At 38.7% G+C, this 65,263-nt stretch overlaps 3 protein-coding genes and 3 non-coding genes across 6 annotated transcripts; 2 read left to right on the forward strand and 4 right to left on the reverse strand.

Moving 5' to 3' along the window:
- Positions 1-4,785: 4,785 nt before the first annotated feature.
- Positions 4,786-4,892, reverse strand: LOC147925417 (small nucleolar RNA R71). Its single transcript, XR_015585503.1, has one exon. It is a non-coding gene; the product is annotated as a small nucleolar RNA R71 (small nucleolar RNA).
- Positions 4,893-14,223: 9,331 nt separating this feature from the next.
- On the reverse strand, positions 14,224-14,330 carry LOC147925418 (small nucleolar RNA R71). Its single transcript, XR_015585611.1, has one exon. It is a non-coding gene; the product is annotated as a small nucleolar RNA R71 (small nucleolar RNA).
- Positions 14,331-15,629: 1,299 nt separating this feature from the next.
- On the forward strand, positions 15,630-17,485 carry LOC147925419 (uncharacterized). Its single transcript, XM_087492621.1, has 3 exons — positions 15,630-15,884; positions 16,308-16,451; positions 16,643-17,485. Exons 1-3 carry the CDS (start codon positions 15,630-15,632, stop codon positions 17,483-17,485), a joined length of 1,242 nt encoding a protein of 413 aa, XP_087348747.1.
- Positions 17,486-30,591: 13,106 nt separating this feature from the next.
- On the forward strand, positions 30,592-30,698 carry LOC147925420 (small nucleolar RNA R71). Its single transcript, XR_015585501.1, has one exon. It is a non-coding gene; the product is annotated as a small nucleolar RNA R71 (small nucleolar RNA).
- A 9,510-nt stretch (positions 30,699-40,208) lies between these two features.
- LOC104753539 (receptor-like protein 8) lies at positions 40,209-45,453 on the reverse strand. Its single transcript, XM_019237737.2, has 6 exons — positions 45,201-45,453; positions 44,181-44,552; positions 43,769-43,924; positions 43,572-43,640; positions 43,375-43,449; positions 40,209-42,412 (listed from the first exon to the last, which is right to left on the reverse strand). The coding sequence occupies exons 1-6, from the start codon at positions 45,229-45,231 to the stop codon at positions 40,266-40,268; spliced, it is 2,850 nt and encodes a 949-aa protein (XP_019093282.2). The 5' UTR covers positions 45,232-45,453; the 3' UTR covers positions 40,209-40,265.
- Positions 45,454-56,770: 11,317 nt separating this feature from the next.
- LOC147925421 (zinc finger BED domain-containing protein DAYSLEEPER-like) lies at positions 56,771-57,681 on the reverse strand. The gene is made up of 3 exons (XM_087492622.1): positions 57,363-57,681; positions 56,963-57,281; positions 56,771-56,877 (listed from the first exon to the last, which is right to left on the reverse strand). The coding sequence occupies exons 1-3, from the start codon at positions 57,624-57,626 to the stop codon at positions 56,771-56,773; spliced, it is 690 nt and encodes a 229-aa protein (XP_087348748.1). The 5' UTR covers positions 57,627-57,681.
- Between the last annotated feature and the right edge of the window lie 7,582 nt (positions 57,682-65,263).

Here is a 65,263-nt window from a genome sequence, read left to right on the forward strand (position 1 = left end):
AGAAAGCTTAGGGAAATGTTAAATAAAGCTGTCAAGACACTGTTTAGCTCCATCAACGGTCCAACAGTTAAAACCAACAACATGCGCGTTGAAAGTCATCAACGAAGTGATAATTTTAAAACTGAACAGCTAGACAATCATGGCAGTCCAACAATTAAAACCAATAACATGCGCATTGAAAATTATCAACGAAGTGATGATTTAAAAACTGAACAGGTAGACAATCATGGCGGTCAACAACATGACGAGGGAGACAAGGGAGCTGATGATTCCGACAACGAGGAGGATGAGGAAAAATCTCACGAAGGCTTGCTACCAACTAAAGACTACACGCCAAATAAGAAACATGAAGAAAAAAAAACGAGCAAACACACTACTTCAATCTGGCCTCTAATCCCATCGAACAAGGTAAGTTCGGTTTTCATTGTTTCCATTTTCTCTTAATTTATATTGCAGGATCTCTCTGCGGAATTTTTTTTCGTTTTAGAATCTCGAGTCCTAGAGAGTTGAGATCAGAGCCTCCGAGAAAGAGGTATTTGCCTCCCTATTTTCATAGAGACTTACAAAAGCGAAATTAAAAGTTGGTACAAGATTCCAAGATGGTAGAGGAGTACTACGAGGAGTTTGAACAACTCTTGAACCGCTTAGAGACCAAGAAATTCAAAAAACCCTCATGGCTCAATTCCTCGAAGATTTGCTAGATCGCATTACCCGCAAGGTGGAGAGAAAACCTTACCATGACCTACAAGACCTGGTGCACTTGGCTATCTAACTAGAGCAACACATCAAGCATAAGATGGCGGTCACCAACCACGTCAAAAATAAATTGTGGCTTCCGACTACATCTTAGCCGCAAGATAAAGGGAATGCAATAGAAGTGGAGTCTCAGTTTAAAAAGAATACAGTGGAGTCCTCCAAGGCCCCCACCAAACCTGAACCCGGTAAGACAACTCAACTCACTTGCTCCCGTGACATTGTCTGATTAAGTGTAAGGGCGGAGGCCACATGGAGAGGGAGTGCCCTAACTAGGGAGTCATGATCATCACTTCTAGCGGAAACAAATCCCAAGATGATCAGAAGGAAGAGACTCACGATTCTGATGGAAACATTGAGTATGATATGTATATTTTTACACTCTTTCATCATGCATTTGTCATTCATTTTGTTCTCTTAACTCATTGTTTTTTTTTTGTTTTTAGTCTCTTTTGCATAATATGTATATCTAGGTAGTCTTTACATTGGTATTGCATGTATCTTACATATTGGAGTTGTTTCAGGTGTTTTAGGAGATGTTCAAACTATCAAAAGCAAACAGAGAGCAGGAAAGCAGTCCAACGACTCGATCTACACTATCCAGCTACCCAACCTTCCACGTCTTTGATCGAGTCAAATGAAAATCTTCTGTTGGAATTCAGCTTCCGACGTATTCTTCAAAGTTGTAGGTTATTGAGTTACCTTTCCATTTACGGTTATTTCAAGTCAATCCAACACGTGCTTCAAGAGTTAACACTGTTTTAGTCGATGCATATACACCCAGAGTTCCGACTCGATCAGCGCTCTCGGGAGAGACGATGTTCCACTTGACCAATGCTTCCGGGAGAGACGATGTTCCACTCGATCGACTCTTCCGGGAGAGACAACATTCCACTAGACCGACTACGCTAGACATGTGACTTGGACACGCTCCCAAGAAGATGCACCAACATCGACTCGACCGACCACTCAAGACATGCGACTCCAGGACTCACGTCGTGCGACTCCAGACATCCGACTTAAGGATTCACGTCATGCGACTCGACCGACGCTTCCGGAAGAGAAGACATGCAACTCGACCAAGCACGCCTGGAATGGATGTCATCCCACTCGACCCATCACGCCTAGAATGGATGTCATCCCACTCTACCCATTATGCTTGGAATGGATGTCATCCCACTCGAACCACCTTGCTTGGAAGAGATGACATTCGACTCGACTGACCATGCCAGGCATGCGAATAGAACGACCCGTCTCGCACGCTTCAGAAGATTCCCGAACCGCCTCTCTATCTTGTTGTTTTATGTTTTAGGGCCTACCATGTTTTGCTATAAATACTCTTTGAAGTCTTTAACCAAGGGACGATATCTGTTATCCTAGGTTTTCTTCTGTAGCCACAAAAAACGTTTATGAGTTTGTAATCAGGATTTGTCTTAATCTGATTAGCTTTTTGATGTTCATATATTTTACCTTGTTTTCCCTTAGTTTATTCACAAATTTTGCATCTTTTGCTATCCATTTAGGCTATTATTGTGTAGCTTTAGGACTAATCATGCATTAGAGTATAGTTGCATTGCATTTGCATCTTTTCATGCATAAACAGTTGATTTTGGAGCTTAAGGAGCATGGAAGCAATGCTGAGGAGAAGTGAAGCAATCCTAAGGAGAAAAACAAGAGAGTTAAGGCTGTAGAATCAAGGTCCGGAGTCCAACTCGACCGCACACTCGACCACCACTCGACCGTATGCTGAGAAGGACTCGACCGAGTGGAGAATGCACTAGAGAAGCCAGCTCGACCAGCCACTCGACCGAGCACTGGTCAAGTTGACCGAGCCGGTGACTGCTTTGACTTTTTGTATTTTTAGGGCTTCCACCTCACCTCCTATATAAGGCCCTTGTACCTGCAGCCACTAAAAAGTCCAGCTTTTTTTAGAGAGTCTAAAACCTAGTTTTTACCTTTTTTAGATTTATTCCTTTTGCACTTTCTTTTATTTTTAGATTTTGTACTTGTTTAAGAAGGAAAGACTAGATTCTTGTATTTTGTTTGTTTCATAACATTCAAAATATTAAGATTTCGAGTTTTATTTCTTCATCAATATTGTAGATCTCTGTTTCATCTTTCTAATGATGCAAGTTTCAATATTTTCTGGGTTTTTGACATATTTCTCCATGTGTTCTTGTGAGTAGTTTGCTTAGGACCTTGAGGATGGGTTAGGCTGGGTTGATCTTGTGGTTTATTTGATTTGGTCAAGCTTGATTGTTGTAGATCTCTTCTAGGCTAGATGTTCTTAATGTTGATCCTATATCTGAGAAGGTAGGGTCTGATTTCAAGCATCTTAGCATCACACCAATGTTTTAGGAGCATAGATAAGGCTAGATCTAGAGCTTACCATTAGGCTTGCTAAGAGATTAGAAGACTTGTTTGGTTTGAGATGTATTGCTTAATGCCTGCTTGTGTAGATTCTTTACTTTGTGAGAACAAGTCTAGAAATGCATAGGTTTGATTGTTTCTTGCCATGAGAGTGGATTAAACATGTCTTAGAATAGTATGTCTAGAGATTAGCTCAAAGTTTGCTTGAGATTTGTTGACCAAGTTAGATAATCACAATGATTAGCTCAGCCCATGAATACCTCCTCAAGGCCTTCTTTGTTTATTAATATCTTAGTCTAAATATCATTGCTTGCTTGTTGTTTGATTCGTTTTTGCATTGCTCTGTTTTTCTTGTGTTGCTCTGTTTTCACGTTTAGTCTAGCTCGACCCTGTACTCGACCTACACTCGGTCGAGTGCTGCTCGAGTTCATCCCCAGAACTTGTGTTTATGATTTGTGATTGTCTTGTTTAATTCATGTTTCATTTCCATTACATTCACTTAGTTTTCTGTTCATTACTTGTCTTGCATTAGTTCATCAGCATAGTGTCTACTTCTGTTCTAGTTTCATTATAGCTTTAATTTGTCTGTTCTGTTTGCATTTAGTATCTTGTTCCAGTTGGTTTTACTTTCTGCATTTCATATCTCATTATAGGATTGTTAGTGACAAACAATCTTTAAAAATGGCTTGACTTAGACTCATATGCACATCTTAATTGTTCACAATCACTCAGATAGGATTGACACCTCTTATACTGCAACTGCATAAGGGGAATTGAAACACCCTGACTTCTATTCATTCCATACATCATTCATTCACCACACCACAAAGAAAGTCAGTTTCAATTTGGCGTCATTGCCCATTTGAGTGTGTTTTCTGACATTTAGGATCATTATTAGTCTAAGATTAAGTTCGTTTAAACACTTGTGAAGTTACTGAACTCGAATCTTCCTTTGCTTGGCTGTTTTGTGATTCAGGTACCCACTCGACCACCTACTCGACCACCACTCGACCAAGCTGTGATCGAGCACTTGATCGAGCCAGAAGCCGGATCCAATTAGCCATTACTTCCCAGTCGACTCGACCACCCACTCGAGCCTGCGCTCGACCGTGTACCTGTTCGAGTCTGTAGTAGAGTTTGTTGATGCACACAAGGTCAAAAGGCAAAGACAGTCTTCAACAGCCTATTGACAACATCCACAGGCTACAAAAGGGTTTGAGACATAAGCAAGGAAGAATAGTTCAACAACAACAAGGTCAAGACATCATGGAGCAACCAGCTATCCATGAGCAGAGACCAAGGCACATTGGTGCAGGAGATGCACCCAATACCCACAACCAAAGGGCTGGAATTGTGCCACCTTCAGTAGCAAACAATAACTTTGAGATCAAGAGTGGATTGATCTCAATGATACAAGCCAACAAATTTCATGGGTTGCCAATGGAGGATCCACTAGATCACCTTGATGAGTTTGACAGAAAATGTGGACTCACAAAGATCAATGGAGTGAGTGAAGATGGATTCAAATTAAGGCTCTTCCCATTTTCTCTTGGAGACAAAGCTCACCTTTGGGAGAAGACTCTTCCTACTGGAGCTATCACCACATGGGATGCATGCAAGAAAGCTTTTCTGGCCAAGTTCTTCTCCAATGCAAGGACTGCTAGGTTGAGGAATGAAATTTCTGGGTTTGCTCAAAGGAATAATGAGAGCTTTTGTGAAGCTTGGGAGAGGTTTAAAGGATTCCAGACTCAGTGTCCTCACCATGGCTTCAGCAATGAGTCACTTCTAAGCACCTTGTATAGAGGAGTGCTTCCCAAGATAAGAATGCTTCTTGATACAGCTTCTAATGGAAACTTCCTCAACAAGAATGTGGAAGAAGGATGGGAATTAGTTGAGAATCTTGCTCAATCTGATGGCAATTATAATGAGGATTATGATAGGACCATAAGGGGCTCCTCAACTGATCAAGAGGACAAGTATAAGAAGGATTTGAAGATGGTCAATGAGAAGCTTGACAAGATACTCCTAAGCCAGTCCAAGTCCATTCACTTCATTGGTGAAGAAGAAGCTCCAGTTCAAGAGGGGGAGCCTGAATTTGTTGAGTTGTGCTACATGCAAAACCAGGGAGGATTCAAAGGCTACAACCAAGGAGGTTTCAAAAACAACAATCTCTCTTATAGGAGCACCAATGTGGCCAACCCTCAAGACCAAGTCTATCCACCTCAACAACCTCAACAGCAACTAAACTACATCCCCAAGCAACAACACCAAGTGTTCCAGCCCCAATTGTGTCCCCCACCAGGGTTTCAAACTAACTAGGACCAGGGACAAGACTTAAGAGCAATGATGCAACAGTTGTTGATTGGACAAACCAATGGGAAGATTGAGACAGCAAACAGGATTGCTGAGCTGAACAAGAGGATAAATGATATTTACAGTGAACTTCATGCCAAGTTTGACACACTGACATCCAGGATTGTGACTATGGAGAACCACCAAGCTTCTGCCTCAAAGCATGACCATCACAAGGGCACAACCATTGTACAAACTACTGAATTTGTCAATGCTATCAATCTTCGCAGTGGAAGAGTCTTACCAACACGGCTAGGAGCACATCCCAACACTGAGGACAGTGGAATATAGGAGGGGGAGAGTTTCCAACAAGAAGAAACTCAGGATGAACACACCATTGAATTTGACGTACCACTCGACCACTCACTCGACTGAGTAGGTGGTCGAGTACCCGATCGAGCTGATTCTCAGGAGAAAATCAATCCAGTTACCTCCAAAGAAAAAGAAGTCCGGTTCATTCCTCCTCCTTACAAGCCTCCACTACCTTTCCCAGGAAGATTTAAGAAACAGATGGTTGAAAAATACAAGGCATTGTTTAACAAACAAGTTAGAGAGATTGAGCTTAGGATGCCTCTAATAGATGCCTTTGTGATGATTCCTCCTTACCAAAAATTCTTGAAAGATGCTGTGATGGAAAGGATCAAGGAAGTTCAAGGGATGGTGATTCTCAGCCATGAGTGTAGTGCCATAATCCAAAAGCAAGTGAACCCTCAAAAGCTAAGAGATCCTGGTTCCTTTACTCTACCTTGCTCTATAGGACCCTTAACCTTCAATAGATGCCTTTGTGATTTGGGAGCCTCAGTAAGCCTAATGCCTCTATCAGTTGCTAAGCGCCTAGGGTTTACTAGGTATAAGCCATGCAACATCTCCCTAATCCTAGCTGATAGATCAATAAGATTACCACATGGTGTTTTGGAAGATCTACCAGTTAGAGTTGGAGCAGTGGAAGTCCCAACAGACTTTGTAGTCTTGGAAATGGATGAAGAACCAAAAGATCCTTTGATCTTGGGGAGACCTTTCCTAGCTACAGCAGGAGCAATAATTGATGTGAGACAAGGGAAGATTGATCTCAACTTGGGAGAAGACCTCAAAATGACATTTTACATTGTAGAGGCTATGAAGAAACCAACAATTGGAGGACAAGTCTTTTGGGTTGAAGAGTTGGACAACTTATCAGGAGAATTGATGGAAGAGCTAGCAGAACAAGATCACCTTAAAATTGTTTTGACCAAAAGTGGAGAGGAAGGGTTTATCCATGAAGAAACTAAGGCCTATGAAGATATATTGGACTCCTGTGAAGAATCACACCATCCAGAGGTTTTTGAGGGGTTACCAGCATTAAGAAAGGAAGTTTGGGCAGTTCAAACAGCAGATACGGATAGCTCGACCACCCACTCGAGCACACACTCGGCCGAGCGCCAACACTACTCGACCGTGTGCACTGCCGAGTCCCCCACAGAAGACTGGTCTGAACTGAATGCACCAAAAGTAGAGCTAAAACCTCTCCCTTCTGGGCTAAGGTACGTCTTTTTAGGTGAGAACTCTACTTATCCTGTGATAGTAAATGCTAACTTGGGTAGGAAAGAGCTTGATTTGCTAGTTGTTGAGCTAAGGAAGATTAGAAAAGCTATTGGTTATACTTTGGATGACATTAAAGGAATTTCACCTAGTCTCTGCATGCATAGAATCCACCTTGAAAATGAATCCTACTCTAGCATTGAACCTCAAAGAAGGCTTAATCCCAACCTAAAGGAAGTAGTCAAAAAGGAGATTCTAAAATTGCTTGGAGCTGGTGTGATCTATCCTATTTCTGATAGTACTTATGTCTCACCAGTACACTGTGTCCCTAAAAAAGGAGGAATCACTGTAGTAAAGAATGATCGTGATGAGTTAATTCCCACTAGAACCATAACAGGACATAGAATGTGCATTGACTATAGGAAGCTTAATTCTGCTACTAGGAAAGATCATTTTCCTCTTCCATTTATTGATCAAATGTTGGAAAGATTAGCCAATCATACTCATTACTGTTTCTTGGATGGATATTCTGGATTTTTCCAAATTCCTATTCATCCCAATGATCAAGAGAAGACAACATTCACATGTCCATATGGTACCTTTGCATATAGGAGGATGCCATTTGGATTATGTAATGCTCCAGCTACCTTTCAAAGGTGCATGATGTCAATCTTCTCTGATCTTATTGAGGATGTGGTTGAAGTTTTTATGGATGACTTCTCTGTCTATGGAGATTCCTTTTCTTCTTGTCTTACTAATCTATGCAGAGTTTTAAAGAGATGTGAGGAGACAAATCTAGTCTTGAATTGGGAAAAATGTCACTTCATGGTTGAAGAAGGGATAGTTCTTGGTCATACGATTTCAGAGAAGGGTATTAAGGTTGACAAAGCAAAAATTGAAGTCATGGTTCAACTTCAACCACCAAAAACAGTCAAGGACATAAGAAACTTTCTTGGTCATGCTGGATTTTATAGAAGGTTCATCAAGGATTTCTCAAAGATAGCTAGGCCATTGACAAGGTTGCTTTGCAAGGAGACTGAGTTCAACTTTGATGAAGATTGCTTGAAGGCTTTCAAGGAGATCAAGGCTGCTCTGATATCAGCCCCAATAGTCCAAGCTCCAAACTGGGATCTTCCATTTGAGATTATGTGTGATGCTTCAGATTTTGCAGTAGGAGCAGTTCTGGGACAGAAGAAAGATAAGAAGCTGCATGTTATTCACTATGCAAGCAGGACCTTGGATGAAACTCAAGGAAGATATTCAACAACAGAGAAAGAGCTTCTAGCAGTGGTCTTTGCCTTTGAAAAATTCAGAAGCTACTTAGTAGGGTCCAAAGTAATTGTGTACACCGATCATGCTGCTTTGAGGCACATCTACTCAAAGAAGGACACAAAACCAAGGTTGTTAAGATGGATTCTGCTTCTCCAAGAGTTTGACATGGAAATAGTTGATAAAAAAGGGATAGAGAATGGAGTAGCTGATCATTTGTCCAGAATGAGGATAGAGGAGGAGATTCCAATCGATGATTCAATGCCTGAGGAGAAGCTGATGCAGATAGGGACAACTCGGCCTCCAACTCGACCGCCTACTCGAGCATGCACTCGACCGAGTATGTTTGGGCACACGATCGATCAGGATGAGATGGAGTAGTGGATGGCACTTGAAAGTGAAGATCTACCTTGGTATGCTGACATAGTCAATTACAAGGTGTGAAGAAGTCCCAGCAGATATGGACCCTTATAAGAAGAAAAAGCTCCTCAAGGACATCAATGGGTACTATTGGGATGAACCTTACTTATACAAAAAGGGATCAGATGGGTTGTTTAGAAGGTGCATAGCAGAAAATGAAGTTGAAGGAGTGCTAGGGCATTGTCATGGTTCTACTTATGGAGGCCATTTTGCAACTTTCAAGACTGCCCAGAAAGTCTTACAAGCTGGTCTATGGTGGCCTACACTATTCAAAGACACTAACAAGTTCATCACAAAGTGTGATGCTTACCAAAGAATGGGAAATATCACAAGAAGGAATGAAATGCCCTAAAACCCAATTCTGGAAGTTGAGATATTTGATGTGTGGGGAATTGATTTCATGGGACCTTTTAATCCTCCTTCAAATGGGAATGTCTACATATTAGTGGCAGTGGACTATGTCTCCAAGTGGGTAGAGGCTATTGCCAGCCCTACTAATGATCACAAAGTGGTACTTAAACTTTTTAAGACCATAATCTTCCCAAGGTATGGAATTCCAAGAGCTGTGATTAGTGATGGAGGAACACACTTCATCAACAAGATCTTTGAAGGAATGCTAAGGAAGTATGGAGTCAAACACAAGGTGTCTACAGCCTACCACCCCCAAACAAGTGGACAAGTTGAAGTGTCAAACAAACAAATCAAGACCATTCTATCAAGAATAGTAGGAGCAACAAGAAAGGATTGGTCTAGTAAACTTGATGAAACACTTTGGGCCTATAGAACAGCTTTCAAGACACCTATAGGAAGAACCCCATTCCAACTGGTCTATGGCAAGTCTTGCCATCTCCCAGTTGAAGTTGAGTACAAAGCCCTATGGGCAATCAAACTTTTGAACTTGGATCTAGAGACAGCACAAGCTAAGAGAAGCCTTGAATTGCATGAGCTTGAGGAAATCAGATTGGAAGCTTATGAAAACTCCAAAATCTACAAGGAAAGAACTAAAGCCTTCCATGATAAGAAGATTCTCATCAAAGACTTACAGGCTGGAGACCAAGCTTTGCTTTACAATTCAAGACTCAAGTTATTCCCTGGGAAGTTGAAAAGTAGATGGGGAGGCCCTTTTAAGATAAAGGAGATCCTACAATATGGGGCTGTCACACTTCTCAACAAGGATGGTAGTGAGTTCACAGTCAATGGTCAGAGAGTTAAGAAGTATTTGGGAGAAAAGGAAACACCTGAGAAGTACACAATGCTTCTCCAAGATGCTCCACAAGCCTAAAAAGGCATCAAAAGTCAAGCTTAGTGACTTTAAACAAGCTCACTAGGGAGGAAGTCCCTAAGGTATCCATGTACATATTGTTTAAGGTTTTTGGTATTTTGATTTTGTTTTGGTATCTTCACGATCAGGGAAGCAAGGGAGACCAGATAGAAGAGGAAAAGAAGATTCGTGGTCCAGCTCAACCCCCCCACTCGAGCACGTACTCGACCGAGTCCCGGTCGATTCCCATTGTCGAGCTGCCCCAATCTCCACCTCCAAGTCAACAGCAAGACCCCAACTACTCCTATGAAAGCATGCAGATGGATGTGGACAACTACTTCCACAATCCCTAAGGTACCACCATCACCTTCACTTGTAGATATCATTGCATTTCATATTGTGTTTTGTGATTTGTTTTTACTCTTGAATCCTCAATCAAATTTTTTTCACACAGGGACTGTGTGATTTAAGTTTGGGGGAGGGTTTGAGATAGCATTTGACATTGTGTTTTGTGATTCTTATTTCAAATTTTTAGCATCATCATGTTAGTATTTGCATATCATCTAAGGCATAGAAAAACCCTAAAAATTTGAAAATTTTGAAAAAATCTTTATTAAAAAAAAAAAAAAAAAAGTGTTCATGTAGTTTGCACTGTGCATTAGGATCTTGTTTAGCATGTTTCATGTAGGATTGTATAGTATTTGCATTAGGGATCTATGATGAGTATTCCCTTGTTAACTTGTTTATTCACTAGACTAGGATCAATGCCCAAGTTAATAGTACTTTGATGCTAGTTGAGTGGTTAGAAGCATAAGATTGAACCAAGCCTTGAATTCCTACATTGCATTTGGTCTAAATTGAAGCATGTTGAGATTTGAAACCATCTCCTATTTATAAGAACCTAATATTGACTTTCAATTATCAATGTGTGCATTGCTTTAAACTCATGGATACCATATACATATTTGGATCATCTTTTTCCTTTTTACCACTCTTGTTGATCCAAGTAGCTGATTTCCTCATTAAGAATCAGTTCTCTTACCCCTAAACCAAACCTTCTTTCAAGCCATGTTTATTCTTGTGTGTGTGAGGCCTTTTTGGGATTGAGCTTGGTAGAAAGTGTTAGGTTTGAACTGACAAGAGTAAAGCCTTGTGTAGTTCTAGTTTGCATTTTTCAAACTAGATAGGACTAGGTGGTTCACTTGTTGGGTTTGGGACTTGGCTGTTATGAAAAGAAAAGAGGAAAAAGAGAAAGAAAAGAGGGTAGAGTCTTTAAGAGGAGAATTTGTTTAAATAAAAGTCTAGTGAAAGGATGGGAAGTAAAAAATGTTGAGAATGGTTCTAATTAAAGAAAAGAAAAGAAAGAAAAGGAAAATCTAGCAAAATGCTTATATGTCTTAAGAATAAGAAGAAAAGAGAATCATAGCAAATAAGTAAGAATCCCCCATCCCACTAGAAAGATCAAATAAGAAACATCTCCTAAGACTTGAAAACCAAAAGAGAAAAGGGTGAAAAAGAAAAGAAGAAGTTAAAGGGTAGAACTAGGATCATTTGGGTTTAGATTGCTAGGATAAAACACTTTGGGAGCCTTTGGGTAGACAAGGTTTTATTCTTGTATGTGTCTAGGTGTTCTTACCTTTACCATTCTTCTAAAGCTCAATCCATTTTCATGAGAGAACCTTGATTTTGATAAGCCCTACTCTAAAAAGAGATCATCATTGTCTCAAGGCCTTTATTTCCAAGCCAATTGAGTTTAAGCATTGCATAGAATTGATTCATGTTCTTGATTAATGAATGTTAAAGGAAATGGTTGATTTGAATGCATGTGGATGTCTAAGGCTCAAATCTGTAAAGGTTGTGATATGCTTGTCTAAAGTCTTTAAGTATAGCTCATTCAACTTGCATCATAGTACTAGTAACTTGGACATTGATTCTAGATAGCCTATTTGCAAGCTTTAGGAGCTGAGATCCCACCTTCAAACCTCACCTACCTTCTTTTGTCTTGATTATTTGCTTTGAGGGCAAGCAAAAACTAAGTTTGGGGGTGTTGATGTTCATATATTTTACCTTGTTTTCCCTTAGTTTATTCACAACTTTTGCATCTTTTGCTATCCATTTAGGCCATTATTGTGTAGCTTTAGGACTAATCATGCATTAGAGTATAGTTGCATTGCATTTGCATCTTTTCATGCATAAACAGTTGATTTTGGAGCTTAAGGAGCATGGAAGCAATGCTGAGAAGAAGTGAAGCAATCCTGAGGAGAAAAACAAGAGAGTTAAGGCTGTAGAATCAAGGTCCGGAGTCCAACTCGACCGCACACTCGACCACCACCCGACCGTGTGCTGAGAAGGACTCGACCGAGTGGAGAATGCACGAGAGAAGCCAGCTCGACCAGCCACTCGACCGAGCACTGTGTCTTGCATTAGTTCATCAGCATAGTGTCTACTTCTGTTCTAGTTTCATTATAGCTTTAATTTGTCTGTTCTGTTTGCATTTAGTATCTTATTCCAGTTGGTTTTACTTTCTGCATTTCATATCTCATTATAGGATTGTTAGTGACAAACAATCTTTACAATTGGCTTGACTTAGACTCATATGCATATCTTAATTGTTCACAATCACTCAGATAGGATTGACACCTCTTATACTGCAACTGCATAAGGGGAATTGAAACACCCTGACTTCTTTTCATTCCATACATCATCATTCCATACATCATTCATTCACCACACCACAAAGAAAGTCAGTTTCACTTTTGCATTTTATTTCTTTTGCATTTTATTTCTTGATTTAGTGTTTTCTATGTTTGTGTTCTTGAGTATCATGTTTTCTGGGATTGAGTTGTGTTAATGTTCTTGAGGATGGATAGATTATGTGGAGATTCTTAATATATATGGTGTTTAAGCTTAGATTCGTGTGTTTCCCATCTGAACTAGAGTTAGAAATGCTAGTTTTTCTTTGATCAATTAGAACCAGGTCTTAGACATTTCCACACCCAAAAGGTGTTTGATGAAATGTCTAACCAACTAGTGCCAGAGACTTACATGCCTATGCTAAGAGATTAGTTGTCTAGGGTGTTTGTTAACGTGAATGAACTGGTTTATCATGCCTGCTTGACCATGTTTCTCTAGCGAGAGCTATGTTTGGAAGTGTTTGAGTCTCGGTAGTTTATGCCAAGAGATTGGATTAGCTAAGTTGTGATGTTCATTGTCTAGGTATAGTTTGCTTGTGGCATGTTAAACACTCTGTAGACTAGGAGACTCTGCCGACATCAATTACTCCCATCCTTAGGACCTTTATCTTTCTGATTGTATTTGCATTCATGAGACTGTTTCTGTTCTTGTTGTTTAGTTGATGCTTAGAATCGTTTCTGCCTTTACTTTTTCATTTTTGCTTCTTGTCATGCATGTTCGTTTCTAGTCATCTAGTTTATTTCCGTTTCATTCTAGGATTGTTAGACATAACCACTCTCTTTGAATTGGGTTGACTTGTGATATCTTGATTGAATCTTGAGTGACTAGCATCATCCCATTTGGATTGACACCTTAAGTACTACAACTACATAAGGTTAATTAAACCTGCTAGGAGATATACAAATATCCTAGTATCAATTTGGCGTCGTTGCCATTTGGGATTCGTTTTGCTACATTTGAGATTTCAAGCTTTGCAAGATTAAGTTTTGTTACCTCTTTCACTCTGGATACTAACTTGCTTTGGTTGTCTGCTTGTTTCTTTTACATCTCAAGTACCTGTTGATTGCAACCTTGCATGCACACCATATCAAGAGGACATCAGAATCTCTTTCCTGCTATTGACGACACCAATCGGCTGCAAAGACCATGACAAGCTCATCTTTTCACCAATCTTCACACACAAGTCACTATGGAAGCTCCTCAAAGACCAAATCCGAGGCTACGACACATTGGTGCTGGAGATTCACCAAACACTCATACTCAGCGTGTTGGAATCGTCCCTCCTGCCGTGCAGAACAATAACTTCAAAATCAAACGTAGTCTCATCTCCATGATCCAAGGAAACAAGTTTCACGGGTTGCCTATGGAAGATCCACTCGACCACTTGGACGAGTTCGACGGTCTGTGTAGTCTTAAAAAGATAAACGAAAAAAAGTGAGGATGGTTACAAGTTGCGCCTCTTCCCATTCTCCCTGGGAGATAAAGCTCATCAATGGGAGAAAAACATTTCCAAGGGATCAATCACCACTTGGGATGACTGCAAGAAGGCCTTCTTAGCCAAGTTCTTCTCTAAATCCATAACAGCACGTCTCAGGAATGACATCTCTGGCTTTGCTCAGAAGAACGTAGAATCATTCTGTGAAGCGTGGGAGCGTTTCAAGGGTTACTAGAGCCAATGTCCACATCACGGATTCATCAATGAGTCATTGTTGAGCACTCTCTACCGTGGTGTGCTACCTAAGATACATATGCTGCTTGACACTGCTTTAAAGAGAAACTTCCTGAACAAGGACGTCGATGAAGGATGGGAACTCAAGAATGTCAATGAGAAGCTTGACCGCATCTTGCTCAGTCAATAGAAGACTGTCCACTTCGTATCTGAGTATGACCCTTTCCAAGCTCAAGATGGGGAGGGTGATCAGTCAGAAGAAATCAGCTACATCCAGAATCAAGGCATGTACAGAAAGGGTTACAAACCCTATAAAACGAACTCCAATTTGTCTTACACTCTTGCGTTGTCCCTGTATTGTTGGTGACAAAAAAAAATGTGCATCGAATGCTGAGCCATCAATAACATCACCATCAAATACCGGCATCCCATACCCAGTGGCGGAGCAAGGATTTCTGCTCATCGGGGTCATAATAAAACTAAAAATACATAAACTTAATTAAAATCATAAAAGTCATTACAAATACAAATCTTAAAGATACATTCGACGTTCACTCATGTCTTGGAATCGTTTTATCACCGCTTCGTTTGTAATAGTATTAAGAACATGGTTTTCAATAAAACAAACTAGACAATCATATAAAAATACATCACCAATACGGTTACGCAAGGTCGTCTTTACAAAATTCATTGCAGAGAAACATCTTTTGACCGTTGTAGTTGCAACAGGAAGAATCAATGATAGCTTCAAAAGTCGATATACCAAAGGATGTGAGAGATGTTTTCTTGTCTCCACCATCACAAGAGCAAGATGGCCAAAACACTTTAAATTTGTAAACCTTTCATCTTTTGTCACATTATGAAGATAGATCTCTAGTTGATGATCAAGAGATTTACGCTCTATAAAACTAAAGTCGTCTAGATAAAACTCAGCCAATCTCATGAGCAACGACTTATCAAACTAACGAAAAGAATCACTCGGGCTCAAGGATGAAGTGCAGACAAGTAGTTTAGAATTTACCTCATCAAAACGATCATTAAACTCTTGAAGTTGCATATCTAAAGGAGTTAAAAGGGCTGAAGCCTAAGTTAAGAAGCCTGGCACAAAGAAGAATGGGAAATCTTATCCGGAAAACAAAAGAGGCTTTTAACACTCTTCGTCAGAAGCAACAAGCAACCTCTTTGGATCCTTCGTCACAGGCCATGGAGGAGTAAAAAGAGGCTTATAAACGATGGGATTTTTTGGCTGGGTTGGAGGAGAAATATCTCAAGCAGAAGTCAAAGTTGCATTGGCTATAGGTGGGGGATAGAAACAACAAAACCATGCATAGAGCGGCTAAAGCGAGGGAAGCACGAAACAGTTTACGGGAGGTTCAGTGTCTTGATGGTCGGGTGGCAGTGGCAGAGGCTGATATCAAAGCAGAGGCTGAACAGCATTTCAGAGACTTTTTGCAGGCAATTCATGGGGATTTTGAGGGTGCCACAATTGAAGGTTTGGAGCGATTGTTACCATTTTGTTGTTCCAATGCTGACCAGCAAGCCCTTATCCGGGATGTCTCGGGTGAGGAGATCAAAAAGGTTTTTTTTTCATGCCATGTGATAAATCTCCCAGACCGAATGGATACACAGTGGAGTTTTATAAAGCTACCTGGTCGATACTGGGGAGGGAGTTTGTGTTAGCGGTGCAATCTTTTTTTGCCAACGGGCATCAACAAACCATTTTGGCGCTTATTCCTAAGTCTTTGGAAGCACGACAAATGAAAGATTATTGTCCTATCTCTTGTTGTAACGTGATTTATAAGGTGATATCGAAAGTTCAAGCTAATAGATTAAAGTGAGTGCTCCTAAAATTTAATTCTAGCAACCAATCAGCTTTTGTTCAGGATCGGTTGTTGATTGAGAATGTGTTGTTAGCCACAAAATTGGTGAAGGAATATCACAAGGACTCTGTTTCTAGTCGGTGTGCTATTAAGATTGATGTCTCTAATGCCTTTGATTCAGTGCAGTGTTCAATTCTATCCAAAACTCTCTTGGCCATGCAGTTTCCGCAGTTATTCATACATTGGTTGTTGCTTTGTGTTACTACGGCTTCCTTTTCAGTTCAGGTCAATGGGGAACTTGCAGGTTTTTTCCGGAGCTGCAAAGGTTTTTGTCAGAGCTGTTCTTTGTCACCATATCTCTTTGTCATTTATATGGATGTTCTTTCTAAAAAGTTGGACAAGACAAGTGGAGAGCGTTTGTTTGGTTATCATCCTTGGTGTAAGAAGGGCTTAACTCACTTAAGCTTTGCGGATGATCTCATGGTGCTTACTGATGGTAAGATGTGATCTATCAAGGGAATTGTTGATGTTTTTGACGAGTTTGCAAAGCTTTCAGGGCTGAAAATTAGTATGGAGAAATCCACACTTTATTTGGCTGGAGTTTCTAATGATCGAACCACTAGTTACCCGTTTACTGTTGGCCACTTTCCGGTTCGCTACCTGGGTTTGCCGTTAGTCACAAAGCAACTTACCACTGTTGATTACTCTCCTCTGCTCGAACAAATTCAAAAACGTATAGGGTTATGGACATCACACCATTTATCATTTGCAGGCCGTTTCAATCTAATATCATCGGTCCTTTGGAATGTGTGTAATTTATGTCTTGGTGCTTTTTGTCTCCCTAAGAGGTGTTTAGAGGAGATTGACTCAATGTGTGCGGGATTTCTCTGGTTGGGTCCGGATATGAATCCTCGAAACGCAAAAGTTTCATGGGACGCAGTTTGTAAGCCAAAAGCAGAAGGTGGGCCTGGTCTATGTTCTCTTCATGAAGCAAACATTGTGAGTTGCCTGAAGTTGATTTGGCAAGTAGTGTCTAAGGAGGAATCTTTATGGGTTAAATGGGTTCAGACAAACTTGTTGAAAGAAGCATCTTTTTGGTCAGTTAATGAGAATGCGAGTGTGGGTTCTTGGATTTGGAAGAAGTTTCTCAAATACCGGGGGGTGGCTACCACTTTCTGTAAGGTCGATGTGGGGGATGGGGAGAACACATCGTTTTGGTATGATTGGTGGTCGGATTTGGGTAGACTCATGGAAGTTGTAGGGGAGCGAGGTGTTATTGATTTGGGAGTAAGCAGGCAGTGTTCTTTGGCGAAGCGTGGGATCCACGTTGACACCGGAGACACTGGGGCGACAAGTTAAATGCTGTGGAACAGGCTCTGTCTTCTCGAAGGGACATGCGCCTAGAATCAGCTGATCAAACCCTATGGAGAGGTAAGAATGATGTGTTTAAACTGAAATTCTCAACCATGGATACCTGGAATCATATTAGAACTACAGCTACTACGATCTCTTGGCATAAGGGGGTTTGGTTTACGCATGGTACTACCAAATTCTCATTTTGTGTGTGGTTGGCTGTTCAAGATCGACTTTTGACAGGGGCTCGAATGGTCATGTGGAATGGTGGGGCTGCAGGGGCTTGCTTTTTTTGTAACTCCACGTTAGAAACTCGAGATCACCTTTTCTTTTCTTGCTCTTTTGTTTCTGGAGTGTGGTCAGCTCTTGCTAAGGGGTTGTTTAAGACGCACTATACCACAGATTGGTCCACTTTAATTGCTTACCTATCCCTACCTCAAATTTCCCGCGTTGAGGGTTTTCTCCTCAGGTATGTGTTTCAAGTTGTGGTGTACACTATTTGGCGTGAACGTAATGGCATACGCCATGGTGTTTCGCCACATTCTACTACATATTTGGTCAGATGGATTGATAGGCAAGTTCGGGATCAGCTCCTGGCGATTGGTCGTTTGGGGGATCGCCGGTACGATGAGTCGTTTCAAGTGTGGCTACTCTCTGTTTCAATTTTTTAGTTTCATTTATAAACTCTCAGCCTTCGCTGCGCTAGTTGTATCACTGTATTTTTTCTTTTGAATATAATTTAACATTTAATTCAAAAAAAAGAGAAGAAGTTGCATATCTAAAACAGTGTTTAAACAGTCCACTTTATACTGATACAAGTTATGCCGGTCTTTTTTCTTGGTCTTCTTGAATCAATAAATTCTTCCTTCATTATGAGTATTCCAATGTCATTTTGCTCACAAAACGAACTAACTTTAGCCATAAAAGCATCCCATCCATCATCTCCAAGATTTTGTAACAGTTTATTAGTAGAAATAGCATCCCTTCCATCATCTCCAATAAAATAGCATTCAAGATATCTTGGTCTTTCCTTTTTAAAGCCTTTGATAAGTTATCAGTGAAACCCATAACAAGCAACATCAACTGCAGATAGAAAACAAAATCAGAGGTGTAAAAATACTTGAGAATACCATATGCTTGTTGTCTTTTGCTGGAGTTTATGCCTTCATCTTGGATATACTTGAGAACTTTAACTACAGAACACTACAAGAAAACAGGTGATTAGTGACTATATGTAGCGACTACAAATGTAGTCGCCAAAAATAACGACCACATAGTGACCTAATACAAGACTCGGTGGTGAGACTCGTATGGGGATAGATATGGCGGCTTCACAAGCTGGCGGTCGCTTCTCTCTTGTGAAGAAATGATGGTCGAAGATGGAGATCTGACCCGTTGGCGGTCGCTTCTCTCGTGTGGGATCAAATGAGGGGTGTGATGGCGGAATGAAGTGCACCACATAGTTGTGATAAGACTCTGATACAGCACAAGCTCTATGCCTTGATGACTCGCTCAAAAAGACATAAGAACAAACGTTTACTAAGTAAAGGAATCCACCTAACTTAGATACACAAAAACAAAGCCTAAGCTTCAAAGTGAGAAAACTCTCTCTTTTATTTTCCAAAAATCTTCTATATTTTTACAATGAAACAAATGAGCCTTTTTATAGCTCTCACATTGTATAATATACATTAATTACAAATATGTCTAAATTAATTACAAATCAATCACCATAATGGAGAAATCATAATCAATGGTGATGATGAGCAATAAATGGTGGATCTAGGATTTCTAGCAAGATATATGCCTTAGCAATCAATATTTCCTTGTTTGGCTCGTCAGACAGTAGTTCAGGAAGTCCATCAGAAAATCTTTCTTGAAGTAGTTCAGCTACTCGTTCAGCATATGTGATGACCGCATCATGACCACTTTGTGACTATGTTGCGACTACAGTTATTTTGTCGCTACTCAGTCACTACGGTACCGACCAAAGCGGATAGTCGTAACATAGTCTTTAAATTAGTGACTATTGTGTGACACATTCGAGGAGTCATCAGATAGTCGTAAAGTGGTCGTAACATAGCGACTACGATACCAACCACAGCTGATAGACGTATATTTGGTGACTACTCTACGACTCATACGGAGAGTCATTAAATAGTCATCTCGTAGTCACCAAATAGTCGTAAAAGACAGTTTAAAAAAAACATGTTTTCTTGTGATGAAATGCATGAAGTATGGCTTTTAGAGAGAGATAGTGCATGGACCTTGGGTTATAGTTTTCCATATCTTATATTTTTATAAAAAAATATAGTTTTCCATATCTTATATTTTTATCAAAACTTAACCCAAAATCTTTGTTAAATAATATTCAGTTTGTTAAATAATATTAAGTTTGTTAAATAATATTATTTGATGAAATGCATGAAGTATGGCTTTGAGAGAGAGATAGTGCATGGACCTTGGGTTATAGTTTTCCATATCTTATATTTTTATAAAAAATTATAGTTTTCCATATCTTATATTTTTATCAAAACTTAACCCACAATCTTTGTTAAATAATATTCTGTTTGTTAAATAATATTAAGTTTGTTAAATAATATTATGTATGTTTCAGTATTTTCATCAAAATCAATTATATTTGTAATTTGTAATTTAAATTTATTTTCACTAAGTTTAATTTTACCAAAATAATAAATTAAATTTTCTACCCTATTCTCGAAACCCACTAAGCCCAAAATTATAAATTAAATTTCCTACCCAAATTTTCCTAAACTAAGCCCATTAAGCCCACTAAACACTACCTTAATCTCGAAACCCTCTCCGCCTCTCTCACAGACCAAACCCTAATTCGCAAACTCGATTCTTCCTCTCAGTTTCTCTCAAACTCTCTTGATCAATCCAAACTCGAAACCCAAACTCTCTATCAATCAGTAACAAGATGCCAAATCGAGGAAAAAAGAGGAAGGTTGCTCCTAACGTTGCTCAGAGACTGAGAGGGGCAACACCAAATCAACGGCCTAACACTCTCCCCAGTCAGTACAACTTCACGTCGGCGGTCCAAGATCCTCCTCCTCTGTAGACGCCTGAAGTACAAGTCGCCGGTTCGCAACGACAATCATCAGCAGCCTAGATCCGGAGCTATCCTCCGCTGCAACAACTTTTTCAGAACTCATTTACTCACCCACCTCCACCCGAACAACACCGGACTCCTTCAGAAGAAGTCCACTTCAATCCACAGACTCATGCCAATCTTCCGGATATCGCCCTGCTTTCTCCAGTTCGACCCTCTCCAACTCGATCGCATCCATCACATCCATCGTCTCAAGGGAACAACTTCGATGAAGAATCGTCTCCGGTGTTGGTTCCAGACAGGGATAAGTTCACCATCGTCCTCTCTCCCACACCCATACCGAACACCCAATGGTATGATTTTTCCTCTTCACATGTTTCGTAATGGTGTTTTGTGATTGTTAGAAAAGAGTTTGGTGAGTTTTGTAATGGTGTTTTTGGTGTTGGCTTATACGAATAGCAATGTTGTTTTATTATTGTGGTGTTAGCTTATACGAATAGCAATGGTGTTTTTTGATTGTTGTAAGAGAGTTTGGTGGGTTTTGTAATGGTGTTTTATGATTGTTATAAGAGAGTTTGGTGGGTTTTGTAATGGTGTTTTATGATTGTGGTGTTGGCTTATACGAGTAGAAATGGTGTTTTATGATTGTGGTGTTGGCTTATACGAATAGCAATGGTGTTTTGTAATCCAATAGAAACTGATGCCTCATCTATTGATCTCATTTCTTTTGGTTTGTCTATTATTTGCTTTTTAACCTACTTACTTGTTTTATTGGTTCATGTGTATGGAGGTTTACTCGTGATAAAGGATCAAAACTTGTTCAGAAGATTACTAAAATTCTTCTAAACAAATTCGATGGTCTCTTCTACAGCTTGACATGTGTGCCGCGGGAAAAACAAGAGAGATACATCCTTGAGTTCGCGGTAAGGATTTATGTCACATAGCCTTCATACATAGCTTTACATGACTTCTTTTCACTCACAATAGCTCTTTTTTTTTCTAGAAAACCTACACCTGGGATCCTTTGATAATCAGGACTGTTCAAGCTTATTTTGAGCAAATCTGTCAAAAGCGGATCAAAGACATGGTTAGCACTGTGTGGACTAGTCGAGTTCAACCAAACTGGATTGGAAACACTCTCTGTATTACGGTGGAGGATTATTGGGACACCGAAGAAGCACAACAAAAGAGTAAAACCTACTCTGGTTCCCGTATGTCTGACCATAACGGCCTAGGTCCTCATGTCCACCTCTCAGGGCCAAAGTCGTATCGACAGCTTCAGGACGAAATGGTTAAGTAGCTGTTAACTTTGCCACTTTCAATTCTTACAGCTGTTATTTTTTTTTAGTTAATCTCTGTTTCTTTGCTAACATTGCAAGTTGATTAATTGGGAAGAAAAGTCCGACTTGGTGAGGTTTTTATCAAGGCACATACAAAGCCTGATGGTACATATGTTGATCGGAAGGCAGAGAAGATTGCAGAAACATATGAGAAGACTGTTCAAGAGAGGTTGTCTCGGCTCGAGGCATAGTCTTTTGCTGTGTCAGATGGAGAATCACGGCCACGGGACCTCACAACAGAAGAATATACAGAAATTTTTCTTGAGGTTAATTTTTTTAAAAACCAATACACATTTATAGTCTTGGAGTTTAATTTTCATCCTCTAATCTTAACTTTTCTCTTGTTTTCAAGTCCATTGAGAAGGATTCAAGAGGAACACCTTATGGAGTTGGTAGCCTCTGAAACTGACTTTCTTTCTGGTGTGGTGAAAGAAAGATGTATGGAATGATGATGTATGGAATGAATAGAAGTCAGGGTGTTTCAATTCCCCTTATGCAGTTGCAGTATAAGAGGTGTCAATCTGATCTGAGTGATTGTGAACAATTAAGATGTGCATATGAGTCTAAGTTAAGCCAATTGTAAAGATTGTTTGTCACTAACAATCCTAAAATGAGATATGAAATGCAGAAAGTAAAAACAACTAGAACAAGATACTAAATGCAAACAGAACAGACAAATTAAAGCTATAATGAAACTAGAACAGAGATAGAAACTATGCTAATGAACTAATGCAAGACAAGTAATGAACAGGAAACTACGTGAATGCAATGGAAATGAAACAGGAATGAAACAAGACAATCACAAATCAAAAACACAAGTTCTGGGGATGAACTCGAGCAGCACTCGACCGAGTGTAGGTCGAGTACGTGGTCGAGCTAGACTTGAACGTGAAAACAGAGCAACACAAGAAAAACAGAGCAATGCTAAAACTAATCAAACAACAAGCAAGCAATGATATTTAGACTAGGATTTCAATAAACAAAGAAGGCCTTGAGGAGGGATTCATGGGCTGAGCTAATCATTGTGGTTATCTAACTTGGTCAACAAATCTCAAGCAAACATTGAGCTGATCTCTAGACATACTATTCTAAGACATGTTTAATCCATTCTCATGGCAAGAAACAATCAAACCTATGCATTTCTAGACTTGTTCTCACAAAGAAAAAAATCTACACAAGCAGGCATTAAGCAATACATCTCAAACCAAACAAGACTTCTAATCTCTTAGCAAGCCTAATGGTAAGCTCTAGATCTAGCCTTATCTATGCTCCTTAGACATTGGTGTGATGCTAAGATGCTTGAAATCAAACCCTACCTTCTCAGATATAGGATCAGCATTAAGATCATCTAGCCTAGAAGAGATCTACAACAATCAAGCTTGACCAAATCAAACAAACCACAAGATCAACCCAGCCTAACCCATCCTCAAGGTCCTAAACAAACTACTCACAAGAACACATGGTGAAATATGTCAAAAACCCAGAAAATAATGAAACTTGCATCATTGGAAAGATGAAACAGAGATCTACAATATTGATGAAGGAATAAAACTCGAAATCTTAATACTTTGAAAGTTATGAAACAAACAAAATATAAGAATCTAGTCTTTCTCTCTCAAACAAGTACAAAATCTAAAATAAAAGAAAAGTGCGAAAGGAATAAAATCTAAAAAAGGTAAAAACTAGGTTTTAGACTCTCTAAAAAGCTGGACTCTTTGGTGGCTGCGGGTACAAGGGCTTTATATAGCAGATGAGGTGGAAGCCCTAAAAATACAAAAAGTCAAAGTAGTCAACGGCTCGGTCAACTCGACCAGTGCTCAGTCGAGTGGCTGGTCGAGCTGGCTTCTCTCGTGCGTTCTCCACTCGGTCGAGTCCTCCTCAGCACACGGTCGAGTGGTGGTCGAGTGGTGCGGTCGAGTTGGACTCCGGACCTTGATTCTACAGCCTTAACTCTCTTGTTTTCTCCTTAGGATTGCTTCACTTCTCCTCAGCATTGCTTCCATGCTCCTTAAGCTCCAAAATCACCTGTTTATGCATGAAAATATGCAAATGCAATGCAACTATACTCTAATGCATGATTAGTCCTAAAGCTACACAATAATGGCCTAAATGGATAGCAAAAGATGCAAAAGTTGTGAATAAACTAAGGGAAAACAAGGTAAAATATATGAACATCAACACCCCCAAACTTAGTCTTTGCTTGCCCTCAAGCAAATAATCAAGACAAAAGGAGGTAGGTGAGGTTTGAAAGTGGGATCTCAGCTCCTAAAGCTTGCAAATAGACTATCTAGAATCAATGTCCAAGTTACTAGTACTATGATGCAAGTTGAATGAGCTATACTTAAAGACTTTAGACAAGCATATCACAACCTTCACTGATTTGAGCCTTAGACATCCACATGCATTCAAATCAACCATTTCCTTTAACATTCATTAATCAAGAACATGAATCAATTCTATGCAATGCTTAAACTCATTTGGCTTGGCAGTAAAAGGTTTAGAGACAATGATGGTCTCTTTTTAGAGTAGGGCTTATCAATATCAAGGTTCTCTCATAAAAAATGGATTGAGCTTTAGAAGAATGCTAAAGGTAAGAACACTTAGACACATACAAGAACAAAACCTTGTCTACCCAAAGGCACCCAAAGTGTTTATCCTATCAATCTAAACCCAATTGGTCCTAGTGCTACCCTTTAACTTCTTTTCTTCTTTTTCACCCTTTTCTCTTTTGGTTTTAAAGTCTTAGGAGAGGTTTCTTATTTGATCTTTCTAGTGGAATGGGGGATTCTTACTTATTTGCTATGGTTCTCTTTTCTTCTTATTCTTAAGACATATAAGCATTTTGCTAGACTTCTCTTTTCTTTCTTTCTTTTCTTTAACTAGAACCATCTTTAAACAACCTTATTCTTCCCATTCTTTCACTAGACTTTAAATTTTCTTAAACACATTCCCCTCCTAAAGACTCTCACCTTTTCTTTCTCTTTTTCCTCTTTTCTTTTCATAATAGCCAAGTCCCAAACCCAACAAGTGAACCACCTAGTCCTATCTAGTTTGAAAAATGCAAACTAGAACTACACAAGGCTTTACTCTTGTCAGTTCATACCTAACACTTTCTACCAAGCTCAATCCCAAAAATAGGCCTCACACACACAAGAATAAACATGGTTTGAAAGAAGGTTTGGTTTAGGGGTAGGGGAACTGATTCTTAATGAGGAAATCAGCTACTTGGATCAACAAGAGTGGTAAAAAGGAAGAAGATGATCCAAATATGTATGTGGTATCCATGAGTTTAAAGCATTGCACACATTGATAATTGAAAGTCAATATTAGGTTCTTATAAATAGGAAATGGTTTCAAATCTCAACATGCTTCAATTTAGACCAAATGCAATGTAGGAATTCAAGGTTTGGTTCAATCTTATTCTAACCACTCAACTAGCATCAAAGTACTATTAACTTGGGCATTGATCCTAGTCTAGTGAATAAACAAGCTAATAAGGGAATACTCATCATAGATCCCTAATGCAAGTACTATACAATCCTTCATGAAACATGCTAAACAAGATCCTAATGTGCAGTGCAAACTACATGAACACTCTTTTTTTTATAAAGATTTTTGCAAAAAATTTCAAATTTTTAGGGTTTTTCTATGCCTTAGATGCTATGCAAGTATTAACATGATTATGCTAAAAATTTGAAATAAGAATCACAAAACACAATGTCAAATGCTATCTCAAACCCTCCCCCAAACTTAAATAACACAGTCCCTGTGTGAAAGAAATTTGATTGAGGATTCAAGATGAAAAACAAAAAACAAAACACAATGTCAAATGCAATGATATCTACAAGGGAAGGTGATAGTGGTACCTTAGGGATTGTGGAAGTAGTTGTCCACATCCATCTGCATGCTGTCATAGGAGTAGTTGGGGTCTTGTTGGTGACTTGGAGGTGGAGATTGGGGCAGCTTGACGATGGGGATCGACCGGGACTCGGTCGAGTACGTGCTCGAGTGGGGGGGTCGAGCTGGACCACGAGTGTCAAAATGTTGACCTTGCTGCTGGTAGAAGTGCTGGTAGAGTGCTGGATCCATGAAGTACTGGGGTGGGATGGGAGGGTAACCTTGATATCCTGGATAAGCAGATGGAGGTGGGAAACCATAGGGTGATCTGGGCTGGAACTCGGCCGAGTGCATTGGGGGTGCTCGGTCGAGTGGATGCTCGAGTGACCCGGTCGAGTACCTTGAAAAGGGTTGTTCTCGGGTACTTGAGCTCCTCTTCCTCTGATTTGGCTCATACATTGAAGCCCTAGCTGGTTCCACAGGGTTTGCAACTCTAGAAAGTGCTCTAGTTGAGCTACTCCTCCTCAAAGGGCTTGATGGTGTAGGTGAAGAATTCCCACTCTTCAACTCAGCAATCTCCTTCTTTAAGCCCTTGATGGACTTAGCCATGTTGGTCACCTTCTTCTTCAACTTATCAAACCTCTTCCCATGCCATTTATTCCATTTTTGCAGAAGGGTTAATCTCTTGGTAGCCTCCCTCACTCCTCTACTATCTCTTGGATTGAGCTCATAATCCTCAAAGTAAAATTGCTCCTCCCCATCAGCCATTTGCACATCTCCAGCTTCATCAACTCTAAGTTGAACTATCCCATCAAACAAATGCTCCTCAACTGGCCAAAAGTCAATGTTGGCTCCTTCTTGAATGGTGGTGAGCTCTTGGTTAGACAAAATCAGTTGCTTTTTCCCAAGTGTTGGAAGTTCAAAGTTGAAAATGTGATTCCCTTGATGCATCTCCTTGGCTAGGATGAGAGTAGAGGTGAGCTAGCTAGAGTCAATCCATCTTGGTGAAACCCTTTCTCCTCTAAGTGGAACCTTAGCAGCTTGAAGGATTGGAGTAATGATGCCTCCAATGGTTAGTGCTCCTCTTGATCCTTTATTCTCCAACTTGCCTACCCAACTTCTCAAGTAAATCATGTGATCAATGAGCACCATTGCTAAGTCAGTCTCCACAGTGCTCCCAAGAATGATGGTGCCATTTCTTGCTTGGAAGATGACTCCATTGAGAGCCAAATCAATCATCTTTAGCTCCCCCTCATTAATATTCCCAGTTTCCTTCCTAGCAAAGAAGGTGTTGGCAAGAGCTTTGTGGAAGTACCTTAGGACTGGGCTCCTTATCCTTGAACTCTTGGAATTGGAGGATGAGTAGTATTTGTTGTCCCCAATGGTTTCCCACACAGCATAGAGCTCTTCTCTTGGAATCATCAAACTCCTATTGCTCCCAACCTCAAAACCAAACATATTGGCTATCTTCTTCATTGAAAGTTCATACCTTTTCCCCTTGATTGTGAAAGCAATGTGACCAGCTCCAAACTCAGCATCCTTCCTTGAATATGTATGCAGCTTGACTGTGGCTAGAAACTCACAACTCTCTTCTTTGTAGCCCTCCATGCAAAACCCCATAAACTTGGTTAGGTTGCTCTCCTCAAAGAGATACTCCACATCTTCACCAATGGCTAGCTTCTCCATGGTTTCCTTGTGTGGATATCTAGTCCCTAAGAACTCCATTCTCATGAAAGCATCATAGAGTTGCCTCTTTGACAACCCAAAGGACTCAGCTTCTCCATCATCCTCTATCTCTTCTTTTTCACTTTCTTCCTCACTCTCATTCTCACTCTCCTCTTGTTCAACCTCAACTGCTGGCCTCTTCCCTTTGGCCTTGTGTCTCCTCATGAACTCATTGAGAGTTGACTCCCTTTCCTCCTCACTTTCAGTCCTCTCAGGATCTTCCTCAACTCTCTCTCTCCTTGGACGTGGCATCTGGCTCGACCGGCTGCTCGAACCACCACTCGGTCGAGTGCATGATCGAGTGGGGCGTCGAGTGGCCCTTCCAGCTTCTCCTCTTGATTCAAGGCTAGCATCATGACGTTCCATGGAGGTTGCAGCGGTTTGTTGAGACTTCCTAGTGATTCTTGAAGACATTTTTCAAATAGAACTGAAGGGAATAGACTCAAAGCTCAAAGTTAATAGGTTAGTGAACCAAAACTTGAAAGAACTAAGCTTGAGCAAAAGATAAGCTATGAGAGAGACTTTAAAACTTGAATTCAATGGTTTTGAGCAAATGAGAGAATGTGAGAGGTATAATTTCGTGCAAAGTCTATATAAAGAAGCTAAGGGGACAAAGAGACAAGGGTGGAGCGTCCATACCATTCAAATTTGAAATGAGAATCTTTGACCTGTTTTTGCTGCCACTCGACCCCACACTCGACTGTACACGGTCGAGCACCTTGACCAAACTTTGAAATTTCAAAATTTTTCTTCTTGTTCTTCCCTCCACTTGATCGTTCTAGCGATTTGAAGATCAAATGGGCCTCAATTCCTTTCCAGCTCGGTCGAGTACCTCTCGTGGGTAGGTCGAGTGGGCTTGCGAGTCTCCTTCTCCAAGTCTAATTCCCTCCTTATCCAACTACATTCTCACCTAAAGGCCTGTCCAACACAAACAAAAAAGAAAACACATCAAAACTACAAGGAAAATAAACCATATTTACAAAGGATACCTTAGGGACTTCCTCCCTAGTGAGCTTGTTTAAAGTCACTAAGCTTGACTTTGGTGTCCTTTTTAGACTTGGTTTAGATACCAAGGAGGTGATGAAATCCTCCCTGGAACCTCTTGATCACTGTGAAGTTGATCCTTGATCACCTCACCCTTAACACACAAACCATGTTTCTTCTTGATTTTGAGCCTTGGTCTTGCCTTCCTTAAGGACCTCTTGTTCAGCTTAACTTGAAGATCCTCAACCATACTAGTCAACTCTTGAACTGACCTCTTAAGCTTTTCCACAGAATCATCTTGAAAGGAGAGCTTAGCCTTTGGAGTTGCTTCACCACTTGAACCTTCTTGACCTCCTTTGTCCTTGATAGTAAAAGGTTAATCATCAATGGTAGGAAGGTTGGTTGGGTTATAGATGTTAAACTTCATGGCTATATCTTCAGCAATGTTCCAGGTCACAAGACCCTCTTTGACATCAATAACTGCTCCAACAGTGGCTAGGAATGGCCTTCCAAGAATGATTGGATCTTCAGGTTCCTTGTCCATCTCCAACACCACAAAATCAGTGTGAACCCTTGCCTTCCCTATCTTGACTGGGACATTCTCCAACCTTCCAACTATCTCCTTGTTTGACCCATCAGCTAAACATATATGAAGGTTGGTGGACTTGAAATCAGTTCTCCCAAGCTTTTGTGCTATGGAGTATGGCATCACACTTGTTGAAGCTCCCAAATCACAAAGGCATTGGTTGTAGTGAAGATAGCTAAGTGTGCAAGGCAGATAGAATGGACCTGGATCCTTAAGCTTGATTGGAATGATAACTCCTCCAAGGTCCTCAAGATCCTTCTCATCGTGAGCTTCAGCCTTCTTCTTTGACAAATCAAGCAAAAAGTCTTTGTAGAGAGGATATGGATCATACTGTTCCAAGGCAGGTCCTCTCTCTTCTTCTTGGTAAGCAATGGTGATCTCTTGTATGGCCAACACTTCCTCAACCACAGCTTCTTCCTTTAAAACCCTCTCTTCTTCTTGTTGCTTAGCCATCATCTCCTTTCTCTCAATGATTTCCCTAAGCTCCTTAATCTTTTGTGCCTTGAAACGTCCTGGGAATGGAAGAGGTGGCTTGTAAGCAGGAGGAATGTACTTAGCAGGCTTGACAGCTTCTGAGTCTGCAGCTCGATCGACCACTCGAGCATGCACTCGGTCGAGTGGCTGTTCGAGTACCTGGTCGAGTGCAATAACGGACTCCAGTTGCTTTGCACAAACGTCACTTGGGGCTTCAGTAACTAATGAATTCTCCCAAACTTGGACTTCACTGTCCTCAGTGACTTCCTCATCAGAGATATGAATGGCTTTTGCAGTGAACTCCCTTGGATTTTGAACAGTTTTTCCAGGGAGTTGGTTGGGTTTAGGAGCTGAAGTAGAGGCAATGTTGCTCTCCATATACTTCATTCTGGAGTTTAGACCTTCAAACTTGATGTTCAGATCATTGTACTGTGATGTGAGTCTTTGATTCAACTCAGCAAACTGCTTAGCTTCCTCAATCTTGCCTTGTGTTTGCCCAATCAACAATTGTTGCATCATTGCTCTTAAGTCTTGTTCCTGGCCTTGGTTAGTCTGAAACCCTGGTGGGGGACACAATTGGGGCTGGAACACTTGGTGTTGTTGCTTGGGGATGTAGTTTTGTTGCTGTTGAGGTTGAGGAGGTGGATAGACCTGGTCTCGAGGGTTGGCCACATTGGTGCTCCTATAAGAGAGATTGTTGTTCTTGAAACCTCCTTGGTTGTAGCCTTTGAATCCTCCCTGGTTTTGCATGTAGCACAACTCAGCAAATTCAGGCTCCCCCTTTTGAACTGGAGCTTCCTCTTCACCAATGAAGTGAATGGACTTGGATTGGCTGAGGAGGATCTTGTCAAGCTTCTCATTGACCATCTTCAAATCCTTCTTATACTTGTCCTCTTGATCAGTTGAGGAGCTCCTTATGGTCCTATCATAGTCCTCATTATAATTGCCATCAGATTGAGCAAGATTCTCAACTAATTCCCATCCTTCTTCCACATTCTTGTTGAGGAAATTGTCATTAGAGGCTGTGTCAAGAAGCATTCTTATCCTGGGAAGCACTCTTCTATACAAGGTGCTTAGAAGTGACTCATTGCTGAAGCCATGGTGAGGACACTGAGTTTGGAATCCTTTAAACCTCTCCCAAGCTTCACAAAAGCTTTCATTATTCCTTTGAGCAAACCCAGAAATTTCATTCCTCAACTTAGCAGTCCTTGCATTGGAGAAGAACTTGGCCAGAAAAGCTTTCTTGCATGCATCCCATGTGGTGATAGCTCCAGTAGGAAGAGTCTTCTCCCAAAGGTGAGCTTTGTCTCCAAGAGAAAATGGGAAGAGCCTTAATTTGAATCCATCTTCACTCACTCCATTGATCTTAGTGAGCCCACATATTCTGTCAAACTCATCAAGGTGATCTAGTGGATCCTCCATTGGCAACCCATGAAACTTGTTTGCTTGTATCATTGAGATCAATCCACTCTTGATCTCAAAGTTATTGTTTGCTACTGAAGGTGGCACAATTCCAGCCCTTTGGTTGTGGGTATTGGGTGCATCTCCTGCACCAATGTGCCTTGGTCTCTGCTCATGGATAGCTGGTTGCTCCATGATGTCTTGACCTTGTTGTTGTTGAACTATTCTTCCTTGCTTATGTCTCAAACCCTTTTGTAGCCTGTGGATGTTGTCAATAGGCTGTTGAAGACTGTCTTTGCCTTTTGACCTTGTGTGCATCAACAAACTCTACTATAGACTCGAACAGGTACACGGTCGAGCGCAAGCTCGAGTGGGTGGTCGAGTCGACTGGGAAGTAATGGCTAATTGTATCCGGCTTCTGGCTCGATCAAGTGCTCGATCACAGCTCGGTCGAGTGGTGGTCGAGTAGGTGGTCGAGTGGGTACCTGAAACACAAAACAGCCAAGCAAAGGAAGATTCCAGTTCAGTAACTTCACAAGTGTTTAAAACGAACTTAATCTTAGACTAATAATGATCCTAAATGTCACAAAACACACTCAAATGGGCAATGGCGCCAAATTGAAACTGACTTTCTTTGTGGTGTGGTGAAAGAAAGATGTATGGAATGATGATGTATGGAATGAATAGAAGTCAGGGTGTTTCAATTCCCCTTATGCAGTTGCAGTATAAGAGGTGTCAATCCTATCTGAGTGATTGTGAACAATTAAGATGTGCATATGAGTCTAAGTCAAGCCAATTGTAAAGATTGTTTGTCACTAACAATCCTAAAATGAGATATGAAATGCAGAAAGTAAAAACAACTAGAACAAGATACTAAATGCAAACAGAACAGACAAATTAAAGCTATAATGAAACTAGAACAGAGATAGAAACTATGCTAATGAACTAATGCAAGACAAGTAATGAATAGGAAACTACGTGAATGCAATGGAAATGAAACAGGAATGAAACAAGACAATCACAAATCAAAAACACAAGTTCTGGGGATGAACTCGAGCAGCACTCGACCGAGTGTAGGTCGAGTACGTGGTCGAGCTAGACTTGAACGTGAAAACAGAGCAACACAAGAAAAACAGAGCAATGCTAAAACTAATCAAACAACAAGCAAGCAATGATATTTAGACTAGGATTTCAATAAACAAAGAAGGCCTTGAGGAGGGATTCATGGGCTGAGCTAATCATTGTGGTTATCTAACTTGGTCAACAAATCTCAAGCAAACATTGAGTTGATCTCTAGATATACTATTCTAAGACATGTTTAATCCATTCTCATGGCAAGAAACAATCAAACCTATGCATTTCTAGACTTGTTCTCACAAAGAAAAGAATCTACACAAGCAGGCATTAAGCAATACATCTCAAACCAAACAAGACTTCTAATCTCTTAGCAAGCCTAATGGTAAGCTCTAGATCTAGCCTTATCTATGCTCCTTAGACATTGGTGTGATGCTAAGATGCTTGAAATTAAACCCTACCTTCTCAGATATATGATCAGCATTAAGATCATCTAGCCTAGAAGAGATCTACAACAATCAAGCTTGACCAAATCAAACAAACCACAAGATCAACCCAGCCTAACCCATCCTCAAGGTTCTAAACAAACTACTCACAAGAACGCATGGTGAAATATGTCAAAAACCCAGAAAATAATGAAACTTGCATCATTGGCAAGATGAAACAGAGATCTACAATATTGATGAAGGAATAAAACTCGAAATCTTAATACTTTGAAAGTTATGAAACAAACAAAATATAATAATCTAGTCTTTCTCTCTCAAACAAGTACAAAATCTAAAATAAAAGAAAAGTGCAAAAGGAATAAAATCTAAAAAAGGTAAAAACTAGGTTTTAGACTCTCTAAAAAGCTGGACTCTTTGGTGGCTGCAGGTACAAGGGCTTTATATAGCAGATGAGGTGGAAGCCCTAAAAATACAAAAAGTCAAAGTAGTCAACGGCTCGGTCAACTCGACCAGTGCTCGGTCGAGTGGCTGGTCGAGCTGGCTTCTCTCGTGCGTTCTCCACTCGGTCGAGTCCTCCTCAGCACACGGTCGAGTGGTGGTCGAGTGGTGCGGTCGAGTTGGACTCCGGACCTTGATTCTACAGCCTTAACTCTCTTGTTTTCTCCTTAGGATTGCTTCACTTCTCCTCAGCATTGCTTCCATGCTCCTTAAGCTCCAAAATTACCTGTTTATGCATGAAAAGATGCAAATGCAATGCAACTATACTCTAATGCATGATTAGTCCTAAAGCTACACAATAATGGCCTAAATGGATAGCAAAAGATGCAAAAGTTGTGAATAAACTAAGGGAAAACAAGGTAAAATATATGAACATCAGCCTCAAAGACTGACTTGTCAATGGAAAGCAATTTATGCAAGCATGTGGCTCTTCTACCTTTGTGGCTCTCCAAGAACAGTTGAAGAAAGCTCAACACATGATAGAAGAACAGGATGCTCATTCGTTGAGGCGTGATGTAGAAATTGCTGCGCGTGAAGCTGAGCAATCCAAAGTTATTGCTGCCCAGAAGGACAAGATTGACCAATTCTGCATCGTGGAGGAGTTTCTGAGGGAATGTGATCCTCGGTTTCAAAATTTCGTTGCAAGCCATTCAGCTAAAGAGACAACCACAAAACCTCTTCCCCAATGATCCAACTACAACTCCATCAACATCTGCTTAATAGGTTTCTCTGTCTTAACTCTTTTTGGGATGAACTCAATCTCACTCGTTTGGATGAACTCAATCTCACTCGTTTGGATGAACTCATTGCCACTTTCAGATTGTGTTTATGACCTTTTTTATTTCTGTAACTTGACCATGTACCGTTTAAAATACTTTATTTCAATACTTCAATTTATGTCTTTCCAAATTCTAATCATTCTATTTAAATTGGTATACAAGAATGAAAGGAAGAGGATAAAAGTTGATGATTAAATCAATGAACATAATATGCAGAGCTAGTTTCTTTCAAAATCAAAGATCTTAGTTCATTGAATTCTCCCTTCATATTACTAGTTCCATCATACCCTTGTCCTCTCACCTTTTTCAAACTTAATCCATATTTTGGAAATAAAGAATCAATAGCATACTTCAAAGATAAAGAAGATGTCTCCTTGACGTGAATAATGCCAATAAATCTTTTTTTGACTATTCCATACTTATAAACAAAGCGAAACACCACTACCAGCAAACTAAAGACATCATTATCCATTTCTTCAATAATAGATTTAGTTACCTCATTCGAAAAGCAATGTACAATGTCTTTTTGAATTGGAGAAGATGTCATCTGATTATTCTTTTGAGCATTAATGCATCACAACTTTTTTTACAGCCTCATTCTGACCAGCTGTATATTTCAGAAGCTCTAAAAAATTCCTCTATTTGCTGACACATCTGACTCATCGTGACCACAAAATGGTAATCCTTGATGTAACAAATGTCAAGAAACATCAATGGAAGCATTCAATCGAATTCAGTAATCATTTTTCACAACATCACTTTGCTTATGAAGAGCATGTTTGATAGACTGGCCTTGTCTCATCAAACACTCACATTTCCTATGGCATTTTTGTGAAAAGTATTCACACCATCTCCCATATGTTGATCCAAACCCCTATTCCAACCACAATAAACCAGTTGATACAAAACTATCACTCCCACCTTGATTTGAGCTTGATCTCTAAATAAGTAACAACACAAGCAAAAAGCTCTATATGTCTCCACGCTATATTCCAACCAATCTCCATACTTATCAAACCATTTTGGATTAAAACTTCGTAGTACTCCTCCAATTGCTGTTTCTTTAAAATTATGACCACGAGGTTGACAAGGTCCTCTGGTCAAATACATACGCCGTACTTCATCCCTTTGGTTAGGATGATGAGTTAGAATACTTTTTCGTTTTGATGGAACGCATGGCAAATCATCCAAATCAATATTAGATGGTGGAGTTTTCCTATTCACCAAACGATACATCAATTTGTTATGATCTGATCTGACTGAGCTTGAAAAATAAACAAAGAAGAAGCAGCCCTTCCACTAGAAACAAAAATATGCAAAGTAGAAGAAGCTGGATCGTTTTTAGTTAAACAATACGAAAATCACAAACTAATGTTACTAATGGGCCTAATTATATTATATGTACTTCAAATCTATTTTATTGGGCTTAAAAATTATAAAGTAATGTATCGTAAAAAATTACAGGGTCAATTGTCTTGTTGGACATGGATCAATGAAAATTTTTTAATTGAAGTCAGTTGACCCCTATGGTTCTTCTCTCCCTCCGCCTCTGCCCATACCTTGCCTAGACAATATGCTCGATGAACTAGATGGAGCTGCCATCTTCTCGAAGGTAGATCTGAAAAGTAGTTACCACCAAGTTCGTATGAGGGAGGGATAAGAGGGGAAGACCGCATTTAAGACCAAACAAGATATATGTGAGTGGTTAGTCATGCCTTTTGGCCTCACCAACGCCTCGAGCACTACCATGCGACTTATGAACTATGTTCTAAGGGCTTATATCTATAAGTTTGTGGTTGTCTATTTTGATGATATCCTTATATACAACAATAATTTATCCGATCACTAATTGCACCTTGAAAAAAGTTCTCGAGACTCTCCAGAAGGAAGGACTCTACGTGAACCTCCAGATGTGCGTCTTTTGTACTGATCAACTTGTTTTTGTACGATTTGTTATAAGTTCGCAGGATATACATGTTGATCAAGAAAAGATCAAGGCAATAGAGGAGTGGCCTACGCCAACGAAAATCGGCCATGTTAGAAGCTTTCACGGTTTGGCCAGCTTTTATCGGTGGTTTGTAAAGGACTTTAGCAACGTTGCTACACCACTTACGACCGTAATCAAGAAGCACGTAGCTTTTTCATGGGGAGATGCCCAGGAGAAAGCTTTTCGTGAGCTTAAGCCGCCTCACTCCAGCCCCTATTTTGGCACTACCTAACTTTGACAAAGATTTTAAGGTTGAATGTGATGCTTAAGGTTTAGGGATTGGAGTCGTGCTCACGCAAGTAGGACGCCCTATAACATACTTTAGTGAGAAGCTGAGCGGAGCCACCCTCAATTACCCGACGTACAACAAAGAACTATACATGCTAGTAAGGTCGCTTGAGGTTTGGTAGCATTACTTGCTTGCCAAGGAATTTGTTATCCACACCGACCATGAAACTTTGAAACATCTATGTGGGCAGACCACACTCAAGAGGAGACATGCGAGATGGTTGGAGTTTGTGGAGACTTTTCCATACGTCATCAAATACAAGAAGGGCAAGGAGAACATAGTAGTCAACGCCTTATGTCGATGCCACACTCTCATTACCACCATGGACGCCAAAGTGTTAGGCTTCGAGCATGTTAAGATAGCCTATTGGGAGGACCCCGAATTTGGTCAAGTATTTAAAGAGTGCGACAAAGCGGCTTTTGGATCTTACTACAAGCATTACGGCTATATGTTCTGCAATAAGAGAATGTGCATCTCTCAAGGATCCATGAGAGAGCTTATCATACGAGAAGCACATGGTGGAGGAATAATGGGACACTTTGGTGTAGACAAAAATATGTTCACCCCCCCCCCCCACGGTTTATACATGCCTTTACCTATACCTAATGCTCCTTGGGAGGATATTTTTATGGATTTTGTTTTAGGTCTACCAATGATTGAGCACAAGGACTCCATCTTCCTAGTGGTGGATCACTTCTAAAAAATGACTCATTTTTATTCCTTATGATAAGATGAACGATGCCACACAAATCGTCGATATGTTCTTTAATGAGGAGGTACGTTTACATGGAGTCCCCAGGACCATTTTGTCCGACAGGGACACAAATTTCATGAGCCACTTTTGGAAAACATTATGGAGAAAATTGGGAGCAAAGCTTCTCTTCTCCACCACCTACCACCTTCAAAACAATGGTCAAACCGATGTTGTAAACCGTACTCTAACTATGTTACTAAGTGTCATGGTTGGTAAGAATCTTAGGAGTTGGCTTGAGTGTTTACCGTATATCAAATTTGCTTATAATTGTGCTACATATTTTGCTTCTAGTTTTTGTCCCTTTGAGGTTATCTACGGATTTAAACCTCTCATACCGCTAGACTTGTTGCCGTTACTGCCCGGTTCACATTTTGATCAAGACAGAGGACGCAAAGATGAACTTGTAAAGCAGCTACACCAAGTCGTCAAGAAAAACCTAGAGAAGAAAATTGAAAAGTACAAATAAAGGGTGGATAAAAAGCCATAAGGAGGTCATTTTTTAGCCCGGAGAATAGGTGTGGTTACATATGAGGACTGATGGATTTCCAATCAAGCGGAGTTCCAAACTTGCACCTCGCGGTGACGGACCATTTAAAGTGTTGGAGCGGATCAACAATAACGCATATCCGCTCGATCAACCGGGTGAGTTTTAATGTCGCCGACTTAGTCTTTCGATACAGGAAACACAGTTCTGAGGTCAGAACCTTCTCAAGAGGGAGAGGATGATGTAGATATCAAACGAAAAGACGAAGACATCTTCGAACCAAATGACATTGCTCCGTAGATATCTATGGTAGTCAACGGACCTATGAAACGATCCCGCACTAGAAAGCTTAGGGAGACGTTCAATGAAGCCGTCGAGACACTACTTAGCTCCATCAACAATCCAACAGTCAAAACCAACAACATGCGCATTGAAAATCATCAATGAAGTGATGGTTTTAAAACTGAACAGCTAGACAATCATGGCGGTCAACAACACGGCGAGGGAGACAAGAGAGTTGATGATTCCGACAACAAGGAGGATGAGGAACAATCTTACGAAGGCTTGCAACCAACTAAAGACTACATGCCAAAATAAGAAACATGAAGAAAAAGAAGCGAGCAAACACTACTCCAACGTGGCCTCTAATCCCCTCGAACAAGGTAAGTTCAGTTTTCATTGTTTCCATTTTCTCTTAATTTGTTTTGCAGGACCTTGCCACGAAATTTGTTTTCTTTTTAGAGTCTAGAGTCCTAAAGAGTCAAGATCAAAGCCTCGGGAAAATGGCCAAAATCAACTCCAACTATTTGTCAAACGCTTTTTTATACCTAAACTTCAACACCCCGCAAATAACAATCCGAATTGTATTAAAATTTAAATTTGCTACCTATATAAAATGTTGTCAATTTTAATGTTTATTCGAACATTGTTAAGTCAGATTTTAACGATATTGATTCAGACAATCTGGCCGTCCATGTGGCACTAAGACTTACCAAAACTAAATCGTTTGGTCATTTTTAGGTGTGTTGTGACAAGAAACAAAGCATTTGACAAAAAAATGGGATATTGAAGTCCATTTTTGGGTGTGTTGTGAGACTTCATTTTTGGTCATTTCTTGCCACAACACATCCAAAAATGACCAAAACGACGTAGTTTTGGTAAGTCCCAGTGCTACGTGGATGTCACGGACCATCTAACTTAACATCGTTAAACTCTGACTTAACATTGTTCGAATATACGTTGAAATTGACAACATTTTATATAGTTTAGGTAGCAAATTTTAATACAGTTTAGGTTGTTATTTACAGGGTGTTGAAATATAGGTATGAAAAAACGTACGGAAAATAGTTGGGGTTGATTTTGGTCATTTTTCTGATACTCAGATAAGAAGCCTATATTCCCTTCTTTAGAAATACCAATTATAGTTTTTAGCTGCATTCTAGTTTTGTTTGATACTTTCTTCCCAAACATGATAGATGATTTTGCAAGATTGACTTTTTCTCTCCGGGCGTTACTATAATTACCTCCATGGCAGTCCAAATTCTTTTTTTTTTAGGTGGTTTCCTTCTCGTTTAACTGCGAGTTTTTTTTACTTGTTTCGTCGGAAGTTCGGTTTACAAAAATGATCAGAAGAGGTTGTGACTAAGAAATTTGTGAGAAATTGAAGAATTGACGTTCGGATTATATTTTCAGGTAAAAATTGATTCACTAGAATCAGAGACTTTAATGGTAGGTAGAAGTTGGCAACATTAGCTCTTCTCTTACAACATGTGCTTTTCTCTCTTCTCATTATATATATAAATTAAGGTCTTGAATGTTTGTTGTTTTTGAAGTAGTTTTTGGCTTTAGTTTTTATAATAATTTATTTTATATCCATTCATGATTTTGAAAAAAATAAGTTCTCCTAAAAATGATAGAGAATCTAGTAGTTAAGTATTTTAACAAATTTTCAAACAAAAATCAAAATCCATATATTTTGAGTTTCTCCCTCCAAAAATATCGATCACATTATATATTATTTGCTTATTTGTTTTTGCCAAAAAAATATAATCTACCAACATTAAACCAAAACTAAATAAACTACCATTCAAGCTTTTAAGAAAACTAATATTTATATTACAAATCAAAAACCAGAAAAATCTAAATCTAAAAACTAAAACCAAAAACCAAAATCCAAAATCCGAAACAATTTTAAAAACTTCAAACATTCATGGCCTATATTTTCTAATTAATAAAATAAAATAGAGTATCATAGAAAATTTAACAGAATTAAAAGATGTAAATTCTTATCTATTTGTTACGATTACGTAAGGGGAAAATGAAAAGAAATAGAGGGAAAGGCCAAGGAAGAGAACAATAGGTTAATGGATGTGACCTGTGACTGATCATGTTTGCTTCTAACTTCTATTTCGCAACCGTTTTAACTATGCTTTGCCGCGGTCATCTCCATCATGGAGATTTATATTGCCGTTTCATGACCTGCAGTTGTCACCAGAGATGAGATATGATTAATACTGATGATGTAAGGGGTTGACGTGAGAGAGAGAAAGGAAAAAATTGAGATATGTTGGTTTGAAATGCTAGTGACGAATCAGTTGTAGAGAAAAAAATAGGGAAAACTATAGGAGATGGTCTAAAAACAAAATCCTAAATCCTAAAAATTTGTAGTGGTATTTATGGAAAAGAAATTTTAGGTGATGGTATTTCTGAAAAACAACTTAGTTTATTAGTATTTTAAGGAATTTTAATACTTATTTTTTACCTAGATTATTGAATTTTCATTTCAAATGATTTATATGGTTTGTACCAGATGATTCGATTAATATTAGTTCAGCTCTGGATCCCAAGCATGCTCATCTAATCAAGCTCGCTGATACATTACATAAGTTAACTTTATACAGAAACATAAAATATTCATAACGATGCATATCGATGGTTTCAACACTTCAAATCGGTACCTCTATAGTTGATACTCTTAATAATAACTATGTAAGGTAAATCCAAAGCATATATAGTTATAGAAACACAATTGTAAAAAAAACGAGGTGAAATGACTTTAGCGCAACATACTTTTGGCTAAGGCGATGGAAGCATCGACAATGTGGAGCCATGCGCGACGCAAAGGACAATCAAATAACATAAGTATTAGAAGTCCTATTAGTGTGGTTAAATAAGTTGAAACAGTACTAAAATAGAGTGCCAACATGTCAAATGGGGCTTCATCATCTTCTTCTTTTCCTTCATTTTGTGATTCCTTTGAGCTCTTCTTAGCCTCACAACTTCTTTTGGTCGGTGGTCCACAAAGAAGGGGATTGCCCAAGTAGCTGTTCTTGCTAAAGGTATTAAATTGCATTCCTTGAGGAATGATTCCAGATAAATTATTATAAGATACATCCAAGACAACAAGAGAAGAAAGGCTGGTTAGTTGGTGAGGAATTATTCCTTGTAACATGTTATGCGAAAGATCAAGGCTCTCAATATCCTTGAGATTGGAGAAGCTGGATGGTATGGAACTCGACAAGAAGTTACGAGATAAATTCATGACTCGTAGTTTTGTAAGATCTCCAAGCTCTGCTGGGATAACCCCATGTAATTGATTGCTTGACATATCCATTCCATACATATAATCAAGTACGTTATTGGTGAACTCAGTTGCTCCAAAATAAGTATCATACCTTCGCTTAGTTGCAAATTTAATTTCAATGCCTTGAAAACTAGAGGATATTACCTCGAATTCCTCTACCAAAAATGTAGACTCGTAAAATTTGAACGGAGTAATCTTCCATATGGCTGTACCTATATTGAAATTTGTATCTTCTCGTCCAAATGATAAATTATATAGGCATGAAGGTATGATGCCATTGAGCTTGTTATCTGAAAGATCTAAAAGTCTGATTTTGCTCAAATCACACAGCTGTCTTGAGATCGATCCTGTTAAATTGTTTCCCCTCAACAAAAGAATATATATGCTCTTGGCATTGATAAATTGTGGAATACTCCCAGAAAGTTTATTGTTCCGTAGATCAAGTATTTGGACATGTTCCAACAACGTGTCAGGAATAGGTCCTGTGAGGTTGTTGTCGTGTAGAAACAATTTTATCCCGAACTCCCCACCAACATGTGACGGTAGAGATCCAGATAATATGTTTCCAGATAGGTCAATAAGTGAAAGAAAGCCAATGGACATCAAAGATGTTGGTATTGTACCTTCTAAGAAATTGTTTGATATCGATAAGATAGTGAGACGAGATAAGTTAGACATCCAACCTGGAATATCCCCCGTGAAAAAATTGTTGGACATGTCAAGAACTGATAATGTAGTGTTGGAGCTAAGCAAACCAACTCCGATCTTCCCTGTAAATAAGTTGCTATCAATTCTCAACTCTTCTAGTGAAGTAAAGCTTGTTCCTCTAGGAAGAAAATGGCCACTAAATTTGTTGTGAGAGAGTTTGAGGTGTTGAAGTGAAAAACACCCCGTGACAAAGCTTCTAGGGAGATTCCCAGAGAAGTTATTATAAGATAGATCCAGGAATGTAATGTTTACCATCTCACCCATAGACGATGGTATATGTCCTTGAAACCCATTATTTGAGCCGTTCATTCGTACCAGATGTGGAAGTGCATGACCAATATGATCAGGGAATGGTCCACTAATATGATTCACTGAGAAATCCAAGAACTGCAAATTATGTACTATTGTAGGCATCTGAAAGATAGTGAATAAATTTTTCTGCAACTGTAATACTTCAAGTGTCGGATTATTCGCCAACAGCCAGGTAGGAACATTTCCGGATAATCTGTTCCTTGATAGATCAATTAGACGCAAGTTCTTTTGGTACAAGAGAAAGAAAGGGATTTTCTCCAAGCTGCAAACTCGTAGTACAACAACACTCAGTTGAAATCTTGGCACCAAATTACTCTCTGCTTTGATTTCTGATGTTGATGAAAGTTTGAACACCTTAAGCTTTGTTAGGTTGGAGAGCAGATCAAAAGAGAATACGCCTGTGAAGTTGTTATCTAATAATGATAGATACTCGAGGGACTCAAGGCTGTTGAAACTAGATAGTAGATTTCCACTTAACTGGTTGGATGAGAAATCTAGAACCCGTAGCTTGTTTAGTCTACCAAAACAAAGAGGAAGCTGACCCACAAAATAATTTCCAAGGAGATTGAGCTCTTGCAGATTCTTCATTTCACACACTACTGCAAAAAAAATAGTTTGGAAAACAACAAGATGTGAATAATAGAAGTAATTGTATGTCTCGATAATAGGTTTTGTTAGCATTTTAGTACATTTTTGAAACATAATTAGGAGAATAATACAATCACTTAATAATATAATTGGAAAAAGAGGGAGGTGTGAGATAGAGGTAGCAAGAGATAGCAAAGTGTGTGGGACATAGTGATTGAGAGAGTATTACGAGAAGGGCATCGAGAGTTATGGAGAAGAAAGACGAGAGAGAGAGGGAAGGAAGAGAGTGGTTATGTGGGTTTTTTTTATTTGTTTATTATATTCTATATAATATAAAAACAAAAATATTAGCTAATTAAAATTGGTTTTCAAAAACTTTCAGATATATAAATATCTATGTTTTTTCTTTACAATTTGATATGCATATTGTTTGATGATTTTATTTGATAATGTTAAATATTTTTTACAAATTTTGTATCCGTACACTTTATTGAGTGTGCAGATGTCTGTACACATCATTGAGTGTACAGATGTTTGTACACATTATCTAGTGTACTGATGTAATTTGTTTAATGTGTACATTTAATTATGTGTACAGATATATGTTAATTATGTGTACACTTAATAAGATGTATAGACACTTGTACACTTAAAATAGTGTACAGATAATATAATATAATAAAAAATATTAAACAAAATTCATATCAAATTGTAAAGAAAAAAAATATATTTTTATGTATCTAAAAAAAGAAATATATTAACAATTATTTAAAAAAACAAGAAAATGGGAGAAAATAAGAGTAATGGCATAAGATGTAATTAAGTAAGGTCTTGAATGACAAAAAAGACAATATAAATAGGTGAATAGTGGTCAACGTTGTTTTTTCTAATTGTAAATAGTGAATGTATTGATTTGTCAATTTTGTTTCAAAAACATATCATTTCCCCAAATAACTCTAAAAATAAAGCTTGCCTTGCAGTTCCATTATGCTAGAAAAAAAGTTGTAACTTAGATCCAGAGCTTCTAGCATTTTTAGATGATTCAACCCTGCCGCAAGAGAAAGAGACATAAAGCAAGACAACTATAATTATTATGTATATGACGACATGAACAAACGTATTATGAAATTAAATCTATAGATGGATAGTGGTGATTGACGTAGATGGTACCTAGCATGGTGCCGTTTAGTTTGTTCTTACTAAGATCCAACAGTTTCAAGTTTGTCAAGTCTTTTATTTCTGAAAGATAGTCCAAAAAAATATAAGAATGATTACAACTAAAAGAAGAGATAGCAAATTGTAGCCATATAAAAACCAAATGAAATAACCAAACATACATCATTAATAAGTAGGTTACAAATAACAACCTTCAAAAGGGAAAGGGCCTTCCATAAAGCTGTCCTGAAGGGAAAGACTTGTAAGTGATGTAGCAGCATTAAGAAAGGGAAATATGCTGTTGTTGAATCTATTGTAAGAGAGATCCAGAATCTCCAGGTTCCTTAATTTCTGTAAGCTTTTATAACCTGCCAACGAAAAGCGTGTAAGCGAGTATAGAAATAGTAACTAGTCCACCCTAATCACATCAATATATCATATATATATATATATATATATATATATATATATATTAACTGAATGGAATCAAGAGAGTAGATCTTATGAAAATGTAACCATTTGATGCTGAGGAAAATGTAACTAAACTAGTTTCAAATCTTTAGAAAAAGTTGTTCCCAAATAGAGACCAAAACGGTATTCTAGACTGTGAAAACCCCAATATACCTCCAATATTATCAGTAAAGCCATTGAGCCTTGCTAATACTTCCAGACTTCGAACCTCTTCAAAGGGATGTAGTAAAGAAAGATTTAGGAGAGAATTCTCTTTTAAATTCGTAGCACTAATGGAAAGCTTGATTAGCCGCCTGCTTGTACGATTGCACATAATGCCCTCCCACTGGCAACAATCACTCTTTGTGTCGTCATTATTCCAAGTAGGGAAAACGTAGTCCAAGTCCGACTCTTCGGTCATTGACATCCAATATTTCTTTAGCTCCAACAAAGCTTTTCTTTCTTTCTCAATGCAGCTTTTGCATTCATGCAGCTGCCCCAACAGCAACATCACCCATATCAAGTATTGGCCCAAGAAACGCTTCCCTTCCATTGCAAATAACATTGGAAACAAAAGAAGCAAATATAATGAATTAAAATCCGTAGAAATTTGGGACTATAAGTTCAATGCAAATGCTTCCACGGTTATAAGAATTCAACAAGATATATATGATCCTCTGCGTATACTTAGAAAAGTCGAAGTTCTTTGGCACATGTATGTGAATGATCACTATTGTTTAGTTTGAGACTTTGAGTTGTATGATATACAGGGCAGTCGAGGTCCTTGTAGAAAACATCCATCATCGGATGATATGTGTTATGTGTATGACTTAAGACTCATATTTATACCACATAATAAGTCAATCATATAGAAGACAAACTCAGTTGGCCCATTCGAATATGAACTTATTATACAAGTGAACTTACGACATAATCACATAAGCACTAAAAACGTTCTTTTAATATATAGAAGATAATTTAACCATATATATCAAGCATGCAGATTGTAAAATCTTATTCTATAAGTTTGAATCTTCAAAATTAGTCGTTAACATAAACGTTATATATAATAGAGTGTGTAAATTAAATATAATTTTAGAAAAACCCACCAAATAAATTCTAAAACCCGTGTGCATGTTACCTTTAAAATTCAAACATTATCAATAAAATTTAACATCTAATTCTTAATTATACCAGAGAAACTTGAAGTTGTTTTCATAGTCATGATTGGAATGAATAAACCTCCACCGCCAGTTCCACCTGCGCTCGAGATTAAGGCAGCAAAGAAGCATAAAAATCCAGCCACAATGAAGATAGCTTGAGTTCTACAGTACTTGGTTCTTTAGGAGATGTTCTCCCTTATTTGGACCTTGTATTGCAGCTTTTGATTATATTTTGGTGGATTATGAAAAAGAAGAAAAAGGAAAAAAATGTCACTTTTTGTTTCGTCTAGCTGAAAGCTTGAAACTTTGTTCTTTATATTTGATGGTCTCAGAGAGTGGTAAGCACATTTTATTTGCACGTTGCTTTCAGATGAGTAGGCTGTAAGTAATCTCATTGACCTTAAGTACCATAAACAATATGATATTTAAGATAGATTCGTTCATTTATATATATACAGACGAAGAACAATTCTAAGAAAAGGGTGAAAAAAAAAAAGTTATTGTCTGAAACTGTGGAATGCGTCGTCTTAGAATATAAATAAAAAAGCTCTCTTAAACATAAAAGATTATAAGCTAGTTTCTTCTTGGAAGTTCTCAACTGATCTTTTGTTATCATGTGATATATATCAAATCATTTATTTATTAAAAAAACATTATTAATAATAAAATAGATGTTGTATATCAATTACTAAAGTCAGTTTCGTGTTTTTGTAGACTATGCTTAGAAATTAATCTTTTAAAACTTGAATGATTACATTTATGTCCAAGAATATTTTAATTGTTATAAGAGGTTTTAATTTTAAAAAATCCGAAATTTATTTTATATTAATGTAGACTCAAATCTGTCGCACCATATAACAAGTTCCGTGGCTTGCATGTAAGTGATATTTTATTGTTCATCTTTTGGAAGATTGTTTAGTTTTTGATGGGCTGAATCAATGAGAGGCTAAGCCTGATTGTGTGAAACGGCTAGGAATGTTAAAATGGGTAAACCTATCTCATTTAAACTCATCCTATTTAAATCCACTCTATTTAAGTATAAACTGATAGGCTGCATCAACCACACGTACGAGTCTTAAGGCCCAAGAGTGTGAAAAAGCCTACTCCATTCTACCTTGGTTGAGTCTCACGTTTTGGATGTTCTCCAATAAAAGAGAAAATTTACTCTATACTTATCCTTCTTGTTTTCTCACACTTTTATTGTTTGTGTTTACCTTGTATCTAGGAACTAGATAGATACAAATCTTTTATTGTGTTTTTCTATATATATGTCGATGTAAACCAAAGGGAGATAATGAAAAAAAGTAGTTAAAGTCTTGTTTTCTCTTATAAACTCTGATTAGGACCTTATCAATCGATATCAGAGCCATCTCGCTTTTGATCCGGACCACATTGTGGTATCAAAAGAAACCTTTGTACCACCATCTATCTTGGTTTTGATCCGGACCACTTTGTGGTATCAAAATATATTTTTATCATATTTTTTTGGTTTTGATCCGGACCACTCTTATAGTATGTTGGTTATAAATACAGTCAAGGAAGATTTAGTTAACCTATTGTAACACCTGCAAACTAAAACTGTGCGTTTTGGGGGAGGGTGCGATCGACACCATGGTGGTGTCGGTCGACATCACTTATTTCTGATTTAATTGTCGATTTTGGTCGGTTTGGTTTAGGGAAAACCATAGAACTGAGATATTAAAGTGAGAAAACGACCTAGGTCTTGTTTTTGTGGGTTGTCGCCGCTTGAAATAGAGCGAAAAGGAGAGAAACAGTTTCTTAAGGTTTTGGAGAGAGTTTGTGAGATTTGAAGGCGTTTTTGGAGAGATCTTGATGTGGGAGTGAGGATTCAAGGCTAGGAACGTGTTAGAAGGTTGCTGAGAGTGTAGGATTCGTTGTTGTTGGTCTAAATCTTCCTGCAAAGAGGTGAGTGCATGACCATGGCTAATCTAAGCCTTTGATTTCATTGTTCTTGCTTGTTTGTGGTTGTTTTGTGTGTTTTTCTTGCTGGGATTGGTTGTTACAGGTTCCTATGGACGTATATGGCTTAGGTTTTGAGTATTGGGCGATTTAGAGGAGTTTGGGAGCGAGATTCGACTCTCGGCTTCGAGCAGATCGCGGTTGTATAGGGAGTATCGATCGACACAAGAAAATCAGGCATCGATCAGCACTGTGGGGTAGTGTCGGTCGACACCAAGGCCAGTGTCGGTCTACACTCGGCTGGTGTCGGTCGACACCTCCCTTCCAGCGAGATGATGTTTGTTTTCCTGGTTTGTATGACTTGCTTGTTGATTGTTTGGAACTTTGGAATCATTGTTGTTTGTGTGTATAGCCCATTAGATGGGAGGATTGCCTCACTGATTGTTTATCAAATACTCATGCATCTCAATTTGTGTTTGTGGTGCAGGTAAAGGCAAAGTGTGATCGTGGAATCAAAGTAATGAAGAGGAGGATGTTCTAGGGACTCGATTGGTTGTTGTCTGGCATTGTTAGGTTGCTAGAGATGGGTCTTTAGAACTTGCTAGGTTGTCGGTTCCTTGTTTCCTGTTGTTTGACATTAGAATGGTTATGTTTGGATATTGGTTATTCTATTATTGAGTATTATTGGATATTGGTATTTGTTATTCCGCTGTTGTTTGTGATTGTGGATAGGTGGCTAGTGAATATGAGACCACTAGTTGTAGTTTATTTATTATTATTATTATTTTATTATTATTTATTATTAAAAAAAAAAGATCAGGTCGTTTCACCTACATGATGAGGTGAAGAAGGTATTGATCCAACATCATTGGGAGGATCGAGCAACAACTTGGAGTAAGAAGATGAAGATGGTGAAGAAACCTAATAGTGTTTCATCCCATGTAAGGTATGGTCGTGTTATGGAGTCTTCGTTTAGAAAACATGGGAACCGTCCCTTTGATCACGGACGAGCTAGGTTGGTGGGGAGGGACAAGTTGGGACCTTATCATAAACCCATTTAAATCCATATATATTTGAAATTCATTTAACCATATCCATATAAACATATATTGCCTCGTTTAATCTATTGAACCCATTTAAATGTATAATTTTGGTGATAATGTACAATTTTGTGGTTTTGTAATTTTGGCGGGAAAAAATGTTTTTGTAAGAATATTTTTAATGATAGAAAAATACAGTAATTTCATGGTTTTTGATTTGACATGGTGAAACGATTCTGTAGTGAGTTTATCTATTAAAACACAACTTTCAATCTGTTTTAAAAAGGGGGACAAGTGAGAGTCTCTCCACCCTAAACTACATTGAACATTGAACAATGTGAAAGATCCTGGTTAGTCATATGACTCATATATTAGTTTATCGAGAACTCAAAATAAATCAATCTGGCTCAATTTCGTTAAAAGTGTTACGTGTTTGGAAAGAATACTTTAGCAAAAAGTCTATTCCATAATTGATGAGATGTTTAGTGTTATAGTTGTATTAATGATCGCTAATATTTGCCTCGTGATACCCAGATCAAGTGGTGTCATAAGACTAATTAGACACGTTTTTTGTTCATCGTGGACGTTTCGTGTCAAGTAACCTGATTCATTGTGATCGCCGTGGTCATTTAATTTTACATCATGATATGATCATGAGACTATCTAATAAGATCCTTAAATCTTGTTCAACACGAACAAAATTGAAGATTAATTTTTCCGGCCAAACGACTATTTGGGATACATTCTTCTAGATCATATTTCGATGTGGAATCAGTTCAATCAGAGTTCAAATGAAGAAGTTATTCATTTTACAAATCAGGTGAACTCATGACTACGCGATTTGGAACTACGAGCATTCAATGGAGGATTCCGAACAATTCAAAAGGACTCAAGCTATGAACCAAACTGTTCTGAAATCTTGATCCATTCTAGAACCACTGAGAATTGGAATCACATTAAAATCCATTCATACTTGAAAGATATGGATATGTCAAATCAGTGGATTTGCCACAGTCCCAATTTCGCATCTGAGCCAAAGATCGTGTTACACAAACCAACTCAGCATCAATTTCGACACGAAATCAATTGGAAGATCTCAATGAATCTCTTACGTTTCGAACAAGCCCAAGAACAGAAGATTTGGCCAACAAAGCACAAAGTTACGCCCCATTTTCCAAAAGAAGTAAATTGAGTTTTTCACATGAAGAGTTTTAGGTCCAAATGGTTTAGGAGATTCCAGAATTATGTATAGCAACCGGGAATGTTTTCTACTAAGCCCAAGGTTAAGAAATGATACAGCCCAAGTTGTTTCTCATCAGAAATTGGATCAAGGAGTCAAAGAGATAAAAGATCAGGGAGACACTTAATGGGTTAATTCAAGAGATTATGGGCAAGGAGAGCATGAGAAATTCTACTTGGGATGATGTCTATGAATTCTAGCCCACTTTGAGCATAATTTAAGTCCAAGAAAGCCCAAAATAATCACTTTATTTTGTGGTCAAAGTGGAATGACGAAAATAGAGTGATTCCCTTCACACAAGGTGAAGGGAAACACTAAGAATTGAGTATTCATTCAACTATCTATCTTTATTAATTTTAGGGAATTTGAATAGAAATGCCATGTTTTTTTTCATTTTCGAAATTGCCATTTTCAATTTTGTGCTATATATAAAAAGACGAAAATACCTTTATTTTTTTTTTAAATTAATGACAAATTTATTGATGATGTGACATCTACAATTAAATCATTGATTCTTAACATCTAAAATTAAAGTTTTGAAAATAAATCAAGATTGATATTAATTGTTTATAAACATGTTGTTCATCATTCTCCAACAATGTGGTGGACAAAAACTTTGGTCGTTGTATCTGCTCCACAGGAATTGCAGATATGAAGTGTGCACACTGTTTTCTGTTAGCAGTGGACACGAATCTTCATACTAAACCTTAACTATGGTCCACTCAAGAGACAAAGAACATAATAGTGATGGACAAAAAACCTTGGCTACTAGATGTGGTCCACCGGATCTGCAGACCTGCAGTGTGGATAAGTTTTTTGTTAGCAATGGAAACAAAATGCATGAACAAACAGATATGGTCCACTGAAGAGATAGAAGGACATTATAGTGGTGGACAAAAGCATGGTCGGTTGGATCTCATCCACCGGATATGGAGACCTGCAGTGTGGACAAGTTTGATAGTGGTAGACAAAAACTTGGTTGGTAGGATCTGGTCCACCGGACACCAGGTTTGCAGACCTAAAGTGTGGACTAGTTTTATTGTTAGCAATGGACACAAAACGCATTACCAGACATATATAGTCCACTAAAGAGAGCGAACGACATAATAGAGATGAACAAAAACATGGCCGGCTGGATCTGGTCCACCGGAGTTGTAGACCTACGGACTGTAACAGATGGATTTTTGCATAAAGAGATTCAGTTTATGCCGCAATGACGGCGATAGACTAAAATACACTGAGATGGAAGGAGATGAAAAATCGAATGAGATTGAAGATGGAGAAACGGAAAAGTTGAAGGTTAGAATGAGAAGAGGGAGATTTGTGTTTTGAAAAAGAATTTTGAGCGAAACAATTTTGCGAAACAATTTTGCGTTTAACGATGGGTGTTTTAGTTGTCTTACTCAATTATCTTAATTCCCAAAAAAATACATAAGAAAATAGTTAGTTTTGTATTAAAAAAAAAAGGTATAATGGTCTTTCAATTATGGGGTTGTGGCAAGCGGGAAAAGGAATTGGGAAAAATGGCATTGACCAAAATGTTTGGTTATGTACCTGGCAGTTTTGATAAAATTCTCTTAATTTTAGTTTCAAGAATAGTTAATATTTGGCTTTGTTACCGATTTTCTTTTCTTAGATAAACTCATGTAAGAGCGATGAAATAATCATCCAACTTTTTATCAAAAAATTTTCTTTTTGAAAGTGATTCTCTTATGTTCTTTGTGAACAAAACCAATTGTTTGGTGTGATTCCAATAATCAAAACCGACTGCTTGATATGATTCCAACAGTCAAAATCTAGTTTTTTTGGTGCGATGCTGAGAGATCCGATCTTTTTGGTGCGAGGCTGAATTATCAAACCGGTATATCAAGAGTCTTTCCGCAACTCTTGTGCGACCATTCATTCCACCATCCTTATTCTAGAGGCATCATTGTCTCTAGAATCAAAGTGTCTCTATCTACTAACTCGAAAATGCCGATTCCTTGGGAGAATCATATTACATCAACGACACAAGAACCGGTACCTAGGTTGGGTTATGTATGATGATACATTTTTGAAGGACCATCTGGTTTTCTTTGTGGCTTCAATTCGAGGACAAAGGAAGAACGGAGGATCGGAACAAAGTATGGAGACCTAGGTTCAAGCGTCTAGTAACTTAGTGTCGTCGTTAATACATATATATTTCCAATTGTTATAAATCGATAACATCATATTTTCACGCAGGTCTAACCAAATAACCAAAAGTGTGATACAAATTCATGGTCAACTATGAGGAACGTAGCCATGGTCAAGAAGCAGTTCAACAAAGGAATGATAGAAATTCAGCAATTCCATCCTCCCACTGACGAAAACCTGCAACTAGAAGACACATACAAAAAGAGGAGACAAAACGTTTCTTTAGTTTGTAGTCCTTTATTAATTTATCTTTTACAAGTAAGTTATATGTATATAATAGCCAATATACTCTCTCTTCGCAATATACCCAAACTATTTGTGAAACGCTTTTTCATACTTGTACTTTAGTATCTTGTAAAAATCAACATAAATCATTAAAACATTCAAATTTTAAACCTGAACTATGTGAATTTAGCCAATTTCAACATCTATTTAAACGGTGTTAATTAGCAAGTCGTTTGAAATAAAAATAATGTTAATGGTGCAAGATGGACTTAAAACTTGCAGAGCATAAGCCACCAAAATTGCTCTCATACCACTGAGCCATATTGATTCATTATGTACTAGCTCACACCGCTTAAATATATCGTATTGTCTTTTGTCTCTTCTTCTTCTCTTTCCCTTTTTTGCTTCCCATGGGGACTGTGACCAGCCGTTGGGACTAAAGCTCTAGAATCCAAAAATCAAATTGGAAAAGAAGCCTCTGTTAACCCAAGTAAAGCTTTTGAAGGCACGAAGCCTCCGTTACCCCAAGTACCTCCAGTAACAATCATGCTAAGAACAATTTGATTTGTGTTCTCCCTTTAAAGTTATCCATATCAATTTGAATCATAAATTACCAAATCATAATCGAAAATAGAAAGGTTGTCTCTACTCTTAATTTGAAAACGACATGAGGTCAATTGCCTCGACGGAGAGAAACCAAGCACTTCTCACCGGAGTACACATATCTGGATATTACTCGGCATATTAGAAGAAGAAACGACGTTAAATGAACAAAGCGGACAGTTCGCTAAAGGAAGTGATGCTTGTGAGAACAAAAGAGAGATGATTGCAGGCAGAGAGGAGAGACGAAGATGACAAGCCCGACAAGTCTATTGTTTTGTAGGATAAATCTATTTAATAATTTATCCTACAAAACAAAAGGCAATAAGTTGTTGTGCCCTAGTGGTTATATCGGAATAGTTATTATTCGGGTTTCGTCCACCCGAGTTCAAATCCTTCTACATGTGATTTTACATTCTTAAAACTAACATGACGTCGTATAGAAGTTTTTGCCATGTGTTTGCGACGGTGTCATATGACTCAGCACCGTTAACCCGTTAATTAACACCGTTTAAATAGTTGTTCTTGGCTAAATTCACATAGTTCAGATTTAAAATTTGAATTTTTGGATGGTTTAGGTTGATTTCTATAGGGTAATAATGTTCAGGTATGAAAAAAACGTTTGACAAATAATTTGTGTTGATTTTGGCCGTTTTCCCAAATTATAAGTTATAGTAAAAACACACATTAGATACACAAAACCACTTTTATAAATAAAAACAATTGAGAGACACAAAAAAATTATTAAAAAGAAAAAAAAAAACAATGACAAATGTTAAAGGGGCATTCTCAAAAATACCCCTTTTTCCATGTCGTTTTTTTTAAAATACTCTTCCACGCTCACCATTTTCAAAACTACCACTCTGTATGTACAAAATGATTAAATTACCCTTTTTGAGTGACAATAAGAATACACAGTCACTAAATTACCCTTTTTGAGTGACAGTAAGGTTTTTAAAAAACTTTTAATAGGTTTCTAAAATGTTTTTTATAAGGTTTTAATAAGGTTTTTATAAGGTTTGTACTTATAAAAACTTTATAAATTTCTTATAAATATTTTTAAATTGTTTAAAACCTAATAAAAACCATGTAAGTTTTTTTTAGTGGTAGGGATGTTTGGGGTTGGCCTGAAGAGTGTTCATGATGGTGGTGATATTCCAGAGAGGGAATATGGTGGTTTGTAGGACATTGCGATGTTTTACGAGAACCACGAGAGGTAGTTCAGGTTGGTAGATGCTTATAGAAGTTAGGACATGTTTGCTCATTAGGAGATAATTAGTTCTCCTGGGAGATGATTAGTTCTCCTAGGGAGATGATTACTTCTCCTGAGGGGATGATTAGCTCCCCTGGTGCACCACGGGCTTGACGGGTTGCGACCCTGATTGCGGCAGAGGAGATGATTAGTTCTCCTAGGGGATGATTAGTTCCCCAGAGGGTATGAGTAGTTCCCTTCGTACCGAGATCTCGAGGGTGACGATCCGAGAGTGAGACAGTATAGCTCGAGGACGACGGTTTGAGAGTGCAGCCGGTGCAGTTCGAAGGTTGCAACCTGAGAATTTATGAGTGAGGGAGCAAACAATGTCTAGAACGTGGTTATGAGCATAGTGACTGGATTTAGACCTCGGAGTGATCTCGGGTTTTGGGTTGTGCTGACCAGTGGTGTAGTGACCCGCATAAAGGGGTACAGACCGGACAAGAAAAACGCGAGAAAGAACTTGGAAAGAGCTTAGAAAAATGGAGAAAGAAAAACCTTGAGAAACGACCGAGTAACTTGTGGAGGAAGTCACTAAGTTGCGAAACATCCAATGGCCGAAGAACGGACGAGAACCGTTAGGCCAACAAGAGAGTTAGACATTGGACGTTGGACGTTGGGGGACAATGGTGAAAAGTTTAAAAGAAGGATAAGGAAGAGGAATGGCCAAGATAAAGGCAAGAGAAAGACGTGGGATGGAACATGAAAACAGAATGGTCATGTACCAGCTGACCGGCAATGTACCAAGGGACCATGGAAGGGAAGGTCACGGTACGTACCAAGCACGAGGGAACGTACAAATCGAATGGAGAAGAGTTCATTCGTCACGGATAAGAACATCGTGCGTAAGGTATGGGTGGACCGGACACGGACAAGGGACCATGTACCTTAGACAAGTACGTAAGTGTACTTGGGACGTGGTTGGGACAAGAAGGAAGCGAAAAAGTCTGGCTATGCTCAGGAGGCCACGTGTCGAAATCTTAAGGAGTTTTCGCCCACGCTTGAGATGCACGCGCGCGTGAAGAGCTTCTCCGCCAACACGTGTCCAATGCATGCGAGAATTTGGACACTTGTCACGCCAATTTTGACACCTGTTTTGCATGAGAAGTCGAGTGTGAGGCCTATAAATACCGCCTCATTGCTCTTATTTTCGACCAAAAATCTCTCTTAAACACCAAAACTCTCCCAAAATTTTGTTTGATCTTTGAGAGAAAAATCAAGAGATTTTCGATCAAGGGAGAGAGAAGAGAAGGGTTGTTCAAGTTAGAGGCTAAGGAGGAAGAGGAGGTGATATCAGATCGGTGTTGGTGTGGTGAAGATCAATCCGGCCAAGTTCTTCTAAAAATTGTGAGTTGTGATTGTTTGTTTATGGATGATGCATTAGCTCTCTAGCTCTTGCATCAGTCCTTGTTTGCTTGTTTATTGTATATTTTCTTGGTAGATTGCATGTTAACTAGCTTAGAAGCAAGTAGACTACCATGCATAAACTTAGTTTAATTACATGTAGTCTTGTTATGGGTTAAATTCGACATGCATACAAGAGGGGGATGAGTGGTCAGACATGCATCGGTTTACTTGAGAAGTTTTTAAGATGAATGATAATTTTTGCATAATTTTGGTGGTGAGACCTTTCATGCATAAATTTTGAGGAGATGGGGATCATGTGTTTTGGTGAGAAATTATACAAGAATTTTCTTGTATAAATTTCGGACATGGGGTGTGATGCATGGTTTATTGGTTAATCATGCATAGGATTATGGAGAAAATTTAACCTCAATGGACTTGATGGTAGATCAGTCTATTGGAGGGTTAATTTTAAAAGAAGTTATGCGAGAATTACCATGATAGAAGAGCCACATGCATGTTGAGAAGTTGTGGATAAAATGTTTCTTGAAGAGAAGAAATCTTTCTTTAGAAATTTAAATGCATTTTATTGCTTAAGAATCGAGTTAAGGGCCATGCATGCATGAAATAAAAATTGAGAGAAATAACTTAAGTCTAAATGATGAGAAAAAGTAATTTGTGGTTAAGTGGAATTATTTTGGTGCATGAGTAGGAGTTCTTAAGTTGCATAAGTGTGTTTTTGATTGTTAGGATTTGTGTGATGTTCTTGCTTGATTTTCTTGCATGTGTTGCTTGTTTATCTTGTTTGAATTCTTTGGGTGTGTCAATGTACTTAATTCTTTGAGTCGTTTAACTTAGAATTTAAGTACTTGTCCTACCTAGTCCGAGAATTATTTGTTTCGGGTCGTAGCTAGTGATCGATCTTCTGTTCCCGACGTGTGTGGTAAAAGTCCAGTGAGCTAATCCAGAAGGATCTCACAGAAGGGACAATTTGGTGCCTAGCTAGCTACTAGCCTGAACTGCTACATGATGATGCGGCCATGAATATGGGGTTACATTGGTGGTAACAACGCGGAGGATGTGATGGGTGAGTCCGGTTGGATGCCTTTGTGGTATCAACGCGGAATGTGTGTTTGGGATGGGACAGATGATCGAAGGACCCTAGGATGTTTTTTGGTTGTCGGGTTAAGGCATGGCTGCCAGAGTGGGGCAAAATGGCCTAAGTTGTGGAAAGTCTAGAGTGGTCTATTTATGATGTCGCACTACTAGAATTCTCTACCCATTGGTTGGTGCGGGTATGTGGCATGGATGCCAAGTTATAATAGAGGTCTAGATGAGTCAAGTTTGCTTGATTGTGTCTAGTGTATTCTTGTGTGTTGCCTGCTTTGTTTGAGGCTTCCGCTTTGCGTATTTGTTGCTTTTTGTTTGGGGGTAGTTTGGGTGGGGAAAATGCATGTGAGAGGGATGTCAATTGGGCTGACAATGTCCAAATAGGTCTGTCCAATTAGACACCTCCATGTTTTAGACATTCATGGTTTAAGCCCAAATAAAACCATGTCCAAATAGGTCCGAACCAAATAGGACCATGACCAATTGGGCTGTCCATGATGTCCAAATTATACATAAACTCATCAAATACTTATTCTTAAGATTAAACTTATAAATTCATCATTAACACTCAAAAGTTCATACTAAATCCATAAATAAGTTATAAATCCATACTAAATCCATAAATAAGTTATAAATCCAATACATACTCATACTTAATGGTCTCATACTCATACTTAATGGTCTCATACTCTCATTCATACTCTAATCTTCTTTCTTACACCTTCTCCTTCCTCCCCTTCTTCTTCTTGTGCTTCTCCTCCTTCTTCTTCTTCTTTATCTTCCTCAAAAAACTCGGATCCACCTACCAAAATGAAAACTATCAATGAACCATCACTTCATTCATAGAATACAAAACAAAATCAAGTTATAAGAGTTAGTATACTTACTAATTTCCTCAAAACCTCTTAACCAGTTTCTTGCACAGATAAGTGCTTGGACATTAGATGGAAGTAGACGGTTTCTGTACTTGTTTAGAACTCGACTTCCCACACTAAATGATGACTTGGAAGACACTGTTGTTATAGGAATACAAAGTACATCACATGCCATGCGAGATAACTCTTTAAAACGTGCTGCATTATCTTTCCAATACTTCAAGACATCCAAACTCTGAAACGCAACCATATCCAAAGCTGGTTCATCCAAGTACATATCTAAAGCCGATTTTCCTGTTCCAGCTTTTTGAGAAACAAATGCATAAAAGCCCTACATAATATGACAAAGAACATAATAAGAATAGAGAGAACTGATAATATGACAAAGAACATAACATAATAAGTTACTTACACCATATCCAGATGGTAGGTTATCCTCCATAACTTGTGAAGTTGCAGCGGTGTTTGCATGATTCTTCTTGTAAACTCCATACAGCTTTTCTATCTTCTTGCGAATGTGTTCCAACTTAGACTTGCTAGTTGATGGATCTAAAGTGCTAAAGCAGTATTCTAAACAAGTGAACTTCAACCTTGGATCCAAAACAGCAGCAATCGCAAGTATATCACTGTAGTCTTTCCAATATTTGTCAAACTTCAGCTTCATGGTGTCCACCATTTCACAAATGGTCTCATCCTCAAATGTTGCATGAACTCTAAGCCAACTTTCAATTTTCCAAACTTGTATAAAGTACAGATTCGCAGTAAGATATTTAGAGCCTGAAACAATTTGTGTTATTTCATCAAATGGCCTCAATAAGTCGCAAATAAGCTCTGCTCTAGACCACTCCAATTCAGAAGGAAAACACTTATAACTCGGCTCCACTTCAGCAAGATTACGCAGCACATCTTTAAATTGGATCGCACTAGACAATAATAGATGGGTTGAGTTCCAACATGTTTTCACGTCCAAAACAAGACCAGCTTAGTATGAATCCCAACAGTTTCAACACAGCCTTGGAACATCAGTTCTCGAGACTCTGAAATCTTCACAAACTTGACACTTTCCCTAATTTTCTCTAAAGCTTCCTCTATGACATCTAACCCATCTTGAACTATCAGATTCAGAATATGGGTTGCACACCTTACGTGAAAAAACTCTCCACCACATACCAAATCCTTTCTAAGTTGCCTTTTTAGAACTCCTTGCATATTATCATTTGATGAAGCATTGTCTACATTAATAGTAAATAATTTCTTATCTAACCCCCATGCTTTCAATAACTCAATCAACTTCATACCCAATGCAACACCATAACGAGGTGGAGGAAAAGCACAAAAAGATATTATTTTGGCTTGCAAGTTCCAATTTGCATCAATTTAATGTGCAGTTAAACACATATAACCTTCCACGGTTATTGCTCTCCACAAATCAGTTGTAAAACAAACTCTACCCGAAATCTCACTCAAAATCTGCTTAAGTTTGCTTTTCTCCTTCTCAAAAGTTTTCAGAACATCAGAAACTGCAGTATTCCTACTCCAAAACTCAATTATCGGATTCACATATGCAAAAGCTTCCCTAATCCTTCTATATTCAACAAAGGATTAAGGGAGATCATGCTCTACAATAGCAACAGCAATCAACTCACGGAAAACCAACATATCAATCTTTCTACTATGAGTAGAAGGAGTACTACCAGGAGTCTTCGAACAAGTTTTCATATGCCTGAGCAAAATTGTTGTTCCATTCTTATTCAGATTCAAGTGATAATTATATTTGCAGTAGTTGCATCTAATATGATATTTATCATCTTTATCATTCTCTCCAATTATTGTGAAAATTTTCCAACACCTGGAATGTCTACGTTTACCTCTTTTCGCTTGAGTATGAGATGATTCACCCATGAGAGATTCATCTTCCATCGGATTGTGTTCTTCTTCCACCACCTGATTGTTTTCTTCTTCCACCATATTGGTTTCTTCTTCAAGCATACGTCGTTCCCATTCATTATCACTCATGAAGTCATCATCACACAAGCTCAGTGTCTTGTCCATCTGTTCAAAAACATAAAAAGAATTAAAACCATTAGCAAACAGAAATAACTAACACAACTAAATGAGCAAAACATTAGCAAACAGAAACAACTAACACAACTAAATGAGAAAAACATGTATCTTAATTACGGTATAATGAATGGTATCAACATTTTTAAAGGGCTTTCATAGAACAACGAAATCAAACTCTTTTTCACTTTCACTACGCATCAAACAGCCCATGACCAAGATGGCTAATATAAATCGAAATTGCATTACGTGACAGAATAAAGAAAGGTCACATAGGAAGGGAGCAGAGACAACTCCAATGGCTAATATAACAATTATGAGTGATGTTACAAAACCAAAACCTATATAAGTATCGAATCCTAATCAAGCCAAAACAGCATTTTACTTCTTTCAGACATTTCATCAAACCATAAACAAGCGTGAGAACAACAAACCCACAAACCACTATGGTTCTTAAATCCACCTTTACATTTCTACTATGAGAACAACAAACCCACAAACCTACAAACCCACAAACCCACAAAACCCACAAACCCAGAAATTGAAAATCTTAGTATACTCACGAAATTTACCTCCGAGGTCTGATTTGGTGCAAATCCGCGATGAAGAGTGATTGAGGGAGAGATTGAGGAAGAAGAAGAAGATGAAGAGAAGCAGATGAAATCGGCGAAATCGCCAGAGAGAGATAGAGGAAGAGGCGAGTTTCCCCCAAATCGACAAAATAAAAAAAGAAAAAAAATATTTTCCCCAAATTTTACAACCCTAATTTTAAAGAATTATTGTCAGCCCGTGTCCAGATGAGACCATTTATTAGTGGGCTAAATTTATTTTAGGTCCATTTGACCGTTTCAAATTTGGTTATGACCATAACCGGCCCAATTTAATTTGGACATGGACAGCCCATGGTCTTACAGACCAATTGACATCCCTACTTGCATGGAAGACTAAGTGGGTAGAGTTGGGGCAGCTAGGAAACCATATATGATGTTTTTTGTTTTGCAAAATCCCATGATTCCTTTAACATGTTTTTCCTCGAAATGGATCCAACTGTTTTACTTAAGTATTTTGTTTTGAATTGTAACATTTTACTTAAGTAATAAAACGAGTATTTTCATATATTTTCAGACAAGTGGAAATGGTACATGGTCTAGTCCAAGCCAGCACAACGCCGCGTGCGTACCAAGGGTTGAAAATCCTAAGGGACGTATGTAGCGGGTAGGTAGCGGGTAGGCAGCAGCCAGCGAACTGGCTGAGGAACCTAATTCGTTGGTGGAACCTCGACCGGATCGTAGGCAGTTGACCTTTAGTGGCGTCTCCGGGCCATCCGTGGTTTATCCAACCATAGGACGGTTCTGGGGTGTTACAAGTGGGGTCAGGGTTTTGTGGACCGTTGGGTCACGGGGGTGTACGGGCTGTTGTGACAGTTGCATGGAGAAACCTTGGTTGACGTTGTTCAGTCCAGTCAGTGGATTTGCGGGTCATGGTGATGGTTGCACGGAGGTCCTTGTTGGATGGACGATGTTGCGGAATTCGAAGACGAATCCTTGTTGGTGGGAGAGAATTTTAACATCCATGTTCCGGGATTATATTTTGGGTTGTGTTGAGTAAACCAAGAGAAGAAATTTTACTTAATTTTTGGTTTAATTAAATTCTGGATTATTTTAATTAAACCAGAAGCCCTAAATTTTTTTCAAAGTGTGGCCTCTTTTCTGATGTGATTCTCCCAAGGAATCTACGCTCTAAGGTAGGTAGACTGATAATCCTAGAACTCTGATGGCTCGCGAAGCTGGATGATAAGGCGTGAGATAAACTCGAAAATCCTTATGCCCCAAAATCTTCTAAAACAAACTAAACAAAGCAAGGCGGTGGAACTTTAGATAGAAGCTTCGCGGAGACAGATGACAAGGCGTGAGACAAAACCCGAAAATCCTTGTGCCCTAGACTCTCTTATAACGACTCTTCAATCCTCAGCTAGTGAATGGAAACGTCAAGTGCTGTGGAATCACTTGATATACCGAAAACTCTTTGATGTAACCCACCAAGGAGAAAGAACAAGTTCCAAAGGAACAAAGGAGTTTTCCACTCTCAAATAAAAGATAAAAGGTTTCTTGATTGAATGATTTTCTCAAATGAGATTACATGTGTTTATATAGGGATAGAAAACTTGGTCACAAAGCCAAGTATTGATTATTCTTGAAACTAAAAACATTAAAGATACTAAGTTGAATGAAGACCAAACTCTTGGTGCATGTTTCCTTCCTCCAAAGTGACTTTTGGTGCATGTATCTCTTATTTTCGTCACTCTTCTTAGACCACAAAATAAAGTGATTATTTTGGGCTTTCTTGGGCTTGTATTAGGCTTAAAGTAGACTTGACTTGATAGATATCATCCCCAATACAATTTCCCATGTTCTCTTTGCTCCAAATATCTTCAAATATCAACTGAACAGCTCCAGCAAGCTGTTTGGTCCTTGCCCTTGTCATTGGTACAACTAGTACAAGCATAGCATCCTCAGGAACAAGCTCAGCTTCCACTTGATCATCCTCATTTCTTTCCATTATCGTATCATGCCCCTCCTCTTCAAAAGGATTTGTCCTCAAATCCGGACCATCTGCAACAAATGGAGCCAAATCAGAAACATTAAAAATGGAACTCACTTTGTACTTACCTTGCAAATCAAGCTTGTAAGCATTGTCACTGATTTTCATCAAGACTTTGAATGGACCATCGATCCTTGGCATTAGTTTAGACTCTCTTTCAGCTGGGAAACGTTCCTTTCTCAAGTGTATCCATACTAGATCTCCCACTTCAAAAACCAGCTGGCGTCTTCCTTTGTTTGCTTGCTTCTCATACTGCTTTAGAGACTCATGATCTGTGTGAATCACAAACTCCTTCGGCCAAACATAGTGTTGCCAAGTTTGTAGAGCTCTAACCAAGGCATAAAACTCCTTGTCATAAGTTGGATAATTCAGGGTTGCTCCTCCAAGTTTCTCACTGAAATAAGCAATTGGTTTCTTCTCTTGCATCAGCACAGCTCCAATTCCTACACTAGAAGCATCACATCCAATTTCAAAAGTTTTCTTAAAATCTGGTAAAGAAAGAAGGGGTGCAGAAGTTAGTTTTTGTTTCAAGAGTTGAAATGTTTCTTAATGTGCTGTCTCCCATTTAAATCCAACTTCCTTCTTGATAACCTCAGTGAGAGGAGCAGCAATGGTGCTGAAATCCTTCACAAATCTCCGATAGAAGCCGGCAAGACCATAGAAACTCCTGACTTCGCCAACCATCTTTGGACTAGGCCATTCTCGAATTGCCTTTACCTTTTCTTCATCCACTTTAATGCCCTGTGCACTCACAACAAATCCTTGAAAAACAAGGTTATCTATGCAAAAAGTGCATTTCTTTGAATTGGCAAACAATTTTTCCTTCCTAAGGACATCTAAAACAGTTGTCAAATGCTCTACATGCTCATCAAGGCTTCTACTGTAGATCAAGATGTCATCAAAATACACAACCACAAAAACTCCTATGAATTCTCTCAAGACATGATTCATTAACCTCATAAAAGTACTAGGTGCATTTGTTAACCCAAACGGCATCACAAGCCATTCATATACTCCATGCTTAGTCTTAAATGCAGTTTTCCACTCATCACCCTCCTTCATACGAATTTGGTAATATCCACTCTTAAGAGGAATTTTAGAAAACACACATGACCCATGTAACTCATCTAGCATGTCATCTAAGCGAGGCATAGGATGGCGATACTTTACAGTGATATTGTTGATGGCCCTGCAATCCACGCACATTCTCCAAGTACCATCTTTTTTTGGCTCAAGTAACACCGGCACAGCACATGGGCTCATGCTCTCCCTAATGTATCTCATTTCCATGAGCTCACTGACTTGTTTCTGCAGCTCCTTTGTCTCCACAGGATTGGTTCTATAGGCTGGCCTATTAGGAAGTGAAGCTCCTGGGACAAATTCTATTTGATATTCAATTCCCCGAATTGGTGGCAAACCATCTGGATTTTCTTCTGGAAAAACATCGCCATAGTCCTGCAAAAGAGAAACAATATTGCTTGGAAGTTCCCGCTCAAAATTAGTCAAACTCATGAGAGTTTCCTTGTACAAAAGCAAAATGATAGGTTGATCCAAATATAAAGCTCTCTTAATCTCACTTGCTCTCACAAAGAAGTTAGATTGTCTCACAGGGTTGCTCTCAAAGGCCTTTGGCTGGGCTTTTCTCAAACTCTCACTCTCTTCTTTGTGGTTTTTAGTGTTTAGGGGTTCACTCACATCGTTGTTTCCAGGTTGCAGCTGATCTTCGTAGACCTCTTGTGGTGTTAATGGAACTAGTGTGATCTTCTTCCTTTTGTGCTCAAAAGAGTGTTTGTTGGTGTAGCCATCATGATTAACCTTGCGATCAAACTACCATGGCCTTCCCAACAGAATGTGACTTGCTTCCATGGGCAATATATCACACAACACTTCATCTTCATACTTCCCAATGGACAAAAGAATCAACACTTGCTGGTTAACTTTCATATTCCTTTGGTTATTCAACCACTAAAGATTATATGGCCTGGGATGCTTCTTTGTATCCAACTTCAGCTTCTCCACCAAAATAGTGCTTGCAACATTAGTACAGCTTCCTCCATCAATGATAAAACTGCACACTTTATCCTTCACCAAACACCTTGTGTGGAACAAGTTTTCTCGCTGTTCTACTTCCTGGACCTTTTCTTGCATCACCAAAGCTCTTCGTGTAACCAACAATTTCCCATCTATAGCACAAACCTCATGTTCTTCCAAAGATGAAGTGGAATCACATTCTTTCTCTTCCTCAGTTTCAACCTCTCCATTCTCCATCAATATCATGGTTCGCTGGTTTGGACATCGGCTAGCATAGTGTCCTATCCCATGACATCTGAAGCATTGGATATCTCGGTTCCTAGTGTGAGTAGCCTCCGCTTTTCCTTTTGACTCTTGTCCAACAACATTTGGCTTAGCTCCCACATTTGGTTTGAAGTCTGTCCTAGGCCGAAAACTTGACTTATCCTCCTTGTAGTAACACGGCTTTGAACTAGAACCAACGACTTGTCGAGTATTGCTCTTTATCTTAAGTTGCTCCTCAATCAGAATTACCTTGTGCAACATTTCTTCCAAGTCCTCATAGGTCTGCAACTCCATTTGATCTTGAATATTTCTGGCCAATCCTCCTAGAAACCTTGCCATAGTTGCATCTACTTCTTCTTCAATATCAGCTTTAGTCATAAGAGATTCTATCTCCTGGAAGTAATCCTCTACACTCTTGCTGCCTTGACTTAGACGTCTCAATTTCTGATGCAGCTCTCTGCTGTAGTGGCTGGGCACAAACCTTTTTCTCATAACTGTCTTCAATTCATCCCATGTTTCAACAGGTTGGACACGTGGGCGCATCCTACTAGTAACCAGTTGATCCCACCAATTGATCGCATAATCATAAAACTTTGTAGCAGCTACTTGAACCTTCTTGGGGTCTGAATAGTCTTGACATCTAAAGACTAACTCCATTTTCTTTTCCCACTCCAAGTAAGCATCTGGATCATTCTTTCCATAGAATGGTGGTATTTTCAACTTGATTCCTCTCAAATCATCATCATTTCTTCCTCTAACCTCTCTGTTTCGTCTTGGACGCCTTTGACCCTCACTCGACGAATTGCTTCTTTGGTTGTAGTAGTCGTCTTCTTCATTTCTGTTATGCCTAGGTTGATCTCTGCCCCTCCGATCGCATTCCCCTTCAAGCTGTTGTTGAGGCTGTTGCGCTCTTTCAATCTACTGGTGCATAGCCTCCATTTCAGTGCGAAACAACTAAGTAAAATGCCCTGTCAAAGCTTGCATTTGGATAGGAGAAAGACCTGCCACTTGTTCTCTTCTTGGGTTATTGTTTCCGGAGTTATCACCTTCATTAGAAGACATTTGTCCCTACAAAACTGAACAAACGGTTAGTAGTAAAATATATCACTAGTGTTTCTCTCAAGTGTTTCCCACAAGTGTTTCACTCAATCTCTCAAAATGTTCTCATAGTAGTGGTTTTCTCCAAAGTTCCAATAAAAACTAATCCCACTCAACTCAATGAGATACCAAAGTTTTTCAGTAAATTGTTACCCAAAAAGAAATAGAATGGAATAGATTGATGAAAAGAAATAAAATAAAATCAGATTTTTTGTTGTTGTAGAATAGAACGGGTTCTTCTTCTTTTCTTTTTTTTCT

The sequence above is a fragment of the Camelina sativa genome, chromosome 16, assembly GCF_030686135.1.
Source record: "Camelina sativa cultivar CO46 ecotype springtype chromosome 16, ASM3068613v1".
Lineage (NCBI taxonomy): Eukaryota > Viridiplantae > Streptophyta > Magnoliopsida > Brassicales > Brassicaceae > Camelina > Camelina sativa.

Bases quoted from the DNA above. Each gene is read 5' to 3' on its own strand.
- LOC147925421 (XM_087492622.1), bottom strand. From the start codon at position 57,626: ATGGTGGACACCATGAAGCTGAAGTTTGACAAATATTGGAAAGACTAC. The intron at 57,282-57,362 runs GTAAGTAACTTA...CATATTATGTAG, and splicing joins ACCTACCATCTGGATATGGT to GGCTTTTATGCATTTGTTTC. The intron at 56,878-56,962 runs GTAAGTATACTA...TCATTTTGGTAG, and splicing joins AAGAGGTTTTGAGGAAATTA to GTGGATCCGAGTTTTTTGAG.
- LOC104753539 (XM_019237737.2), bottom strand. From the start codon at position 45,231: ATGACTATGAAAACAACTTCAAGTTTCTCTG. The intron at 43,925-44,180 runs GTATATTGGGGT...TTTCGTTGGCAG, and splicing joins CTTTACTGATAATATTGGAG to GTTATAAAAGCTTACAGAAA. The intron at 42,413-43,374 runs GCAAGCTTTATT...TTTTTTTTGCAG, and splicing joins TAGCATAATGGAACTGCAAG to TAGTGTGTGAAATGAAGAAT.
- LOC147925419 (XM_087492621.1), top strand. From the start codon at position 15,630: ATGCATAGAGCGGCTAAAGCGAGGGAAGCACGAAACAGTTTACGGGAG. The intron at 15,885-16,307 runs GTTTTTTTTTCA...CCTTTGATTCAG, and splicing joins CGGGTGAGGAGATCAAAAAG to TGCAGTGTTCAATTCTATCC. The intron at 16,452-16,642 runs GTTTTTGTCAGA...TGATCTATCAAG, and splicing joins TTTTTTCCGGAGCTGCAAAG to GGAATTGTTGATGTTTTTGA.